General features: G+C 41.9%; 2 protein-coding genes across 2 annotated transcripts; one reads left to right on the forward strand and one right to left on the reverse strand.

Moving 5' to 3' along the window:
* Nucleotides 1–11,443: 11,443 nt before the first annotated feature.
* On the reverse strand, nucleotides 11,444–15,088 carry LOC145409215 (pro-resilin-like). Its single transcript, XM_080279701.1, has 2 exons — nucleotides 14,898–15,088; nucleotides 11,444–11,606 (listed from the first exon to the last, which is right to left on the reverse strand). The coding sequence occupies exons 1-2, from the start codon at nucleotides 15,086–15,088 to the stop codon at nucleotides 11,444–11,446; spliced, it is 354 nt and encodes a 117-aa protein (XP_080135827.1).
* Nucleotides 15,089–16,333: 1,245 nt separating this feature from the next.
* Nucleotides 16,334–28,510, forward strand: LOC145409216 (uncharacterized). Its single transcript, XM_080279702.1, has 4 exons — nucleotides 16,334–16,459; nucleotides 18,813–18,872; nucleotides 26,755–26,954; nucleotides 28,348–28,510. Exons 1-4 carry the CDS (start codon nucleotides 16,334–16,336, stop codon nucleotides 28,508–28,510), a joined length of 549 nt encoding a protein of 182 aa, XP_080135828.1.
* Nucleotides 28,511–72,089: the final 43,579 nt, after the last annotated feature.

Raw genomic sequence — 72,089 nt, forward strand, 5'->3', positions numbered from 1 at the left:
GCTTTACAGTTCAAAACGTGAAAAACGGTTTTTCGAACGTTGCTAGGCAATGAGTAGTTGCCTAGGTACCAAAACCTTGCGAACACAGCTAGGTCATAGGCCGGTCATTGTGTCCAGGTTTGGTCAGAATCAGTTAATTTTGAAGGGTAGGAGCTCCTGCCACAATTTAGAAAGAAATAAAGAATACAACAAAGAAAGAAAGAAAGAAAGAAAACTAACAGTAAGGACAACATGGAGCTGACCAATAATGGAGTGGGAATAGGAACAGAAGGACCAAAATGCAAAGAAACAAGAAGGGCTTGGCACTGATACCATTGCGCACATTTCATGTAATACATTATGCCCTGAGGCCCAGCACTACTCCCCCTTAATTTTTCGTTGGTAGATAAAATTTCCTCCTAATATTCCCTATTCGGAGGATATTGAATAATCCAAGTCTCCTCCAAAACGAAATAACATTGAGAAGGCTTTTCTTTGCCACTTTAAAAAAAAAATACTTTGCGTACGTTAACCCATGTGTCAACAGACTTAAGAATGAAGAATTAAACTAAGCTTGCATTGTAATGATTTCGGGTGAGGGACATCTTCTGAAGAAATATATACCAGGATTTATTTTTATTTTTTTTTTTTTATCAATGTGCTCATCACCCCGTGCCATTGTCCAATAAAAAATGGGGAGTAGTGCTGGGCCTCAGGGCATGTTGTAGGCTATCACATGACATGTGCGTAATGGTATGAATGCCCATCCCCTCTTGTTTCTTAGTTTTTGGTACTCCTAGTCCTGCACCCGTTGCATTTTTTTATTTTTTGCACTTGTGTGTGCTATTTATTCACATAATCATTTATAGACAATTCATTTTTCATTATATATATATATATATATATATATATATATGTGTGTGTGTGTGTGTGTGTATGTGTGTGTGTATGTGTGTGTATGTGTGTGTGTGTGTGTGTGTGTGTGTGTGTTTACAGTCAATTACGTACTGTAGTGTTTCAATTTAAATATAAGTTAACATTCTTGATGTACATCTGCAGCAATGAAAGCATCACTGATGTTGAGCTGTATTGTACTAGAGGGTAAGTAACCATGGCTACTCACTATATACTTGGGGCCACCCCGACTACCACCTTCTGGAGCTGGGGGAGGGGGGTCATCCTATTTGGTCTTCATTTTCCTCTGCATTCAAAAATTCAACCCTCCACACTTAACATTTGCAGCTGAGCATTACTGGAAAACAAAACTGCAAATGCGTATAACCTCAGACACGGGGCACTTGACCTTTGAACATTAGTTAAAAGCAGCTGCGTAATTGATGGCAAGTTTTCTTTCTGTACACAGCGCTCAGTCATTGAACTACCCCTGGTGATAGCGAGTCTTATGGTGAGTTTCTTACAGGCTGTACATACGTAGTCAGATTAAGTGAGCTTAAAAACTGAGAAGAAGAATACGAATTGACAAAATCGCTCGTTTATAAAGCTTTTAACCTGCCATAACTCCAGTGTGGATGGCTCAGTTGACTTCATTTTCTGCATACAAACACAAAATTACAAGACAATTATCAATATCAACTCAAAATTCGCTAATCTTTCTTAGCTGATTTTTTTTTTTTTTTTTTTTGTGCTATTTCCTGCCCATTCTTACGTATAACACTACCGTACTATTGATAATTAAACTTGAGCTGACTTGTTACTGTTCCTCTACAGGGGTGTATTCATAAATGTAGGAGTAGGTGTTTTTTCGGCAAATATCTTTGATCCACATTGCTGAGATGGATGGGAGGGTAGGGGCAGACAGGGAGAGAGAGAGAGAGAGAGAGAGAGAGAGAGAGAGAGAGAGAGAATTATGACATTGCGAGGATCCTCTCAAATACTCGTACATGACTATTATCTGGCAAAATCTATCAAAAACTATATACTGTAGTGTCATTTGAATGATGCATCCATTGAGGAGAGAAGGCAGATTTCCAAGCTGGCCCCCTCCCTCCTCCCCCCTAACAAAACTGGATACGCCTTTGTCATTGTGCGTTCATGTACAGTAATTTCAGACAGCTATTTCGTAACAACTTAATTTTTTTGGTATCCCTTTCTAAAACGTACTGTATAACTGGTTGTCCATTCTCTGATCAGCTAATCTGGACGCGCCCTGCCCCACTTTACTCTTTCCTACTTCCTTTCTTTCTTTCTCTCCCTCTCTCTAGTTTTGGAATAGGGACAAAAATAAAAAGGTACGAGAAAGGGGAGAGGAAACAGAGGGCGAAGAAAGGGATGATGAGAGAGGGAATGGAAAGAAGGGAAAGGAGGAAAAACGGAGAACGAGAGAAAATAAATACCACTTAAATTCTGCAGCCTGTTGATGTCTTTACACTGGTCTTGCTAGATCTATTTTTTTTATTTTTTTATGTGAAGGGATTTCTTACCGTGACGAGGTTAATTATGGTTATGTCTGTTCCCTCCGGTTCGAAAAGTGTTTAAGTTGAATAAAATCATCAGTGGTCAAAAACATGGAAATTTAAAGGAAGTCATCGTTGTGACCTTTTTAAGAAGGTACGATGCCTGGGAGAGGGATGAAGAGAAGTGTGTCAGATATATAAGGAAGATATGAAGGGTGAATGGAAATTTAGAATTAGGTAAGGAAGAGAGATGGAGGAGAAAAGGAGAGCGCTGATTAGTTTATACGAACTGGAAAGGTTAAATGTATGCTTAATCAACATCTTTATCCAAAAAAGGCCTCCCCAACCTGTATAAAATTATCTGTACTGTTAACAAAATAAACTACAAAATCCTTCAATGCAGTGAAGTGTTAAGCTGTATCCAGTTCTGTATATAGACTGAAAAACCGGTTGATTGGGTTGTCTGATACCAGCGGATGATGAATCACAACAGCTGCAATAATTCAACACATGGTCACTAATTCCCACCGCCTCTGCACTGTCGTGATATGCAAGGGATGCCACATTAATGACTGGTCTGAGGATAGTAGCACGGATATTTTTGTGACGTGTCAGTTGGGTGGATGTGATGCAACACGTGGAATATGTGTGAACCTGTCAGGTGGAGCCAGGATTCTTGGAGCTTCAGTGATGAATGAATGGGAGTGTGGCTCATTCAATATGGGCAAACTTTGGTAAGTATCTCATTCCATCATTTTTTTTCTGCTCTCTAGACCCTACCTCACCCCCTACTTTGTGGTGGAAAAGGAGGTCTGGTGGAAGATGATAATGTCAGTTGGGGGTCTTAATGAATGGTAATGAAAGCCTTTGATTCATCGACTACAATGACAGTTTTTGTGGGAGTCTAGTATGCTTGTTATTTCCAGACGAGTTTAGGCTTTAGAATAATGTTAGTCAGCGAGGGTACTAGTGAAACCAATAATTATCATCATCATCATTTAATTATGTGTTGCCCCATGAAGTGCATAGGAGCCCGGGGCTAGGCAAGTTGATCCCGACATTTAAGACGAGAGTGACCAGCCTCACACATCACTGAGTGGCATTACAAGAGCAGTAAAACCCAACCACCCCTAGGATATAAAACTACACAGGCTCAATCCCGTTGGAGCTCTTTAATTACCCACTAAACCACCAGGTGCCATAATTTGGTTATATGGTTACCACCCCGTGTAGTAAATGGTTTTCTGGTGTACAGGAAACCATTTGGCTTGTCACTCAGTGTAGAGTCATCAGTAGACAGAAGGAAGAGGACAGAATAAAGGAAAGAAAGACAGGAGAGGAAGGAAGGAAATGGCTGTCACCCGAGAGCAGCACTATATCCAGTGAGTGAATGGTGAGCGTCCCCACCTACCGCTAAAAGCCTATATTTAACATCTCCAAGTTTTGGGAATACCAGCTTCAGTAACACCTATTAAAATCTCATAAGAATTTCGACAATGTTCGTAGATCCGTTGTCACTTTACTACTGGTCAATATTTCCGGTTGATAATAGCCTCGTTCCCTTCCTCATCTTTTTTTTCTATTTCTGGAGCACACTGGTTATTATAACAAATTTAATGTAATCAACAGCAGTTTGAAAATGTTGTGAGCTTTAAGCATTATTAGGATGAGTAACTTTCTAGCTATTAAGTCGCCTTTGACATCATTTTGGTCCTGGTTAGACAATACTCCAAGGACTTTAGACACTTTCACTATATGAGTAATAAGAGGGAGAGAGAAGAGACTCGGACCTAAGCAGGAAATACCGTTGTGAGTCTACGAACGCGACTCTGTCCAGTTAGGGTGAGCGGTCGAAAGCTGAGAGCAGTGGTTGTTGTTCGCTGAGGTAAGGGAGAGGGGGGGTGAGTGGAGGTGGATGTGCTGGAGCGGGATGGTACAGGGTAGGAGGGATGCGGGGAGGGGATATGGGGATGGGAGGGACTGGCAGGGGTGGTGGGGATGGAGGTGGGATGGGGTTGGGTATTGAGGGTACGGCTGCGAGGAAGGGCTTGCAATCTGTGGCTGGAAGGCTGGTCTGAATGTCAACGTGTGATTCCAGAGCAACTGTCTGTCAGGGAGACTAGTGAGGGCAGCCAAACAGAGTGTGGGTGACATCAACCATGTGACGATCGGAGGTTTTGCATAAAGTATTTTCATGTAACAGATGTTCAAAGCACATAATAAAAGAGCAAGGGAAGGAAGGATATTCTGTTTTTCCGTGAGGAATGAGATATAAAGAAAGCAAGACACAATTTTGACAGCGGATTGTCGGCGAGCTTTTACTCGTGCTAGTAAAATGCAAATCAAACAGCAAGTGGACAGAATTTACAATGTGCCTGATTTTGGGCATTTAACAGTCTCTTCCCTAAGGCCCAACAGCTGTCCTACGTGGTACACACCTTCACATGTCACCATCTCGGCGCTCATACACACAGTCCATATTAAATACATCCCGGGGCTGTCTCATTAAGCCTGGTATGATAGTATGGGGGGGGGGGTTGTGACATGCTGTGTGTTTTGGGGAAAGTCAGACAAGTGTGTTTTAATGAAATTCGAATCAGTAGACTGTTTCCTGCTAGACCCAGTTTAGATCATGACAGTTATGTTTTTAAAGTAGGAAAAAGATGGCAAAGAAAAACTGTCTTTCACCCTCCCCCTTTCCAGTTGAAGCAAGATAAAAAAAATAAAATCAAAATCCAGTTATTCAGTGCTTCAATATAAAATTTAATGCAATAGTGTGATGAGCAAAACATTACAATGAAATTAAAGCAAAAAGAGCGTTAACTGTAAAACTGCACACCAAGGCACTTTACATCATTCAGCAGATAAAAGGAAGACTTACTCATAACTAAAGCACTACCTCGTTGGCTATAACTCGCCTTGTATTGCAGTCATTAAACTTACCTGTCAAAAGTAACATTAACGTTACGTGTCACTTTCCACAATAATGATTCATACCAATGTTATGTCAGTTTATATGCACTGTGATAAAATTATGTTGTATTCAGTTTGCCAAGGTATATACTTACATTATAAGGGAAGTAATGGACAGCTGGAAAACTATTTTGAAAATACTAATGAATGAGCATAAGTAGAGAATAACAAAGGTTACAGTGAAAAGTTTGTTAGCGCAGAGAGATACAGAGAGGACTGATCGACGTTATTTCATTGCTGTAATTGAAGATTTCTGTGAATACAATCAGAAAAGTGGTAAGGCAAATGATGCATATTATGGAGAAATGATAAGATCTAATCGAAAGTATTTTTATTTGCTTGTGAGAAATCAAATAAGCCAGAAAAATCTGTGTGAGTGGAGTTTTACCAGTGGGGTGAGACTAACTTTACTCATGTATAGAAGTAAATTTAACTGAAGCGATTGAAATAACTGTTGTGGATATGCTTACCGAGTTGCACAGTTTTTTTTTTCCTTTTTTAATGTGTCCAACCACGGGCATAGGCTTCACAGTCTGCTTCTAAGGTCCAGTAGTCCTCCTACATACCATACAGTACCCCTCCACATGTCACCACTTCGGTGCTAACCCCCACCGTTCAAACTGAATACACGCTAGGGCTATTTCATACAGGACTGGTGTATTGGTATTAGCTGGGGTACTTTCACGACATGTCGGCGGGTCTCTTGGTAGATCAGTAAAGTCTGCTGTATGAAATTCAGATCTTTAACCTGTTGCTTGCCCCAGCGTTGATTTGAACCTGGGTCCGTTAGAACTGCAGGCCACCTCTCTACCGATTCAGCGTTGAAGAAAATACCTACATATATATTCACATACATACATACATACATACATATATATATATATATATATATATATATATATATATATATATATATATATAGATATATATATATATATATATATATATATATCACCATGCACTCACTCGATGTAGTGCTGCTCTCGGGTATCTGTCCTTTCCTCTCCTCCATCCTGCTTTCCTTCCATCCTCTTTTGTCTTTCCTTCATTCTTTCCTTGTCCTTCTGCCTACGGGTGACTTTACACTCCCTCTTCTGCCTTTCTTTCTTTCATTCTTTCCTCTTCCTTCTGCCTGTGGGTGACTCTACACTGAGTGACAAGCCAAATGGTTTCCTGTACACCAGAAAACCATTTACTACGGTGGGTGGTAACCATGTAACCAAATTTTGGCGCCTGGTGGTTTAGTAGGTAATTTTTGCTCTCCAATCGGATTGAGCTGGTGAAGGTTTATATCCAAGGGATGGTTGGGGTTGATTGCTCATGTAATGCCACTCAGGGATGAGTGAGGCTGGTCACTCTCATCTTAAATGTCGGGACCAGGGCTTCTACGCTCCTCATGGGGCAATGTAGGTTTGGATGATGGATGGATGGATGGATGGATCATCATCATCATCATCCGGACCTCCTTGCCCACCCTAGGGCAGGGTGAGGAGTAGCAGTGTCCAGACAGCCCAAAATTGCCCAATCCAATGGGCCACGCTTCCATTCACTCATCACTAAAGCCCCCAGAATCCTGGTTCTATTGGATACGCCAAAGACATTCACCACGTTCTGTAGCTTCACATAAACGTATGCGATTGAGTTAATCCGGACACTGCTACATTAAAAATGGGTGCCAAATCCCTGATCATGCACTTCTCCTCACAAGATTTATCCAGCCAGCTCGATCTCTTGTCAGTTCTCTAGCCTCACCGACTTCCAAACCTCTCTTCCTCACACATTCATCCACCATATCTCTCCACCTTCTCCTTGACCTACCTCGCCTCCTCCCTTCTTCAGATTCACTCAGGTATACATTTATCACCACTCTATTGTTATCCATTCTCTCCACATGACCATACCATCTCAGTACATTCTCTTCGAATCTGGTGTCCACCTACTTCCTCACTCCACGTCTTTCATGAATCACATTATGTCGTATCCTATCCACCCTCTGCACTCCACATACAAGCCTCATAAGTCCCATCTCCATTGCTCTTACTCTTGACTTTTCATTTTCATGCCACACCATAGACTCACATCCATATGTTAAAGTTGGCACTAACACTCCTTCATGTATGCCTCGTTCAGCTGCAACACTCAAGCCTCTTTTTCTTATTAAGGCCTTCATTGCACCAGCTACCTTTCTTCCTTGTGTCACTTTCAACTTCTTTTGCACACTTTCCTCTCTTTTCTATTACTGTACCCAGGTATTTGAACTCTCACCAGTTCCAGTCTCTCTCCATTGACTGTAACATCTCACTGGGAGTCACCTTCTCTCTCAACAACCATCACTTTACTTTTTCTACATTTACTCTCAAGGCACGACGCTCAAAGACATCAGCAAAACTCTGCACTAGCCTACCGGGTTCTTGTTCGATATTTGCTAGCAGTACTGCATCAGCATACAACAAATTTGAGATATTCCATCCATCACCATTCATTACCAACGCCATCACTCTCTCCATTACTCGTGTTTTTACTTCTCTCATCACCCCATCCATATATGTATTGAACAACCATGAGGATATCACAACCTTGTCGCATGCCCACACCTATCGTGAACCATTCATTTAGATGCCCATTAACCCTTACTCATGGCTCACTACCATATATATATATATATATATATATATATATATATATATATATATATATATATATATATATATATATAGGTGGTGGCGACCATCATCCACTCATTTGATGTAGTGCTGCGTACTTCTCTCTTCACCTTTATTATTAAATTTTTTTTCTGCCCTCCTCTCTTCCTATTTCTCCTATCTCTCCTGTCGGTTATTATTACTCTACTTTTCTTTTGTTTTTACACTGAGTGACTACCCTAATGGTTTCCTGTAAGTCAGGAAACCATTTACAACACTGGGTGGTAACCATATAACCAACATATTTGTATGTGTTTCCTACGTGTCAACAAGTGGGTTAACGGAGGGTTAGTGCCCCTCCCCGTAAAACAACTATCTCAAAGGCAAACGGCCACCCCTTACGGGATTATAACGTCTGACTCTCTCTCTCTCTCTCTCTCTCTCTCTCTCTCTCCCTCTCTCTCTCTCTTTCTGTGTGTGTGTGTGTGTGTGTGTGTGTGTGTGTGTGTGTGTGTGTGTGTGTGTGTGTGTGTGTGTGCAAGGTCTTCGCTCATTAACTTTGGGAGGTGATTCTTGTGCTAAATTTGAGCCAAAAATTAAAATGCTAAATCAACAAAGACTAAGTTCCTATTGTTAAGTAGCTACGATAACTAATGTCTTAAAGGGCAAATTATGATGATCATTTTTGCCCATAAGGTCATTAATAAATGTAACCCCAATACGCCTGGGAATCAACCCATGTTCCTTTAGCATTTTATGCTCAAAGCTTGCCCAAGAATTAGCTCCCTAACTTCGGAGCCAACTCAAGATGTACCCTGCGTCTATCTATCTATCTATACTTAATAACCTATCAAGCGCTTAGGGACCTGGCGCTAGGCAGTTCGGTACAGACATTGAATGGCTGCGTTTCCCTGAATTGTATTTTGTTTGCAGTAATCTCCATTCATATCCGTCTGAATCGCCTTAACCCACTAGACCAGCAGACGTTCTCATGGTTATATAGTTACCACCCAGCGTAGTAAATTGTTTCCTGGTCTATGATAAAACCATTTTGCATATCTTTCAGCTTATTGTCACGTGAAGATTGCAGTACACATATCTACAGTATAGCTTATCTACATTTGTATCTATATCTATGTCTGTGTCTATATCTTTGTGAAAATTAATATTCCCTACAATTACGTGTATTCACATTTTCAGAGAAAATGGGAACCCGGGGTTTTTCTCCTACAGAGGGAGTGGTCATCCAGGGCCCCAGGCAATGCCGGTATGCACGATTCTATGGTTTCACTTGGGCAACGCCGTGTACCCCTGGCAGCCATATATATACATTATTTAATGTAATTACTTGTACTGCTCTCCTATTTGTCAAAACTATTCTTCAGTATTGCTATTTACGAGTTCGTTGATTGAAAATCTTATGGAGTGTCTCTCTTTTCATGATTGCTTGTGTGACACTGAACAAGATCACTACACAACTGTTATGTTTACTTCTCTTGTCCTTCCGACCTCAGTGAAATAAAGAAATCATATATACTTTAATGTCATCGTGGCTTTAACAAATGACTATAAGAAATTGGGAGTTTGCCTTCCACTTTGTAATCTCAGTTTTAATAATGAGGATCTTGACATCTTTTGCTTTGGAGTAGGTGTGACTGTCGTCGTGGCCAGCTATTCCATTTCCATGCTCCGGTTGGGATAGATAACTTTCCACTCGTCCATAACGATTTACAGCATTTTCTATCTTACGCTTCACATTCTCTAGTATTTTCTATATGTATACATGTTCAATATCGACACAGTCTGCATCACTAATGTACATCAGGACTGTTGATGTGTGATGCACAAAACTTATCGCTGTGGAATAAAACATTACGAAATCTCCGAAGCCAGAAAAAAGACAGCCTCTGGTGTCATGATCCAGCATGACTGTCATAGTGGGCTGAAGGCCGAGTTGAGCATGTACCTCACAGACGCATGGCTAATGGCAGTGTCGCTGCAGGACATCTTTTGTCTGATTTCTAACAGTGAACCTGCCAAGCATGGCTGCACCTGACTTCAAATCGTAGCTTCTTTGATCACTGGGATACAGAAGCTTCTTCGCCGCAGAAAGCAGTGTTCCTTCGAATATGATAAGATGTATTTAAGAATCAAAATGCATAAAGCTTTTGTTGTTCCTGTGTAACATCCTATAATGTCTACAGTCAAAAATGAAAGCTCGCATAGTATTTCACCTCTTTTACTGTCACTTTTCTCTTCTGGCTAATATTCTAAGGCTGAGATAGGCTTGGTATGCGTCTGCCCACGAATGATTCTCTTTGATCTGGTGTATCATAAGAACCAGTGACGGACATACCCCAAAGTGTGAAGTAATCTCAGTAGAATAATAGTTGCACTTTTGGTCCAGACTGTATATAACACAGAAGGCCAATAAGCTGGTCTGACCACATTAAATGGTGTACAAAAAGGAAAACAATTACATTCGGTATATGCAGATACTGTTTTTATTTCCATATCATTACAGAAAATGTAACAGTGACGCACAAAAAAACAGTAATCATGTAAATTATAAATCTATTCAGTATAAAAATAAATGTATAAAAATATATCTCTAAGTTTCGTCAAACACAACAATCATTTGGTTACAGGAATAACAATAACAACAAAGCAATCATGGCACGAGAAAATCTGCCAATGTCGTAGATGAGGCAGTGTGTGTGTGTGTGTGTGTGTGTGTGTGTGTGTGTGTGTGTGTGTGTGTGTGTGTGTGTGTGTGTGTGTGTGATCAGGTATATTGCATATGTGTTTGGCTGTATATGTAATCGCGTGTATGTGAGATTAGGCGTGCAGTGGACCAGGTGTATATGTTATGACCTGCTTAAAGATCAAATGGATATAGGATCAACTGTTTCTCGTATCAGGTGTGCATGGGTGAGTTTGGGTGAATGCGAGGGAGGGGAATTGCGGTGAGATAATTAGTCGATCGTGGATGTGAAAGGAAAATGAAAGTAAGACGTTCAGTTTTTATACAAGAGGATTGAAATGTAAAGTGAAAGGAGACAAAGTGAAAGTAAAAACTAGGAGATAGTATATTAAAAGAGGGAGAAGAAAGTGGCAGAAAAGAATGTGCTGCAGGACACAAAGATAAAAAAAAAAACGCAAAAGAAATAGGCTAGACAAGGATATTGATGGTATTTACATTGTAGTGGTGACACTGCGTGTGAAGTGAAAAAAGAAAAAAAGAAAAAAAAGGAACTAACAGGGAGAGACAATGAGGAGAGGAATAAAAAAATAATGAATGCATGGGGGGACGGAGCGCCTGTGTTGGATGCGGTGTGAAGATGGGCAGTGATAAAACAGCACTAACAAATAATGAAACAAAAGATAAGTGCCAGAAAGTACTGTTGCGAAGAGACTAGAGAAGCTGTGAATCACTCAACCATCATATCTCCCTGACTTTTCTGGGAGGGAATATCCTCCACTGGGCTGTGAAGGGTAGGTGGCCTCGCCCTCATAGGTGATGGTGGGGTGGTAGCCTTCCTCGTCCACGTAGTACTCCACCTTCAGGAGGCGGGAGTCAGGCAGCTGCACGTAGTAACTGATGGATGAAGAGCGGCAAATAATATCACAAGGATAAGGTCGCTTACAGTTCACTGCCGGCTGTGGCAATGTGAAGTGTTACATGAAAACAAGAAATGTGTATGAGACAGAGGACAACATCAAATTCACAACAGAAAAGTGTGAGAAGGAAGGATCGTCTCTGTCGTTCGGGAAGAATAAAAAAATATTCTTCTGTAAGGTGCTAGCAAATGACTCTCGCCGAACTTTTGCTCGTGAGAGTACTCAAGAATGTTGGCTGAAATCATAATTCTTGGCAGGGTGATTGTAAGTAAGGAAAAAAAAAAAATCGCTATAGTCCTACAGCTTGTTAACGAACGGAGGTAGATGCATGTTTGAAAAACATTCTCCATCCATATCTTAGGATGAAAATGTGTATATTAGCTGCCCAGTGTATTAATTTAATCTGAACCATAGCAGACTATACAGAATTGATCAAATCAACTTTCAGAATTGATACAGATATAAGATAAGTCCGAAAATGATTGGAGGTAAAACAAGTCGTACCGTTGATAACATGAACATGCATAACGAGAACCTGCTGACTCACTTGATAAAATGGGCAAAAAGTGTGATACAAGAGAGGTAGAGTTAAAATAAATAGTTCAAGAATACTGATAGAGCGAGAAAGTCAGCAACGGGTTAGTCACACGAACAATGAACTCCTCTGACCTTTGTTTGGCACTGGAAGAGGAATGAAAGAGGGAAAAAAGACACAGAAGTTCAGGAAGAGATCCAGTGAGAGTAAAAGTAAAAGAAAGGTGTGGTTGTAAGCTATCGTTAAAAATGGTTATAAAACAAGGTGGCCCTCCAAGGGATGTAGTGAACTCACAACATAGAATACACGGAAGAATAAAACAATGTTGCTTTCTTGTTATGAGAATGAACGGATGTTACAGAAGAAATTTGCTACTGAAAAAAAAAAAAAAAAAAAAAAAATCAGACTAACGTTAAAAACAATGACGCTGTTTTATCGGAGACATGAATAAAATACACTTAGTGTAGTGGTACTCTGTTGTTAGGGTAGCTCTGCACTGAGTGGCAAGCCAAAAGATTTCCTGTAAACCGGGAAAGCATTTACGACGCTGGATGGTAATCTTATAACCAACCAACACGTGTTCCTTACGTGACAACAAGTGGGTTGACGGAGGGTTAGTGCCCCTCCCCAGAAAACAACTAACTAAAATTACGAACAAGAAGCCTGGGACCCAGGCCTGACGAAAAGGTGACGACTGAGGACCGAACAAAGGACATGGTACGGATAGCTACATGGAATGTAAGGGGTGCAAATGATGAGGTGAAAGAATGAGCGATTGTCCATGTGCATGAGGATGCGAAAGTGGATGTATGTGGACTAACTGAAATGCTGAACGCATGAGGGAGAGATTGTGAGTAGAATGGGAGTATGGAAGATGTTCAGATTGGCCTGGGAGGAAGGTGAGAGTCCCGGAGGATTGGAAGTCAGGTATAATTATTCCCCTGTAACAAATGGAAAAGGGGAAAAAGAGAGTGGGTGGTATCAGTTGGTTGACGGATTGTGTGGGTATGATTAAAAGTTGGACTACATATGTGTGCGATTGTGTGCGTGTATGCGCCAATGCAAGATCGTGCAAACAGAGGGAGAGAAGAGTTCTGGACAAATGTGGAAGCTTACATGGAAAAGTTTGAAAGGAATGAGAGAGTGTTTTTGATTGGAAATATAAATGGAAAAATAGGGAATGTGAAGGTGGATGAAGTAGTTGGTGAGTGGGGTGTGCCTGCAGAGATGGATGAGGCAGTGCTTTAATGGACATTTGAGCCGGGAGGGGGTTGGTGATAACTAATACCCTCTTCAGGCACAAAATGATCCATAGGTATATGTAGCGAGTGATGAGAAGGGTGGGTGGTGAACTGAATGAAAGGAAGGCAATGACTGATTATGTGTGTGGATGAAAGGATGAGAAGGTGTGTAATGGATGCAAGAGTATATAGAGGTTGGAGGAGTGGACTTTCTGACCACCAGCAAGTGGTGATCAGAATCAAAGTCCAAATGAACTGGAGAAATAGAAGAAGTTGTTGAAGGCCGTGAAGAGTATGTATGACGGTGTTAAGTCTGCAGTTTGTGTGGAGAGTGAACTGAGTGAATTTTTCTATTTGAAGGCTGGATTGAAACAGGGATGCGTCATGTCTCCATGGTTGTTCAATCTGTCTATGGATGGGGCTATACAAAGATACAAGGTAGGGCAGTGGATGTTGGAGCTGCCCTAGTGAGAAAGGGCAGTGTTTGGAAACTCCCTGTACTGTTGTTTGCAGATGATACTGTGTTGTTAAGGGAAGACGAAGGGGAGCTGCAAGGCTTGGTGCATGAGTTTGGGAGAATGTGTAAGAAACGGAATCTAACGGTGAATGTAGGGAAGAGTAATGTTATGGTCTTCGAGAGAAGTGAAGTCAGTAAATGTACTGTGAGGTTAGATGAGGTGGAAATGGAAACTTTAAGTGCATTTAAGTACTTGGGTATTGTGATGAGTAAGGATGGAAGTTTAGAGGGTGAAGTGCTTGAAAGGGTACAACAGAGAAGAAAGGAAGGTTGCTGGTTCTTTAAAAGCATTGATAAAAAACAGGGAAATGAGCATGAAAGTGAAAAAGCTACTGCATGACAATACTGTGATACCAACTCTAACGTATGGAAGTGAAGCTTGGACCTTGCTGGAGTGACAGAAGTCAAGAGTGAGAGCAGTGGAAATGAGTTATTTGAGAGGAGCATGTGGAGTCACATGGAGAGACAGACTGACAAATAAGGAAGTGAATGAGCTTTGTGGTGTAGATGTGGTTCTGATAGGAAGCGTTAGGAGAAACACACTGAGGTGGCCTGCTCATGTGGAGAGGATGGAGAGTGAGAGACTGACAAGGAGAGTGTATGTGAGTGAGGTGGAGGGGGGAAGAGGGAAGGGGAGGCCAAGGATGAGATGGAGGGATGGAGTGGAGAGGTATATGAAAGAGGGGTGTGGGCGCTGGGAGCAAGACAATGAAATGGCGGGAGACAGAGCGACATGGAGGCGATTTGTTTGTGGCCACCCCTCACGGGATTAAGGTGTCTGGAAATAGACAGATAGATAGATAGATCTAGATAGATGAATAAATAAATTTGATTGGCATCACTGATGTTAATGTAAAGATAAGAGTAACGCAGTTTCTGTTGTGAGCCTCAAAAAGGTTATTGTCATAACATGGTTTGCTTGAAAAAAAAAAAAATAGCTTACGAAAGGCAAATGTAGGTGGTGTTAGTGTTTACCTGCCCTGCGTGTTGTCGCCTTCCCTCTGCTCCTGGTGGCCATATTGGTTGCCGGAGTCCACGTCATTCACCTCCCACTGGAAGCTGTACTGGGCGGGGCCGTCCCCGTACTGAGAGGAGGGGGGCTGGTAGCCGTAGCCCTGGTTGTTCTGAGGAGCCGCCACCGCCGCCACCACACACACGGCTACCATAACCACAGCCTGGGGGTAGGGAAAATGGGTTTTTCTAGGATGTGTGTGTTTGATGATAATACTGTTGTATTCATTCGTCTTACAGTTTTTACTGATCTACTTCTCCAGTCATACAAAATCTACATTACTTACGACTGGGCATCAGTGTGCACTAAAAAAAAAAAAATCCTGTGTGTGTGTGTGTGTGTGTGTGTGTGTGTGTGTGTGTGTGTAGTGGAATCAGTGGTTTACCTTCATGTCTGGGAGTGAGGTGAGAGAGTGAGATGCTCAGACACTCTTGCCTCGGCTTTATATAAAGAGCGGCTCAGGCGGGGTAGGAAGGGAGGGGATGGTAGAGGGGAGGGCAGTGGAGAACTGGAAGAGGTAAAAAATTTGCAGCAACTGGCTAGCGAAAGGAGAAGGGAAAGCATCAAGCTAATAAACAATAGGTGAGAACAGAGGTTAGGCTTCGAGTGGGAAAAAAATTCAGACGAAATTGGTAGGAAGAGACCAAAAGAATGAAGGAAGAGTTATGTCGGAAGAGGAAAGATATACAGTGAGACAAGGGATGGACGAGAAACTGAGAGGAACCGAAGGGAAGTACCCTATTGATCAGAGATATGAGGGATTGAGATAGATGTTGGCGAAGGATGGAATAGGAATGGGAAAGACGATGCAGTTAATTTCTAGGACAAGTTGTGCTGTAACACACGGAAGGCTGTGCAGTCAAAGTTCTCTTAACATGTCTTTCTTTTTTTCTTTACCTAACGATTTCTTCTGCTGGATAATATTCTTCAACTGAGAGATGTTTACTGTATTTCCCTACCTTTATATGATTCTCTTTGATATGACAGATCAGGAAGGAAAGTAACTCAGTCGGGGAGAACACACGGGTCGCATAGCGTCACTCACCTTCTGACTTTACGAACAATTGTCCTCCCGTGAAGCCTCCAGGCAGCGGATCATTCTCCCATAAATATATCCATATAGGAATGATAATCTTGTTCCAGGCATGAGTTTTGAGGGCTTCCCCTCGGTTTCTCCACCCCGGGTTGACTCATGATATTACTCTGATCAGGATCAGCCGCAGACATACCACGTGATCATCTGACTGGAACAGGTATTCATGCACAACGCGTGTAATAGGTCTCGACTCAGTCTTACAAAGTAATTGCTAATTGTGTACCCGGTCCCAGCATCTTAGCACTTGGAGTTTTGCATCATGAATTTTGGGAGGGACTGCTATTAGTCTATGTCAGTTTTAACATGACATTTGAGTCAACAGTCTGGGAGGCACTATGTGAACTCCTGCGACTCCATGAGATATCTGTAGGAATTATTTTCCCTATAACCAGTCTGTACCCAGACTCTGAGAGTGCTGTCAAGCGTGAAGTGGGGATATCTGATTTCTTTCTGGGAAGTTAAGGATTAAGTCAGGGATGGCTCCTTGCCCCCTTACTTTTCACCCGTACATGGATTGGTTACTGGGTCGGATGGGAATCGAAATCACTGTGGACTATGATCTGGCAGTTTTATGGTTACTGATCTTGACTTTGCTGATGATGATGCAGTTATCCTAACGGAGTTGCCAGAGACATTTCCGAGTGCTCTCAAGACTGCTGACGAAGAAGGCGAAGTCACGGGGACTGAAGATTTCTTGGCTCAGATCCAAGATCCAGCCATTCAATGACCTGTTGAAGGAAGCAGTACAGTCTGTTCAGTCATGTGAAGACATAGAGATCTTGGAAGGATTCATATATATTGGTAGTGATATCTATAATATTCATTGCTCAGATGACTAGATACTGTAATTCGTCGCACTGGCCTAGCCTATGGTGTTATAGACACTCAATTCTACTATTTGGCGTTATCAGTATTTGTGTAGGACAGAAATCCGCACTTGGAAGGCACTGGCGTAGTCAATATTACTTTATGGGTGTGAGACATAGACTCAAAATTTGGAGCGGCGAATTGACTTCTTTGATACTAAGTGTATTTGCAGGATCATGGGGTGTCATTGGCGTCATGAATTCGCGAGATGGCGTTATTATACAGATGCATGACATTGTATTAATATGGAGACTCAAGATGCATTAATGAAAAAAACAAACAAACAAACAAATATTTATTCAGCTAAGTGCTCCAATCAGGATTGTTTTCAAAGCATTTGCTATTGTTTCACTAGTGATGTGATTGCTGTTATGATGCCTTTGGTGCTTTACTGAATGATATCTTTAGTGTGCTTATAGTTCCCTGCCCATCTCTGTGGCCGTTAGAGTAAGTTCCGCCCACTTCCGGTGATCATACATTGCTTTGTACCTGGCATGAAAAGTTGAGAACAATAATCAGTTGGTGTAGTGCAGCCATGGGAAGAGGATCCCAAGAACAGTGCAGGAGCAGTGAACACCGAAGACCCCATCTTAGCGGCTTGACCACCCAGTCTCTAGCAGTACTACGACCCCCGCATCTTCCCACCGATTGGTGATCGGCAAGCAGTGGACGTCATGCGCAGTTTGTAGTGCAATGGCCAGTGGGCAGCGGTCACCTAGTAACTTCACAGCCGTGTCCCCATTCTCACCACTGACCAGTATTTTCTTTGTGTTTTCTAGGTTTAAGAGTATTAGCTACTTTGATTGCCTGAGTGATTACCTGTTTAAGCTATCTTTTAACGTAAGAATTCATTTTGTTTGTAATCAATAAATTTACAGTTCTTTTTTCTTTGAGCTTGATTAAATGTAATTATCGTGATTCATTTTACCATACTGATCTTACTTAGTTAGCTTACTCCCATTTTGCACAAACTTCTTATATTAATCACGACTGGTAGTTAATCCAAGTTTTTCATATTAATTCATAAATCCATTTGCATCAGCCAGGAAGTAGCATCAGCAAGAACCTAATTTTTTTTATCATTATTGTCGCGTGTCAAAGGTAAGGACACGTTCTCAGAGGCCAACAGTATTAACAGTTCAGCATTCGTTAGTGATTAGTCTCCCCTGTGTGCTGTTGAGAAAGTTTATGAAATTCTTGTCTTTAGAGAATTGGCAACGTAAGCCAGAATAAAGTAAAACTTGCTACTTTATTTCATAAGTTGGTAGCTCTTGTGTTAGTGGTGACTTTCCTTTTTCTCCCATAAGGAGTGGAGATATATTCAATATATTTCTTTTCCCACCGTGACAACTGACGACTCATTGGCAATTCAGTGTAATTTCATTTCCTCACACGGCAACTGGTACGACTGGGGATGTAGCGTACAGTTGTTCTGTGAGACCAAATAGAGGTCAATTACCTGTGCAGTACGTGAACTCTGGTCCCAGATACAGCGGCACCTTACTCATTTCCCTGAATCTGATTCTGCTTATAGGGCAACAAATGATTTGGTCATGCTTGGAGTAAGTCTATCGTTCCTGTCAGGAGATATTTTGGTGAGAAAAAGTGGCTGCTTGAATGCTTGCACGGGGAGTTTTGCATGGATGGAGTTGTAAGGTGATTGTGTCTATGTGCCCAAGGCGTTCACTCTGAGTAAGGGAGTGAGAGAGTTAGTCACTCTGTGCATCTTCTGTCAGTGCCAGTAATTGCAGTGAAGTAGCCCAATATCAGTAGTGTATTCCATGAAGGGCGTTGCGCTACAGATGGGTCAACTTTAATGTAATATGGCTCTTTCTTTTGGAGATCACTTACCTCAATAGTAGTGTACAATGCACCAGGATTATATGTTCAATAACCAGAATAACCATCGTTTCAGCTACACCAGAACCAAAGTACGTGTAACGATCGTCCAGACCGTCCAGACCGTCCCAACCCAGTGAGTGTAGCTATGTTCACCCTTAGTCACCCCAACTCCTGTGACAACGAAGGCAGTCGGTCGTCCGGTGAAAGAATTATTCGTACCGGTATAGCTTGGGGAGCTGTTGGAATGTTGAAATCTGTTTAGAATAATAATATGCTTGCGGTACATACTAAAGTAAAAATTTACAAGCCCATGGTTGGACCAATTTTAATTTATGGCCATGAGTCATGGTACAGTACAATTGCAGCAGATCAGAAAGTATTAGGAATTGAGAATAAGATACTGAGAAGGATTCTTGGGGTAAAGTGCCAAGACAGAGTTACAAATGAAAGAGTAAGGGATATTACGAGAGTGGAACCAGTTGATGAATATGTGAGACTGTCTTGCTGGAAGTGGCTGCGGCACATACATAGAAAAGAAGGCAGTTTAATACAGGATGTGCCAGAGTGGACTGCTAGAGAAAGAAGAGGTAGAGGTAGGCCGAGGGAAACCTGGTTGAGGGCAATGAAAAGAGAAGCAGGAAAGGAGGGTTGGTGGGACCTGAAGGAGATGGCAAGAGACAAATATTGGTGGAGAGAGTTCATCGAGGCACTATGCATCCCGTGGGGTGCCACAGGAAATGATTGACTGATTGATTGATAGCGTTCCAAGCCCCCACCCGAAGTGTTCTCTGGAGGCTAAATCATCGTGCTGAACTTTGGGTTGGTGTGTCCTTTACACCTCCGAGAAGTGAGAAAAAAAAAAAAAAAAAAACAGGATGGGGTAACTATGCAGTAAACGCTGTGGAGTGGTGGGAGAAACTTTTGTCCTTGGTTGTACATAATGGAATGATTCTTATGTGTGAAAGATAAAGAAATGAAGAAGGAAAGGAAGCCAGTCAGTGGGAAAAAACAAAACACAGACAGGACAGTGTGAAGAAGAAAACTAGAACAACTAAGCTGCTAGGCACTGGGGGATATGATTTATAGGAGGCACTGTCACTATTACCAGTTCACTGGCATTTCATTGGTGTCCGTGGCGATGGACGATGTTATATGAAATATTTATTTCTGATAGCAATAAGAAGCACACGACAAAAGAATGTAAGAGGGAGTGTCGTTCGGGGAAAAGAAAGAATTACGATCATGGACACCGTGCTGACAAAGGGTTGTCGGCGAGCTTATACTCGTGATAATAATTCTGAAAGTATAAACAGAGAGGAGGAAGTGGCAAGAAGGAAGTGAGCAAATAGGTGGGATTTAGAAGGGAAGGAAGGTAGGTAGGTGGGTGGGAAGGAAGAGAGAAGAGTGGGGGGAAAGGATAAGTTGTGAAGTTGGAGGCAAAGGCGATGGATAAGAATGTTAACTCCTTCGGTCCAGTGTCGTGTTTTCTCGTTTTATTCTTGTTACCTTCAGATAATTTTACACTATTTTTGGTAAACCTCTTGTAGTGAAGGGGTGCATGAATTCTATACCTAACCCCTCCAGTTCATAAAGTCTCTTCAAGATCCTCATAAAATCTATCTGTAAAAATATAATGAAGAACACGTCATCAGATTGAAGGGGTTAATTCTTTCTTGGCCGCGTCATCTTTTGAATTGTATCCCAAGTAACGGCATACTTTTTATTTTTTTCCCAGCTGGGAGTGACTTACAGGAGCCTGAGTGTTAAAACTGCAACCCATTAAACCACTCATAGTTGGTACCGTTCCAGTATTCTATTTTAGCTAACACCAGACGATTTATTTCAACATCATCTCAGTAGTAGGACCATGATCGTGATAAGTTGGTGCAAAGGAAAATCAGCCAGGGAAGAGAGAGAATCAAGAGCCAGGCAGATGGATGTGAAGGTGAAGATGAGGGGGAAGCTAAAGGTAAATGGATCTAGACAATCTCCCACCACTTTCGTGTCGCCACCTTCTCATAAGACAACAATTCTAGTTTTTTGTTGCACTCGAAAGATCACTGGAGAATAAACTTTTCCCACATGTTGCTAAATATCATTACACAATCTGCCGGTGGGGTGACTAAGGAAAGAGATACAAATTTAGATGAGACTGGGTGACATTCATAGGCAGCAATTACGTACTCGAAAGATCATCGATTAAAATAAAAAAACAAAGCTTCCGCACTTCTTCCTGGCCTGCTTGCCACTACACCTGTCACAGAGGTAACTGAAGAAAATAATACAAAGTTTATAGAGATGCACTGAAGAGCGTGGGACTGAGGTTGGTAGACAGCGATTAAATGCTTTTGCAATACCTGAAAGGTCACTGGGGAAAATAGCTTCTACACGTGTTAATATTTACCACTAACCATTCTACCGAAGGAGAGCGATACAAACCTTAACAGAGTAGGGGTATCAAGAGGATGAGGAATGAGGTTCATGGGCATCGGTTAGATATATTGTGCTATGATTGAGAAATATCCACTCAGGAAAAAAAAAAAAACTTTGCACCTCTCACTGTACTACTTTCCACTAAGCAGTATGAAGCAGATCTGATGAAGGAAAATGATACGACTTAATTTCATACGCCCGAGGACTTTAACTTTTCTTTCAGCTTTGCAGATGTACGACTTTATTCAGCTTAAGGCTGAAGCCTGGTAGTGAGGCGGATACAAGCACCGGTATCTGACCTGTTGACATTACTAGAGATCTTCCCTTACCTGAACAGACACATCTGGTGGTATCAAGACATAAAAAGTACTTCCTCTTGGTGAAGGGTGTGAGGGAGCAGCACTGAGGGAACTGGGGAGTGAGGCAGCCTTGTTCTCATGTATGGGAAGTGAATGGGGTTTTTGTGTGCAATTTAGCCTACTCAGGGTTATGGGAGGGAGGAAGAGAGAAGGACTGTGAATGAGGTGGTTGTGTGTGTGTGTGCAGTTGGCTTTCCTTCTATCTCAGTCTGTCTGTCTGTCACTCTTATAGTCTGTGAAATTCTCTACAGTGGAGTCTCAGAATGTGTAATCATATGTATCCGAACATCGCTATGTAAGGCTGTCTTAATTCTCTGAGATCAAGGACGAAAAACTGTACCAATTGGAATGACTTTGGAGAACAATACAAATTTCAGTAAGGTAGGGATATCATGAGGATGGGGAGTGAGGATCATAGACAACAATTACACATGTTTTGCTATGGTAATCGAGAAATATCCACTGAGGAAATACAAAAGGGCCTCTGCACTTCAAATTGTACTACTTATCACAAAATATTATAGAGCAGATTTGATGAAAAAAAAGGATACACATTTAACTTTTTACGCCGGAGGACTTTAGTTTTCATGTTAGTTTTTATTAGTTCTCATGCTGATACTGGACGATTTTCTTCAGCTTAAGGGTGGAGTCTGGCAGTGAAGCGGTATTATCACTTAACGTATATCTGACCACCATTGCATAAGGTGGTTCGAATTTCTTTAAGGTCAAGTTTCTAGGTCTATTATTCTGCCTTTACCAGTTTTTCGTGCGATAACTTTTTAATTCTATGTATTTTGCCTTCAGTGTGAGGAGGTGTCAGTCTTATATTTCCTGTGTCTGGACGTTTTATGTGACATTGTAAACTTTATGCTTCCCCCACAGGATGCAAGATGGGTAGGGGCTACATGATATACCTGTATCTCTCTCTCTCTCTCTCTCTCTCTCTCTCACACACACACACACACACACACACACACACACACACACACACACACACACACACCTACAGTCTTGTGTAAAGTAATACGCACAAAAGTACAAGCATAACATTTGTGTGATGCCTGTTAAAATAAGAGAATAAAGGCTAAATATTAATGGTACAATTAATTACATACTACCATGTAATTAAGATCAATGATGGCGTGAGGCAGATGGTTAGGGCAGGTGGGTGAGGCAGGAGGGTCGAGCAGGTGGGTGAGGCAGGAGGGTCGAGCAGGTGGGTGAGGCAGGAGGGTCGAGCAGGTGGGTGAGGCAGGAGGGTGGGGCAGGTGGGTGAGGGAGGAGGATGGGGCAGGAGAGTGAGGTAGAAGGGTAAGGCAGTTGGATGAAGTAGATGGGTGAGGTAGATGAATGAGGCAGGAGTGTGAGGTAGGTGAGTGAGGCAGTGCGTGAGGCAGGTGGGACTGGTAGCTGGGTGAGGCAGGCAGCTTATATAGGTGGGTGAGACAGGTAAGCGAGTAGCTGGGTGAGGCATTGAAGTGAGGCAGGAGAGTGAGGCTGGAGTGGGTAATGTGTGTGATGTAGGTGAGTGAGGCAGGTGGGTAAAGCAGGTGGATGGAGCAGGTGGATGAAGCAGGTGGGTAAAACAGGTGGGCGAGAGAAGTTAGAGAGACATATTTTGTGAGGCAGGTGGACGAGGCAGGTGGATAAGGCAGGCAGATGAGGCAGGTGGATAAGGCAGGCAGATGAGGCAGGTGGATAAGGCAGGCAGATGAGGCAGGTGGGTGAGTAAGGTGGATGAGACCGGTGGGTGAGAAAAAGCTGCTAGAAGTGCCCTGGACTATATAACCGGAATGAGTTGCAGTCCTCACGTACAGCATGACAGGTGTCCCGTATGGCGTGTAAAACCGTCTGTAGATATACTTTGTTCATTTTAACTTGGCTGAGATTTCTGTCCTTTTGTAGTAGCTTATTTCATACAGCTCAGTGACGGAAGGAGACAATACTACTGCTGCACTTCCTCTCCATAGCACTTCTTCGTGACTAGCACCACATTTCATTGCTGATTTCTTTTTGTAGCTCAGCATTCAAGATGGAAAGATGGCAATTTTAAGCCACGTCAGAGTGAACAGTGTATAGAAAGGATGATAAAATAAACTTATTCTGAAAGGATTCATTTGGGTTGCTCCTTACCCCTTTAGTACGAGAGGCCTTTCCTAACCTGAATAACTATTTTTTGGTGCTTGTAAAATTAGAAGAATAGTGTCATCAAACAGAAAGGGTCATTTTTCTTTTTAAGTGGGTTCGATCGGGGTACATACACGACAACCAGTTTCCTGAGGTCCAGATGTCTTCCTACGTGGCTTGTACCTTCAAATGTCATCCCTGCAGCACCAGTACCCACCGTCTATATTGAACACATGCGAGGGCTTTATCACCCAGGGCTGGTGTGAGGGTATTTGCAAAGCTGTGTTTTTACGAGAAGGTTGGTGTGGATGAGCTGCAAAGACTGAGTTCGTGGAGGAAGAGAGACTGATGGGTGTGGAAAGATGGGTGGAATGGGATTGGTGGATGAAGATTGTGGGGTGGATGAAGAGTGAGGGGTGGATGAAGACTGAGGGGTGGATGAAGATTGAGGGGTGGATGAAGAGTAAGGAGTGGATGAAAAGTAAGGGTTGGATGATGAGTGAGTGGTGGATGAAGAGTAAGGGGTGGATGAGGAGTGAGGGGTGGATGAGGAGTGAGGGGTGGATGGCATTAACGATGGATGAAGCGAGCGGGGCGGTGGCGGGTGTCTGTGGCCACTTTCCCTCTCACTTAGAAGGTAAAGTGGAGCACCTCAGCCCACTCCACCTCTCGCGGCCAGGGTAGAGAGAGAGAGAGAGAGAGAGAGAGAGAGAGAGAGAGAGAGAGAGAGAGAGAGAGAGAGAGAGAGAGAGAGAGAGAGAGAGAGAGAGAGAGAGAGAGAGAGAGAGAGAAGTCAGAGGATGGTGTGATGACAGTTTAAATGAAAATGGGGAACAGCACTTAGGAGGGAAAGTAGGTGGAGGGAAGAGGAGAGGGAGGTGAGAGCAAGAGAGGGTGGGGAGAGGGAGAGAGAGAATGTAGGGAGGGAGAATGGGAGGGGGTGGGAACAAGACAGGGAGATAGGGAGAACAGGTGAAAATGAGAGGACATGTGAGTGATGGAATGAATGGGTAAGAAGGTGAAAGAAGCAGAGGATGAGAGAAGGTGAAGAGACAGTGAGGCCTGAGGAAAGGAGATAATAGGGAAGAAATGGTGATGAGAGAGAGAGAGAGAGAGAGAGAGAGAGAGAGACAACGAAGTAGTAATAAAATGAGGTACGATAGTTGATATATAAATATATATAAATATATATATATATATATAAATATATATATATATATATATATATATATATATATATATATATATATATATATATATATATATATATATATATATATATATATATATATAAATGAGCTTAGATGGAAAAATAAGATATAAACTAATGAAACATCCTAAGTGAAAAGGAAGGAAGTGAAAACTGAATAAGGGAGGAAGGAGGAGAGTTGGTGAAGGAAGAGGTGAAGTAAGTTGAAAAATGACGTTAAGTATAGGAAACAAAATAGTTAATGAAAGAGAGAAGATGGAAGTGAAGTAAACCACTAGAACAAAGAATGGGAGGCAAATTAATATTATTTAAGGGAAGAAGCAAACATAGAAAACACACACACACACACACACACACACACACACACACACACACACACACACACACACACACACACACACACACACACACACACACACACACACACACACACACACACACACACACACACACACGCACACACAACTAAACCAGGAAGTGGTCAGGGTAGAGAAGACAAAATGAACTCTTTCCTGGTCGCGTCTCTTCTCGAATTTTGTTGCGCCTAATACCAGACGTTTTCATTAGCTGAGAAAAAATCATAGCAGCCTGCAAATGTAAAATGAGTACAAGGGGAAATGGTGAAAAGGATAACAGAAGAGACGAAAATGATACGAGAGGACAAAAGAGTGAGGAAATATCTGTTACTTTTTTTCTGTTTGCTTCTTATCTCCCTGTCTATGTGCGTATTAGTCTTGTGTGTCATTATAAATTATCAAATCCTATTAGAGTTCCTATATATCTTTCCCTGATACCGCTTGAGTTCAATATTTCATTCCTACTGACTTATTTACCGTCCTTCTCCTTAAAAATTTTCCTCCTATCCCATATTTTTCCGGCGACTTTCTTCCTAAATCTTGGTCGACATACTGTAACTCCACAACTCAAACTATATGAGACATGCCTTACTTCAATTATGTTATATACGTGTTTTATATAATCTGACAAACTGGGGAAGATGCTGGAGTTCTTGACTGTACCCAAATAATTCGTTCATTCAGTAATGCCTTTGTTTAGGCTGTCGTCCCAGTTTTTAAGCAACTTGTTCTTGATTCTCCTACATCACTCTGCTTCTTAACTTGTTACAATTTCCACACTGTATCACTCTCCTTGTTCGTTTGCTTCTCTTGCTATCATGATAATTTACAGGCAGTTTACTCCCTCTTTCTTATGTCCTCCATAATCTCTTCTCTTCAGTCATGCCTCTCCCTAGTCATCTATCTCCTTACATTCTGTCTTTCTTACATGTCTCCTTTCTGCTCCCACTAAGCTGCTGCCTCAATTTTTTTGTGTTCTGACCTATATCGTATACAGTTGGTCTTCCTCCTTTCTAGCAATGCCCTTCTAACCTACTGTTTACCAACCAGATTCACTCCCTTCCCCTTTCCCTACTTGCTTCCTCCAGTTATATCACTCCTCTCGTCCAGTCCCTCCCCTCCCCTCCCTACCTCTCTCCTCTCTCACTCCTCCCTTTCCCTCCTTGCTACCGCACCTGAGCCATTCTATATATAAGGCAGAGGTTTGAGTGTCTGGGCATCGCACTCTCTCATCTCACTCCCAGACATGAAGGTAAACCGGTGCCCTCATTACACACGCACACACACACACACACACACACACACACACACACACACACACACGGGTTAACTTCTTATACTCACTGATGTTAAGTTTCATTTAACGCACACGCATCTACACGATTATTCCCGCAAAGGACAAATCACAACCCTTAGGCTAAGTAATGGCACGATGTAGGATATACAGTATTATCATCCTGCAAGACAGTTATTCTGGATCGCCTCAAGCGGAGCAGCATCACGGCTCTTACACATTTTCCATCCCACCAGGCCGTGGTTATGGTAGCCGTGTGTGTGGTGGCGGCGGCGGCGGCTCCTCAGAACAGCCAGGGCTACGATTACCAACCCCCCTCCTCTGAGTACGGGGACGGCCCAGCCAATTATAACTTCCAGTGGGAGGTGGACGACTCGGACTCCGGCAACTACTACGGCCACCAGGAGCAGAGGGAAGGCTACAACACACAGGGCAGGTAATTCTAGCTGTGACGGTTTTGTTGACTGTTATCAGACGTTCTGCCTCACAATAGTGGCTGCTCTGAGCTTAGTAGGAACACCTAAAATGCACTTGGTAACACATTGTCAGTTAAAGTGTTGCACGAAATAATGAACTTATGTGTCACCCCAAGCTAATGTGGAGTTTAGATGAAGAGCACCATTTTCACCTTTCCTCTATCACCACCCTTCCTCTATCCCCTGGTTTTAGATATAAGGGCCATTGCAGAACTGGAAGAGTCGATGAAAACCCTATAATGTAACATCCCATTCTTATTATTATCCCCAACTCTGCCATGACGGACGGCTGTGGCGTGTCTTAATGGCGAATTGGCTTCTTAAAGGCACTAATGAGAAAAAGAGATGTGTTAGGCCAAACATCAAGGTCAGCTGGTGATGGAGGTAAAGGCATTGCTTCGCTTCAGATGGCTGTCACCCATACTACCAGTTCCGTAAGGACCTAATATCCCAAGCCAAATAATAGAAGAGTGGTGACAGACCATTGCCTAACCCTGAGGGCGAATACTGATATTTTATATTTTTGACGCCTAGAACCTGTAAGTTACTTGATCTACCAATTCATCAGATAGTTATACGTCTGCCACAGTGCCCAAATACTGCTATAAATGTGGCAGTATACTGACGACTGAATAAGTTTCTACACCCAGCTCTAGCTTTATGTGTGTCATAATGCAAAAAGGCAGTATATTACCTCACTTAACGATCACCTGATGATTTATTCCAGCTCACCATTTCTACTGACACTGCCAGGACAAGACATTTTTTTACTGTCGTTCTCATAGCAGTCTGAATTTTTGTTGTCTCTGCCAGAGTCCAGTTCAACGTTCCATATCTTTCTGTCTATCTGTCTATCTGTCTGTTTGTCTATCTATCCATATGTATATCCACCTATCTATCTATATCTGTATTTATCTGTCTATATGTGTATCCGTCTATCTATTGATCTGTCTGTTTATTTTTTCTTGCTTTTACTGCTTTTACTTTAATTAAATGCAAGAATAACTTTTGCGAGAATGCATCGTCATTATAGTTTACTTTCAGGTAACATAAAGCTCAGTAATATTTTTCTTAACTGTCGATCTATGGTATCTTCAACAATTGTTTTTGATTAGAGATAAACCATGATCCCTCCAGGCTATTACTGTGAAATCAACGAAAAGAAAACTTTTTTTTTAACACTTTAAAGCGACTGATACTACTTCTAAAAAGTACTCAGACAAAACCAGTCTGTAATGAAGAGTTGGACAGGACTGTTATTTATAAATAAACACAACTTGCTCTGTGTGAGTTTAGTTAGAAAGTAAAACAACAAATAAACATGGATGTTTCTAGTTGCACCTCTTCCCTCAGTTACTACGTGCAACTGCCTGACTCCCGCCTCCTGAAGGTGGAGTACTACGTGGACGAGCAAGGCTACCACCCCACCATCACCTATGAGGGCGAGGCCACCTACCCTTCACAGCCCAGTGGAGGATATTCCCTCCCAGAAAACTCAGGGAGATATGATGGTTGAGTGATTCACAGCTTCTCTAGTCTACTGATTATCCTGCTTTCTGGTACACAGATTTTGTTGCAGTAGTTGTTAGTGATCTCTGTTTTACTATGCCTCTTCACGTCTCATCTCACATTATAGTCTCTCACTCTCGCACATATTTATCATTTAAGATTTTCTGTCCCCACTGTCTGTTCTTAATTTCTTTCTATCTCTTTAATTCTGCATTATTTCCTTTTTTCCCTCTCGTCAATTGCATATCCTCTCCAGCACACCGTCCTCTCCCCCCAGTTTCTCCCATAATGGTTCACTTTCTCACATAAATTCCTCTCATACCGTACATCTCAAAGCTTGGCATCCATCTTAGTTTTCTTTCGTGTTATCTGTTTTCCTGTTCCAGCAGACTATTACACACCCACTCTTACACGTTTAGGCTCGCACACGCCTCCTATGCATCTGTTTTAACATACTTCGTCCAACATATATCTTTTCCCAAGCTTTGCCTCGCTCATTCCAACATACCGACGCAAACCAGCTTCCATTCAAAGTGTCCCTCCCACAAGCATCCCTTACACCTTCCCGTCATGCGGTCAGGTTCTCTCTCCTTAGTATAGCACCATTATTACTGTATACGAAACATATCATCCCATATCTGGAGGAATGTATGGTCGACCGAAACTTGTTATGTTGCTTATCGATAAGATTTATTTTTTATACTGATTATATATGAGTGCACTTATATATTTTATTGAAATACTATATTTTTGTAATAATATTATATGATTGCAATGCTGTACTATTTTCTGTTATTGTATAAAATACAGTGTTTGTGAATCATAAATGGCAGTGTTTTCATGGTGGAATACCCTGAAACATAAACAGAAGATTGTATGTATATAGTGACTGGTTTTCTCACGTCTGATTGCTCTGATATTGTGGAAACTTGAGGACAAACCATTCTATATAACATGGGTCTTTTTACACTTACAGCAAAAGCTTTGAATGTACTGTACATATGTGTGTGTGAGTATAGTCAGGTGGCTCCGTATATCCTTGGTGAACAGACTGCTTAATCTATGTGCAGGACGGATTTATGAGAAACGAATGATGAAGTGCTTATGTTTTCGCATACGAACGCCCAGGTGGTAGTGTGTGTGTGTGTGTGTGTGTGTGTGTGTGTGTGTGTGTGTGTGTGTGTGTGTGTGTGTGTGTGTGTGTGTGCTTTATGAGTGTTAGGTGTGTTCATATGCAGTGTTTTATGAGTCATGTGTAGCGCTGCATGTCGTGTGTGTGTGTGTGTGTGTGTGTGTGTGTGTGTGTGTGTGTGTGTGTGTTTTGAGGAGTTAAGGAGTGAAGAACTGTGAGGTGCTGAGATGTGAAACGACTCAGACATACCAACCCTACCACAATACCCAACAATTTTGTCCTCTACGTCGTCTGATGTGTAAGTCGCCACTGGGAGAGGTTTATTCTATATACTGATGGAGACCATAAAATGTGAGGGCTAAGAGATGAGCAGAAAGGAGAGAAGAGATGATGGAGAGTGGGTCAGAGCTCTTTATCACCGAGTATCATCATCTTCATTCTGTTTTCCTTAAATCGTGGAAAATATTGTGAAGGTAAAAGTGTGATGTAGCTGCTTATTTTTTTTTTTTTGGTGAATGGAGGTTGCGCTTCTGCCAAGACATTTTCAGATTTTCAGTACTTATGGAACATTGTGAAAATATTATCTGTATTGTGATGTACTCTTGTTATATTAGCAGTGCTGTTTCTATGAGCAGATGGTGTTGATAATACTAAAGCTATGAAGATGATCATTATTGTGAACATTTTTCAGGTATACTGCAACAGAAAGAGATGCGCAGTGGCGGCGAAAGAAGAGTGAAGGGACGAGACCACTTACATCATGAGAGGATAACAGGGTAAATTCTAGAGAATGCACCCAGTTTTACACCAAGATGGTCAGAGCGCTGTATCAATCTCCTCGCTATAGCATGACATTTTCAGCTCTATTAATGTACCATGATTATTTTCTTTTCTTGGTTTCAGTTAATACAGGCTGTTCACTCCCGACCATGCAAAAAATGAAAGCCGTGGAGTAAGACAGTAATAAGGTGACGAATATATACATGCACACCATTAAAGAGTGATAGTGTATACAATATTTCCTACATTTAAAAAGAGAAAGAGAGAAAAAAAATAACGATGACGAATGGTAGAATGAACAGATGAAGTGAGTACTGAGATGCATATAATAAGGAATGCACCCACTTTAGTTTACCGTTCTTTGTGTCTTATCGGCACCGTAAAGCTTTTTTTTTTCCTTTTTTCTTTTTGTACGTACCATTAGGTCTGTCAGGTGCGAGGGCATGAATGATAAATGAATGAAGGGATATTTCTTTTTTACGGGACACTCTACATATTGCTCTACTTTAGTGTTTGCTTGTTTTTGGCACACTCTTACCACACCCACCACGCCCATCATACCACTAAACTCCTGCCACACCCACTGCACTTCTACCGCTCCCACCACACCACCAAACTCCCACCACACCCACTGCACTTCTACCATACCCACTACACCTTTACCATTGTACCAAACTCCTACCACATCCACCACACTCACTACGTCAGCCACACTGTTGCCACACAAATAGCATCCACCAAACTCCGATCACACCCATTACACCCACCACACTCCTACCACACCCGCCGCAGTCCTTCTATTCCCTCTACACCCACGACATCCACGACACTCCTGCCACACCCGTCACACTCCTACCACACCCACCTCATCCACCACACTCCAACCATGCCCATTACTCCCACCACACCCACGACACTCCTAAGACACCCACCTCATTTACTACATCCACTACACTCACCACACTACACTCACCGCATTCATTCCACACACACCAAAATCCTTCCACACCTTTACCACACACACTACACTCACCACACTCCTACCACAGCCTCATCACCCACGGCACTCCTACCACAAACACTACACCTTCAGTATGACATTCCTACCACACCCACCGCGCACCTACCACACCCAACACATTCTTACCACACTCACCAAACACTTTTCAACTCATGTCGTTACCACTGTATCGTTCTGATCTGTACCCCACGCCCTCACCCCCTCCTTGGTTAGGCTAATTGTTTTTCCAAGGTATTTTCCTACCGTTTTTTGTTGTCTTCACAGAAAGATACAGTTTGCAGCATTAGATAACTAACAAAACACGGCGTCACTTGTCCGGCATGGATTATGGTGTACTTTTATGCTATTTCTGACATGAAGTGTAGTAATACTCGTATTCTTACGGTAAAATGGCATTTGTCCTTATTAGTTATGCTTCAGTTTACATGTATGTGGTACATATTGAAAACAATTATTTCCAGGGATCTGTGACGTCACCATGCAAACATGCAGATTGGTGGGTGGTACAGTATTCTATTACAGTACTGATAGTGTAGGGATAACTAAGCGAATCGTTACTATTATCGTACTTCAAAAAAAAAAAAAAAATAGTCATATTGTCCTGGGGTATGGTAATGAAGAATTCGGCCGGGAACGGCAATGCCTCACGCGCAAAAATTCGAATCCAAGAGGTGACTGACGATTTTTCTATCACGTAAAATGCTACCTGGGGCTTTGGTTGGTCTTCTACGACTTAAATGTTCTCGATTGCATTAATCTAGATTTGGGCCCTAACCCTCCGGAAAGACTAATATGGAATTGGTTCTTTACAGTTATATTGCCTCTGAACAAGTAAACAGGCCTATTAAGATCCTCGGTGCTCTGACAAGACATACTGACAGTCTGAAATGATAGCATTTTTTTTTTTTTTACTGCGTGCGAGCTCATTCGTTAAGCCAATTAAATAAAACTGAAGTTCTTATTGTAACTGCCAGGCGAAGATCAACCCGCTACCATGACTTGGCACACTCATGACTAGAACGTTAGACTAAAATGTCATGAAGGCCACAAAAATGTTGAAGGTGAATGGCTCCTTCCTTATTACTGAAGATGAGCTGGAGAATATTATAACATTAACAAAATTGTGATACCAAGTGAAAGAAGCAGTGATGCAGTAAGTGTATTCGAAATTAACTTTTTACCAAGTTTGTGAAAGAGTAATTTGTTGACGGATCATTAAACCTTTAACGTTCTAAGAATAAAGCAAACCTAAGACCATGAAGAAGTGAAAGAAAGGAAAGGAAAAATGTTTCATCTATATCGTTGCTGCATCATGTTGGAGTAATGTTCCTCTGTTGCCAGTTGATAATATTGTCCAGACCTGAAGCAGGCGTCAAGACAAGCATAGGTGATTTTAATTTTAAGGTCTTCCTTTACATAAAACTTGCCAAATCGACTAGGAGAACAGCAGGGTACGTCTGGTAGAGTAGCTGAGTCTATGGTAAACCCAACCAACCTCGTCTTTACACCCAACGTGGATGAGGACAGCCAGAAACCTGGCCAACCATTTTCAACACACTTTGGTGTACTGACTGTTGTATGCTGAGCGTTACGAGGTGAGTGTTGTAATGTGTGCAGAGCGTTGTGTTGTGTGGTGAGTGTAGTACTGTGTGCTGAATGTAGCGGTGTGTTGGATACTGAATATAGTACGCTGCGTATGGTGTCGTGTGTTGTGTTGTATTTTATGGTGAATGTTGAATTGTGTACTGACTGTAGTGCTGTGTGCTAAGTGACGTGGAGAGCTGTGTGGTGTAGTGTTAAGTGAACTGTGTGAGTTTCGTGACATGTGCTGAGTACTGGGTGCAGAGTATTGTGTCCCGAGTGTTGTGTGTTGAGCACTGTGTTGCCTGCTGAGTATTGTTATTAGAGGGATGTTATATACTGAGTGGTGTTTTGTGCTGAATGCAGTGTTGTGTGCTGAGTTTAGTGCTATGTACCGAGTGTTTTGTTGCGTGTCGAATGTTGCACACTGTATGCTTTTTGCTGACTGAGTGTTATATGTTGTGTTGTGTACTGAGCGTTGCGTAATCAGCTGAGTATTGTGTGTGTTGTAGATTGCTGTGTGCTGTGTGTTAAGCGCTGCTTTTGGTGTTATATGCTGATTGCTGTGTTACGTGCTGAGTGTTGCGATGTGTGTTGAGTGTTGTGTACTGTGTATTGAGCTATATGCTGAGTACTGTGTTTTGTGCCGAGTGTCGTGTGCTGCGTGTTATGTGATGAGTATTGTGTGCTGATCTCTGGACCCTACCTCATTTCATCTTGGGATGGGATAGAGGTCTGGAGATAATGATAATGATAATGATGATGGTGTGACAGATTAGTACATAGACTAAGTAGAAATTGTTAGATTTCTGGGTAATGGCATAACGACCAGAGACATTCGTCTTTCATACTGAGGTAGGTGTGTATATTTACAAAGATGGCTTAGGAACTGAACTTTCCTCAACATCAGAAGTAACAAATCAACTATGCCTCAAGAAAGGAAACTTAACAGTAAAGACCCATTCACGTCCCGTCTCCTTTCATTCACACTTACTCGAAGCTTTATTGGATAAACATACATGCTAGATGGCAGCACTACACAATTATAACCCGATTCGAAACCTCAGTCATACAACACAATCATACAAATAATATACACCTCCCCCAAGATGACAGGGGTAGGTGGTGGAGCCCTGACATCTGACTCCTCTTAAGTATTTGAGTCCCGCTGCACTTGAAGTGGTTGCGGGGGCCTCCTTTGGCGTGTACTGCGTCGAAGTTCAGATGTATCCAAAGGAACACTTGTGTCCATGGAATGGGAAATCGTGCTCTTGATCTCTGAGGTCTTCTTGAATCCTGGGGACATAGGACGATGTGGCCTCAAAAACTTCCGATTCCTACTTAAGAATCTTCCGCTACCCAGCTTGACTAGGTGGTCTCTGTGAGAGCCAATACCAACAATGACTCCCATACGGTCCCATCGCTTTGTAGTTGGGTCCTGCATATCCACATAGGCGCCAATGTTTAGTTTCTTAAGTGGTCTAGCTGAAACATCATGTCGCTACTTAGCCTGTTTACGGAGGTGATCGGCCTTAGGATCACAGACATCCGTTGTCACTCCGCTGCAAAATAACGATAATGCAGAGGTATTAGTGATCGTAAAGGATGTCCAAACATAATCTGTGCTGGAGACCTTCCATCGTCACGCGGAGTATTACGCAGCTCCAACAGACCCTGTGCAAACGCGTTCGTGTCCAGTTGCCCTCTTTCAGGTGTTGTCTGGATCAGTTTCTTAACGATCTTCACAGCAGCTTCTGCGTGTCCATTTGCCCTGGCGTAATATGAAGTTACTTGATGTTCCACTCCCCAAAGAGCCAGGAAGCGTCGAACCGTGGAGGATGCAAACTGAGGACCACCATCGGTCTTGAGGACGAAGGGAACACCTGTGTCTGCAAACGTTGAACGTAGAGCTGTCACCAGATGAGCTGCAGAAGCTGGTCTAGGGCATGAAGACACACAAGGCCAGCCAGAAAGTCTATCCACATACACTAAGAATGTCCGTCCAGCCACATGAAAGTAATCTGCGGACACAGATTCAAAGACACGACTAGGTATGTCATCCGTTATTAAAGGTTCACTCCGTTAACTTGGCAGGAGTGTGCGGCATTTATAGCACGCACCAACAGTATCCTCAATATCTTTATCAATCCCTGGCCAATAAACTGTCTGTCTCGCACGGCGCTTAGTACGGTCGTTACCTTGATATCCTTCATGCAAGTTATCCAGCACCTCCCTACGAAACTCTCTGGGAATAACCAACCTACCTCCGTAGACTATAGGCCCATCATCAACGGCAAGCATCTTATGCACTCCCCAATATGGCCGCAGGTGAGGTGCCAACTCCTTCCTCGATGTAGGAAACCCTTCCATGACAACATTACGCAAATCAACATATTCTGCATCTCTGTCCCCACCTTCTCTAACCTTCTTCAGGGTCATGTCCTGCAGTGGCGCCAATCTGGTGCCATCCTCACATGCAGTACTCAGAACAGCTTCCACCGGAGCGTGTAACTGGTCACTGATCTTCCTCAGCAGTCGCGATCTGATGGTAACCCATCTTCGCATCCGGAGTAGTAAGCCACTGAACACCGGCGCCCATAGATGATATGGCATCATGAGGAGACTTTGAAGGGTATGTAGGCCTGAGAACATACTTATTCAACCGAGTCAGGTCAACATAAAGTCTTACACCTGACTGTTTCTTAGGTACCGGGGCAATCGGGTGACACCATGCAGTAGGGTAATTTACTTTAGCAAATAGGTCCTTTGTCAACAAATCATCAAGCTGAGCTTTGATCTCTGCCTTCCAACTAAATGGGATAGTGCGAGAAGCCGTAAGCGCAAAAGGTTTCGCACTTTCCTGTAACAGAATTTTCATAGGGCCCCCGTGCAACTCTCGTAATTTCGGCGTGGCCCCAAACACTTGAGGGAAGGCGGCAATAATAGCCTTACCATGTTCTTCACGCTGCTCCTCTGTCGGCTCGTAGGGATGAGGCCACCTCGGAAGTACTGGAGGTGGAACTAGAGAAGGACACTCAGGATCAGGAAGTGGATCAGATTTCCTGTCACATGCTACAGCCTGGATCTGTGCGGGAAAATCGTGAGGTAATATACCTAGAGCAACTGAATCGAACCAGCTAAGTAAAGCTCCTTTCACCTCTTTTATGACAGTTACTTTAGCTGAAATGCGTCTGTTTTCCAATTCTAACTGTGAATTAAAAGTACCCAGACAAGTAAGTGGTTGTTCTCCTGCCGTTTTGAGTTTAGCACTTTTATCTGGATCCAAAGATGACTGACTGATACCCAAGGATTTTAATACACTTAATCCAGTCACATGTCGTTTCAGCTCCGGAATCAGGTGTCCACTCCACAGGTGACCGCCCAAGGATTTGAATACACTTAATCCAATGACATGTCGTTTCAGCTCCGAAATCAGGTGTCCACTCCACAGGTGACAGACCTCCAGGATGACTAGTGAAAATATTCACTTTTGGTGTAGGTTTGGTTTTCATTCCATGAAGATACACATCCGCAATCACAGCATGCACAGTTGAAGGTGGTCTAGACTTCCATCGTGATTTGCTTGGTTGTTGCCTAGGGGATTGTGTCCGTGCCCTAGATCTACAAACCACTGCAAAATGCCCGGTTTTCCCACACTTGTTGCAGTCTCGGTTCAAAACTCTGCAACGCTGATCATCTTGATGACGTTTCCTTCCACACCTGCGACACTGTTCTGCTTTGAGTTTCTTCGTCCTCCCTTTGTACTGCAAGACTTTACATAGGGACTGCCTAGATTCTCCTCGCAAAGCAGCACGATTGGTATTAGCATTTTCAGAGGCAAGACAAATATCTAAAGCTTTCTGCAGATCTAGATCCTTTTCTTCTAACATACGTTTCAGTGCCTCCTCATCTCTAGTACCAACCACTATTCGATCTCCAAGACGATTTTCCATACAGGATTCACAGAAATCACAAAAGGCAGATATTTCCTTGATTGCACAATAGAAGTCATCAATCGTCTCACCTGGTTCTTGAACTCTCAGATAAAACTCCCGCCGATCAACAATAATATTCTGTTGTCGTCGTAGATGAGACTCCATAGCATTCAACGTAGTCGCCAAGTCTTCTTCCGCTAATACCAGCCCTATCTTAGAGTCCTGGTCCAGTCGTCGTCCAGCACAGCCACCAATGCGGATCGTTGTTCAGCTGCTGGAAGTGAAGATATCCTCGAAAGTGTGACGTATCCCTCGAATTTGTGGCGCCAGGTAGCAAACTCCTTAAGAGAGACAGATGATGTAAGATGTGGTGCAGGAATAGGTGGAGGTTTGGTGGTGTTCTGCGCTCCTTGGCCTCTGTCTTGCGTATTGCCACCACTTACCTCTCGCCCCGGTATCTCGTGAGTAGAGCTCATCCTCTCCAGCAAGGCAGCTAACTGCCCCTCACGCCTCTGGGACGTCTCTGCTTGTTGTGCCATAACTGCAGCCAATTTCTCCAGCTGCTTCTCCATCTTCTCAGAACAAATGCAGACTCTCATAGTTAAATCTTACTCTTAATGGAAGTATCCTACTCACGGCGCCATGTTAGATCTGTGGGTAATGGCACAACGACTAGAGACATTCTTCTTTAATACTGAGGTAGGTGCGTAAATTACAAAGGTGGCTTAGGAATTTTTTTTTTTTAATTATTATTAATGGCCATCACCCTGAAGGGGCATTAGGCCAGCAAGAATCGATAATCATGAAAGCCAAAATAATATGAAATATTTGCATCTATTTCATACCAATGTTAAGTTATTATTCATGATTATGAAACATAATAAGTAATAAAGAATACATCAGTATACATGGATAGTACCAGGACAAATACTTCCATCTATACATCACATGTAGACTCATTACTATACTACTATAAAATAATCAAATACTTATCAAATTTATATATTAAAAAAAATAAATAAAAGGAATAATTACAAATTTACTGGTCCTGAACAAAAGAAAAAAAAAATACACATTTATATAAATGTAACCTCCTGCGATTCACAAATATATAGAAGTGTATTGACGTATTTACATATGTACAGAAACCATATTCCTATATAAAAAAAAAAAGAAAAAAAGAAAAAAAAAGATATATAATCAATAAGCAAACCACAACCAAGTTCATAAAATAAATCATAACTCTCTGAGTAATCTGGTCTCTTTCAGGAAAGTCATCAATTTATTAGTCACACCAACGTCCCCATCACCCAAGACAGAATCAAGTGTGAAAGGGAGCGCATTTGTCCTACAGTAGGCAGCCAGAGAGGTACGTTCCCCAGCATACCTACTGCAGTACAAAAGGATGTGACTAATAGATAACATCGCATCACAGGTGGTACAACGCGGTGGAAATTGTCTGTTAATATGTGGTAACATAATATGTTATTAGGGTGGAATTCATGCGGAGGCGGGCTAAAGCGACCTCCTCCCGTCTGTTTCCTCGGGAGGAACTGGACCAGTCACATATGATCTTTTTGACAGATGGAATTGCCAGGTCGGTCCACCGACTTTGCCACAGAAGATTAATTGATTTTTTTCCGAAAGAGAGACTAGACTGTAGCTCACGAGGAACGTCCCAAGTCTCCTCGAGTTCTACAGCCGATTTAGCTAGTAAGTCAGCCTGCTCATTGCCGTAAATACCGCAATGACCAGGCACCCAGATCAGAGAGAAGGATTTAGCACATGTGTGCAACTTATTGATAATGCGGCCCAGGACCTCATGTGAAACAGTCCTACCTGAATGAACTGCCTGAAGGGCTGACTTAGAGTCCGAAAAAATGACAAAACTGTCGTGATCTGAACGCAAAGCAAAGTCTATAGCTTGATCTATGGCAAATAATTCGGCAGTGAATACAGACGTAAGGGGGGGGGGGGAAACGAAAACTGATGCGGCACTCTGTAGACCACACACGCGCACCCACATATTCATCCATCTTAGAGCCATCGGTGTACAAGTGGAATAATGCTAGGTGTCTAATGAGGATCATCCGGAACAACTGTGGTACCTCCACCTCCGGCGCCTTGTACTTTGCGACGGGGAGCCAGTCAGTATTAAATGTGGTAGCAAGAGACTCCCAGGGCGCTATTTTTGATGTTAAAACCTGATCCCCATTAGAAAGGTCGTACCCTAACACCTCACAGAGGAAGTGAAGCCTCACAGCCACCGGCTTGAGGGCCGCATACAGCAGGTATTCCCACTGTAGGAGGATCCGACATGTTGGAAGGCCAAGTGAGCGTTTACGGTGGGTGGTGATACCGTAAGAAAATAGCAGGTGGTCACGTCCTAAACGGAGGGGAGGCACATTAGCCTCCACTTCCAACCGCTCCACACGAGTACATCGAAGGGCTCCGAGACATATACGCATGCACACATTCTGAAGCACATCAAGTCTACGGAGTACAGCATCCGATGCCGACCCATACACTTGTGAGCCATAGTCAAGCTTATTTTATTTATTTTATTTTATTTTTTTTTTGCCTATCGACCATTGAGGCCGGAGCCTCTGGTCATTAAGGCAAATTATATATATATATATATATATATATATATATATATATATATATATATGAACATACACACTTTCATGCACACGTACATATATGTATAATAATTTTTATTTTATTATTTTTTTGTAGTTTTATTTTTATTATTTTTATTTATTTTTTTATATTATTAACCTTATATTTCTTATAATAAAAAATACCTAATCTAAAGACCCTAAAACTAACCACCTAACAAACAAATCACTATCCTATACTAAATCCTAAGAGACAAATAACTAGACCTACACTAATATTCAAAAAGCCTCGACCAAGAGAACACCATCGACTGCAGATATGTAATGCCTTTCTACATGACATACCTACACTCATCACCTGATGACTGTCAGTCGAGGGACAACCTAATATAGGGGCCATCAATATATCAAAGGGAACCAGAAGAGTCAGGAACATTTCCACATACGTCAGCCGTCGTCCCTAATTAGAATAACTTAAGCAAGATAGTATAATGTATTTACATAATTTGTACAAAAAGTGAAGAACCTCGCCCAGTCAAGCTTAGAACGGATAAGGGACTTATAACTTAGGAACTGAACTGTCCTCAACATCAGTAGTAACAAATCAACTATGCCTCAAGAAAGGAAACTTAACAGTAAAGACCCATTCACGTCCCTTCTCCTTTCATCTACACTTACTCGAAGCTTTATTGGATAAACATACATGCTAGATGGCAGCATTACACAGTTATAACCCTATTCGAAACCTCAGTCATACAACACAATCATACAAATACTATACAGAAATAAAATCGGATAGTGAATGTTACAGCATTTTTCGCACCCCTCATGTAGCATTTATTAACAGAGCATGAAGATAATATCTGCATCTGTATAACTCAGTCCACATTCTGTACTCGGCAGGACCGGATCTTCTCAGCAACGATAGCCAGAATCAACCCTCCCCCATGCTGGCGAAATAAGTTTAAGGAAGCGGTTTTCGTAAGAAGAGTTATGCATGTGAAAGTAGAAGTGTTGTATTGGCTGTGTTTGTGAATTCTGTATATGTTAACGGTAGAACCGACATGGTGCAAGCACATGCAAGCTTATGCAAGGACGATACCACCAGCGGTCACTTGAAATGTCCGCCACGGCATGCGCTCGGTCCGTAAGCTTAAGGCACATGCTTCATGAAACAAGTATGCTAACCAGAAAGTTACTGAAACTCCAAGTGATAAAGTAAGTTAATTACCAGAAGTGAACTAATAAACTGAGAAAAAGTCAATTTAATAAATGAAAAGGACAAACAAACAACAAACACTGATCATTATACAGATGTTAAACGACAATTTCCTAGAACCACACTGTCCCCATAAATTAAATTAAAATAGGTTAGGATGGATTAAGATAAGTATCAGTCATTACTGTCTAGAAGAGAGCAATACAGAGCTTAACCCTAGTAAACCTAATCACCTCTAACTTAACCTAACCTAATCTTTATCATAGGTGCAGAATTGTTCCGGACTGTTACCATTTCAAATGCTAGGGAGTAGAAGGTAAAGTGGAAAGCTTAATAACAAAAGAATAAGTAAATTAATATATTTTGATCATTCTTTTACTCGATTCTACATTTACAGATCAGCAAATTCTTTTTTTTTACCACGTTAGGTAAAACACTGTTCTGCTGCGGAAGTCAGGTCAGACACTTTTTTGCTACTGGTTCCATGTAATCCAATACTACATGTTTCATGGCAGGATCATCGACAAGTAGACCGGCAACCTCATTCAGGACAAAAAACAAGACCTGTCAAAGGGTGGATGATATACTTAAGCCAACGACCATCTCGCATCTCGCAGAGTGGATGGAGCTCGTTGGTCTTCGTTGACAATCCGCCTGGAAGGAAAACTGAATCAAACCTGGATAGCCATTGTCAGGGATCCCACGCCCTTCTCTATAGAACCTACTGATGAGTTCTCCTCTGACTTGGAGGTTTGGGTGGGGTTTGCGTCTCCTCCCTGTAAAAACTTACATCTCGCTCGACTTAGGAAGAGGAAGAGGAACCATGGACAGTGTGTGTTGCCTGGTCCTGACCCACTTTTGTCGGGGGTTTCCCCTCGAGTACAGCCTGGCAGGACGCTTTGGGCCCTGTCATGCTGGCACCAATTATGATGGTTGCTGGGTAAACCCTACAGGACCTCAGCAGCCTGGTACTGGGGGTGAGGGGAGGGAAACCTTAACCTCAGTCCTGTTTTTAACTCGCGTCAAGGTGGCGCAGAGGACACACGAACCAGCAGAATCACGTGCTGGTTTAGCCTTCGAAAGACTTTCCGAGTGGGGCTCACACCTATCTGAAAAGGGCATGGAGACCAATGTGACTAGCAACTACCGTGGTATTATACTGTTCAGTGTACCAGGCAAGGTTCTTACTCACATTCTCCTGATGCATATCTGGAACCTTTTGCTAAAGTTTCAGAGGCCTGAGCAATTCGGATTAGAGCTCAAGAAGTCTTCAGTTGACTGCATTATTGCTCTTCAAGTTCTCGTGGAACACCGCCTTGAGTATTTGACGAGGTGCGCATGCAGCCTATGTGTATCTCAAGAAGGCGTTTGACTCAGTAAACAGGGAGGTACAATTGGAATTCCTGCTACTCTGTGGGGTCCCTGCAAGGATAATCTGACTTATTGCAGGCCAGTATTCAAACAGTGAGAGTGCTGTTAAGTGTGGAGGAAGAATATCCGACTTCTTCCCAGTAAGTACTGGTGTAAGACACTGATGTGTCCTATGTGGCGTTGTTTTTTGTGTAAAATGACGGAAATGCGCATCTTCAAGGTACTGGTGTTCTCTCTCTTACTCTATGGCTGTGTGACACGAACTTGAGGTGGTGAATTGACTCTTTTAGTACTGAGCCTTTGCAGGATCATGAGATATCGCTGGTACGACTGGTGTCGGATGCACAAAGATCCCCCTGCAGAAAGTTCTCCTTCACCTTATTGCACACGACCAAGGCGTATGTGCATGAAAAGTACAGTAGCTGCCGCCAGCGCATTGATAAGAACATTGAAATCCCCCTATAAGAAGCTAACTATCCAACCTAACTTATCCTACCCTAACCTGGCTTCTCCTAACATGGAGCTTAGTCCCTAAGAACCCACCCTGACTTTAACCGCCTAGAAGAACTTTCTGCACAGGGGAACTTTGTGCATAAAACACGGGTACGTAACCAGCGGCTACTCCGTGAGACTGAATCGAGGCCTTAACTCACATAACATGTCAGCACTAACTTCATTTATTTGGGCACATAGCCCACTTCCCTGAGGTTGATCCTGCCTACATGGTGATCTCTGAGAGAGGTAACCCTGGATGGAGACCAGGGGGAAGGCCACGAAACTCATGGTTGGAGCAGGGTGATTATTCATGTCGATAGATACTTTGAGGGGGAAGAGTTGCCTGGACCCAGGTGGGTGAGTCGGAGGATGAGTGAGGCTATGCACTGGGAGGCGCCTGGCCCCGCCCCCCATGATATGATACAAGCCGAGGAACGTTGTTATTGAAAGCTAAGTAGGAAGGGTACAAGAGAGCAAAGGGATACGGTGATGCACACATGGGACAAAAATGATAATACTGAGTCCAGTTAAAAACACAGGGTAAATATACGCTTTACTTTCACCCATAAACTCCCAGGGTTAGTGTGTAAAGGATTGTGCTGGAAGAGCACTAAGCGTACTGCCCTCCGCCTACCGGTTCATAGTCGCGAAGCTCATAGGTCCCTACCCCGGGGTTCCCTTCTTCAATAACTTCTGCAAATGCCCAGTTCCGTGTTACACAGAGGATACTGGGAGCAAATGGGTTAAGCAATACAAGCACACTACCAAATCAGCTGTTTTTCCTGATTGTCTGTTATATTTTTCTGACTTTTTGGGTGGTAGATAAACGTTTCTGGTTATGTCTGTTTCCCCTCGGTTTTAGCTATGTTCCTCTGTGTTAACTCCTTTGATTAGTCAGTGTAATGGCGGAAGGGATTGTCCTAACCTAAGTGTTTAACTAACTTAACCTAACCTAGCTTAACTGTACCAAATGATATAACCTTATGTAACCTAACTTAAACTAATCTAACCATCCCAACCTACCCTCCAGTTGGGAAATTTGAAAACGAAATCTACCTTTGAGTACGGTGAGTAAGCTTCTTCCATTACGCCAGAAATAAACAATTGTAGATACGGCTTAGGGAACGTGATGATAACGGCGGGGGGGGGAGGGGGTAATTTTTCAGCAGGAAAAGGTAATTTACCACCTAGAAGAGAAAAATACAGAAAACAAACTGAAGGATTATGAACTGAACTGGTAAGGTCTTTCTGTTGCTTCAAGTAAAGCATACATTTACCAAAACACAATAAGGAAACTCGATACTCATGAAAAATAAAAATAAACACGGCTGAAAAGGTATGATCGTAATAAATCTTTAGTTAGCCACTCAAATTTCATTTTCTATCGTAAAACTCATCATAGAAAATTATCTTTATAAGAGTAACTACTGTATTTTAATGATCAACCATAACCCTCCACGGCTATCATCTTGAGGTAGTACAGGATTATACATTACTTCGGAATTCCTCTCTCTTCCCTCTTTAACCCATCCCAGTATGTCTCCACTACCTGCACCCGCCTCCACAGCAGACTTAAACTCCTTGGCATGCTCACTTGTGATTCGCATGGGGTTAGCATCCCCGTTGCTAGATCAGTTTACCTGTTACATATTCGGTCCCTTCTTATCGTGCTATCCCTCTCTCTTGTCCCCCCAACACAGCTTCAACCACTTGAAATGGTACAAAATCGGGAGATGCTTCTCATTCTTCGCTGCCCCAAGTCTGCCAGGGTAGTCACCGTGCTCCCTGAACTCTGTGTACCATCACCGATCGCATCCATATGCTTGGAGTCTGCTTTGCCACACAGTGTCTGATCACATTTCCGTCTCCTGCTCCATCCTTTTCTTCCCGACTAGTTGATATTCTCTCAGATTTCACTTATCATGGACCGGACCTGGCATACTCACGTGCCAGGCCTCTCATTCTGTCTAAAAAGAATCCGTTCGGCAGTCAGCTGTCCTCTCCAGCTTTCTGACTGTGATCCGCCAGTATTGGTGCTGATCTTGTCACTCCCATCCCTACTGACCCTTTGCCCTCTACTTGGACATGTACAGCTCCTGCTGTGCACTACACACCTTCTGCCACTGCTTCTGACCGTTTACCAATCCCCTCACAGCTCTCCGTCACTGAAATCCTTAACTCCGTAGCTTGCACCTACCCTTCCCATCCTGTTCATGTTTACACTGACGGTTCTTTACTCGCTAACTGCCGGTCGGGAGCTGCTTGCATTGCCTCTACTAACTCTGTTTCCCCCGTCTTCTCCACCTCCCATCACCTACCAGGCCTCATCATCAGCGATTCCCAAGCTGCCCTTGCCCTAACTAGCAACCGCTCCCTCCCGCCGACTCCCCTCCCCTTTCTTCGCCTTCCTCTACTCCCACCTCCATCAGACTCATGCTCTTGGTCTCGGGGTTTCTTTTATTTGGATCCCAGCCCATATGTTGGTCACATCAGTCACGACCAGGCTGATCGCCTGGCTCGAGCTGCCATCCGCCTCCCTTTGTCCAAGACATTTGTCCGGAGAATGCTTCTCGAGGAGTCCAGGGAGGACCTAGTCCTGCATACCGATGCTGAATGTCCGTCGCCTGCATTCGCCTGGGGTATCTCTCCCCAGGGGAAATCGCCGGACGACCGACCTCCAGCAGACGATGTAAACTCTGTCACAATTCAATGGATGAAGCATTATCCCATCATATCGTTAACTGCCCAGTTATTGCCCCCTTCAGACCTATTGGACTCTTGTTTTCTGCTTTGTGTACCTACTTCATCACACATATTGATGTACTCGAAGACATTCTCACCCTTCACCCCAACTTCCTTTCAATGTAATGCCCTGGCGCTGGGACAGTGATGGGGCATTTGGGTATACATATAGATATGTACATGTATATATATGTGTGTATGTATTTACATGGAATTTTATATGTATATATGTACATATGTGCATATACAGTATGTGTATATGTATATATGCATATATATATATTTTGTATAATTATGTAAGCCTTCGTGTGTGTGTGTGTGTGTGTGTGTGAACGCCATTTCTTTCAGCCTTTAGTCATGACTTTCAATTAACCTCTTGATTACATATGTACGCTACTAGCTATTATGTATTGTGTTATGATATTTTAGAATCCTGACGTGTGTGTGTGTGTGTGTGTGTGTGTGTGTGTGTGTGTGTGTGTGAACGCCATTTCTTTCAGCCTCTAGTCATGACTTTCAATTAACCTCTTGATTACATATGTACGCTACTAGCTATTTGTGTATTGTATTGTGATATTTTAGAATCCTGACGTGTGTGTGTGTGTGTGTGAGTGCGTGTTGTGTGCGTGTGTGTGTGTGTGTGTGTGTGTGTATGTGTGTGGACAACACACACACACACACACACACACACACACACACACACACACACACACACACACACACACACGTACACATCAGGTGCATGCACATGTATTGTCCTTGTGCTGGGATTTTGAATCGAGGTAATTTTATAATGCATATCGTTTTTGTCTATCTATTTACCTGTGTATGTGACTATGTATATGTATCTGCTAGGATGTATATGTATATACATGTCTCCCTGTCCATGTATACTTGTATATGAATATATCATATATATGTGCATGTAGCATTTGTATATGTATGCACACCTGTACACATACCCATATCTTTATACATACATCCCTATCCTGTACATGCAGTATGTCTATGGCTACTTGTACTTGAATATATACATATATGTATAGAGTTATACGTATGTGTAAGCTATGTGTGCATATGTGTCCCTTTCTGCATACGTATGTACATATGTATCTCTGTACCACTTTGCTCATCTCAAAACATGTAATGATAATTCCCGCAACAACTTTGTACCATGTACTGTATGTGTCATTATACGTCTTTGTTCATTATTGTGCATGTAATGATAATTACTTCCGTACCTTCTATGCCCTAGGGTAACGATTTTTTTTCACTTTCATGCACCCCTCCCTGCTTTGCCTTCGGGGATAATGTTCTCCAGAGTGTTGAGGCTTGTACTGTATGGTAAATAAAGAACCTAAATTAAAAAAGAAAAAAAAAATGCCTGTATTATGAAGTAAGGTAAGACGAGAGTATCGGGCAGATTCCTTATTTATGAACCATCTTGAGTTTGGATGTTTATAATACTGCTCGCTGTTCCTTTACCTATATTTATACAGATACAAATCACACCACAGCCATACTAGAACAAATATTAGGTAAAAAAACAACAGTTATTTTATTGATATGCAAATAGTAAGTTGATAGGGAGATGTGTTTATCCTACAAATTTAATTAAGATCTCAGACAAATCCAAACCCAGACTCGTACGCAAGATAAGGGCGAAGGGGGTAGATGAGTGAGGTTTTATTTTATTATTTTTTTTACTGCGGGGTTATTAGGAAGGTGAGGGGAGGGAAGTGTCTCCCCTCTCTCGTCTTAAATCTCCTGTCAGATGACTTTTTTTTTTTTTTTAATTAATAGCCTACAGACGCCTTGATTCATTTTGGGAAACACCTACTGATGTGGTAGTGTTTTACACAGCCATCATTAACCCGTTCGATATGAAATACCTTAACTAGGTTGACCTCGGATTAAAAGAGTTATCAGAAACTTATGCATTATTCACAAGTAAGAACATCATCATCATCATCATCATCATCATCATCATCATCATAATCTTGACCTTTTTTCCCACTCACAGGTAAACTGAAGTATGGTTCAGAAAACAAAAGAAAAGAAAAGCACGACAGAAGGAGAACTAGCCTAATCTACAGCATGCTTTATGAAAATGGATCACATTCTCATTCACACACCACTCAAGTCCCCGGAATCCTGACTCAACCTCACAGGTATAATCATCTACACACAGGCTCCTCAATTTCCTGTCGAGTCAGTCCGAAGATGTCAAGTTAAAAAACGGATGTCACACCCTTCTCATGCACTTCACTCTCGTTATTAAATTCACCTAATCATCTCGATCTCATGTTCTCATCCTGTATACATCGGTCTCACTCATTTATTTACCATTTCTATACATCTTCTTCGCCTACCATTCCTCCCCACACCTTCACGCACTCTCATATATACCATTTTCACCACCTTATCCATATTTATTCTCTTCACATGACCATACCATCCAAGCAAACTCTCTTCAACCTTTTTTTTTTTTCTTTCCCACAGATTTCCTTACGCTACATCTTTTCCGAGTCACATTATTCTTATCCTTTCTACTCTTCGCACTCCACACACATTTCTCAATAACTCTATCCCCATTGCTTTAACTCTGGAGTTTCATTTTCATGTCACATCTGTGTGTGGGTACTAATACTCCCGCATGCAATCTTCTTGCAGCAGCCACACCCAGACCTCTGTTTCTTATCAAGGCATTCAAAGTACCAGTCACATTCCTTCCCTGTCCCAGGCTACATTCCACTTCTTTTGCACATTTACATCTCTCTTGTGTCACAGCACCTTGGCATTTAAATTCCCTCACCATTTCATATCTTTCTCCATTCACCAGAACACAACACTGAGGGTCACCTCTCTGAACAACCATCATTTTGCTCTTGTCTGCAGTTACATTCAAAGCATGGCGCTCTTAATCATCAACAAACTGTACATTTCAAAGCCAAAGGTGGCTGTTGTGTATATGTACGTACAACATCTCTTGCTCTCGTGTTCCTGAACTTGAATCTTCTGAATTCTCTACTCTCTGTCTTCGGCTATTCTTTCATTCTCTGACTTAATATATCTGTGCTGTTTACTTATCCCCTAGATCTATTGACTATGAAAATTTCTTCGACTATATTACTTCTAAGATGGAACACATCCTATCAATTTCTCCTTTCTCTAAAATCTCCATTCTAGATATTTTCAATGTTCACCACCACCTTTAGCTCCCCTCTCCTTTCACTGATCCACCTGGTGAACAAACCTACATCTTTTCTATCTTTAATGACCTAGAGTAGCTTGTACTGCACCCTACCCGTATCCCTGACCGCAATGGAGAGATTCCCAACATACATGACTTATTTCTTACCACTAATCCTTCTGCTTACACTGTTAATCTTTTCTCTCCGTTGGGCTCCTCCGATCACAACCTTATTACCTTAACCTGTCCTATAACTCCAGTAAGGCCTGTGGACCCTTCCAAGAAGCGGCGACTGTGTAACTTTCGAGCTGCCGATTGGATGGCTCTCAGGCAGTACTTTTTTTATTTTCCATGATGTGATAATTGCTTCCATGTCCGAGAGCCATCTGAGTGTTCTTGACGCATGAAAGCATATATTCCTTTCTCTTATTCTCTGACTAATGCAAAAAAAAAAAAAAAAATCTTGGTTTAATCACGGTTATTCTAATGCTGTCTACAAGAAGGCCTATAAAAGGTACCAGAGCCAACCCATCCCTGCATCTCATCTCTATGTTTCTACCCGGAATCGTACTAAGCCTGTTCTTCGCTCTTCTAGAAATAATATCATTCGTACTAAATACTCTAACCTCTCCCTCCCAAATTCTTCCCGCTCCTTCTGGCACCTTGCCAAAAGCCTTGCTAACAATTTCACGTCATCATTCTTCCCTCCTCTTTTCCACTCTAATGACTCTGTAGTTTTTTCTTCTACTAATAAAGCAGAATTCTTCACTTAGACGTTCTCCTCCAATTCCACCTTAGACTAATGCCGGTGCTGTTCCTCCATCACCCCCCCTCCCCCCGACTTCCTTATGGCTGATATTATTTTTATTTTTTTTTCAGCAGATTTATTTTCTGCCATCACTGGCTTTAATACTAACAAGGCATATGGGCCTGATGGAGTCCTTCCTGTTGTCTTCAAGAACTGTGCTTCTGTGCTTACACCCTGCCTAGGTAAACTCTCCCTTTTGTATGCCAACTTGTACCTCTCCTTGCTGAAAGTTTGCTCTCATTCAGCCTGTCCCAAACAAGGGAGACCACTCCCAGCCCTCTGACTATCGTCCAATAGCTTTAGCATCCTGTATTTCAAAAGTTTTTGAGTCTGCTTTTACCCAAAAACATTTAAAGCACCTTTCATATCACAACCCTCTTTCTGATCGTTCGTATGGGTCTCGCCAGGCGATCTTCTCCATTGGCGATCTTCTCACCTACCTTTCAGACTCCTAGTCATCCTCCTTTCGGGACTTCGTGGAAAGCTTTGACAATGCGCTTGACATCTCAAAGGCCTTCGATCTAGTCTGGCATAAATCTTTAATTTCCAAACTGCCCTCTTACGGTTTCTATCCTGCTATCTGTTCCTTCATCTCCAGCTTCCTTTCTGGTTCATCTATAGCTGCTGCTGTAGACGGCCATCGTTCTTCTCCTAGAGTTATCAATAGTGGTGTTCCTCAGGGCACTGTCCTATCACCAACTCTCTTCCTTTTATTCATCAATGACCTTCTAAGCTGTACATCTAACCCTATCCACTCATACGCTGATGACTCCACCCTTCACCATTCTATTTGCTTCCCGCAGCGTCCATCTCAGCAGTTACTTTAAAAAACAAGGCATGAGGCTATAGCACACCTAACGTCTGACTTGGTTCATATCTCCGATTGGGGTAAAAATAATTCTGTTGATTTTAATACATCAAACACTCAGTTCTTACATTGCAGAGTGTTCTCTAATTTTTAACAACATTCAACTCAATCCTGCATTTTCTTTAAACATACCTGGGGTTTCATTCTCTCGGGATTTATCTTGGAAAGATCATATTACCTCTCTTGTAAAATATGCTTCCACGAGATTAGGTATGCTGAGCTGACTCCGTACCTTCTTTACCCATGCACATTTGTTGACTTTATACACGGGTTTTGTTCGCCCTTGTGTAGAGTACAACTCTCATGTGTAGGGAGGCTCCTCACATGCAGCTCTTCTCAACAAGGTGGAGTCATAGGCTTTTTGTCTCACTAACTCTCCTCCTCTTACTGGCTCCCTCCAACCTCTGTCTCTTTGTAACATTGTTGCATCTTTATCTCTTCTCTGTCGATACTTCAATAGTCACTGCTCCTCTGAACTGTCTGCTTGTATCCCTCCACCACTATGGTGTGAGCGTAGAACCCGTCTAGCAACAAACTCTCATCCGTTTTCTGTCCCACTTCCTAATGCAAGAGATAACCGTTACTCGCATTCCTTCGTGTGTGCAACTGGTCTTCTCTGGAACTGTCTCCCTCTGTTTGTATTTCCTATTGCCTATGGCCCTTGGCCTTTCAAAATTAGTATGTCCAGGCATCTCAAAACCAACGGATCTTGAATATTACTGTCTGTTATCTTGTTTTTGTTTTTCTTGAGGGAACGATTTTGCGGGCTGCTCGCCTTTGTTTCCTTCTTTTTTGCATAAAAAAGTCCGCAAAGCTCTGACTTAGTATTAGCAAGTAGCACTGAATCACCTGCATGCATCAATTATGAAATATTTCACCCTTCACCATTCCATATTATCCTTACTCCACTTTCCACAACTCGAGTTCTTGTATCGCTCATATCCCCATCTATATGGAATATTAGATAGACATGGGAACATCACACATCTTTTCTTCTTCCAACACATTAAACCACTCGCTTAGACATCCTCCTACCCTTATACAGGCCTCAGCGCCATCATTAAAACTGTTTAACAACATTCATCATCATTCCATGCATGCTAAACATACGCAAAATATTCCATGTTCCCTCTATGTTTACTTCGTTGTATGTTTTTTCCAGATCCATGAAGGCCTTAAATATCTTAGTCATTTTCACAAACTTTCCTAATTATCTGTCTCATTGGAAAAACTGGATCGGCACATCCTCTACCACTCCTAAAGCCACCCTTTTCATCAGTCACCAGGCCTTGTGATACATTCCGTACTTTTTCACAAATATTTCTTCCAGATGCCATTCCTGCAACACTCAACAGGCTTGTAACACGGTAATTTTCGCACTCACTTCAGTTACTATTATTTTTGTGCAATGACATAATCGCAGCTTTCATCAACGCTACTGGTATACTTACACTCATACAAGCCTTTTTTTTTTTTGTTTCAACTTTCAACAAACACATAATTCTAGTCTGTCTGCCACATTTGTTATCGCCCGCCTAGCTAGGGGATAATGTAATCGCTTGCACTTGTGTGTGTGTGTGTGTGTGTGTGTGTGTGTGTGTGTGTGTGTGTGTGTGTGTGTGTGTGTGTGTGTGTGTGTGTGTGTTTGTGTGTGTCTGTGTGTTTGTGTCTCTCTGATACCAAATTATCTCAAAATCAAGTAGGCAAATTGTATCCAAACTCTGTGGGCAGTATTTCGGGATATGTGGCTTGAACTGATTAGATTTTGGCGAAGCTGCGATGATATGCCTCCGACTGCCAGATGATTTCTGATCTAGTTTTTTTTAGTGATCGTGGGCGATATGCATTCGCGGGCGAATGCTTTAGTTTTTGATCATCTCCTTATTCACCCCATCAACACGCGCTGTCGTCCCATTCTTCAGTCGCATTGCAGGATTCTTTTATTTCTGACTATGTCACGTTTTTCTGCATCATATTCCTTTGCACACCAACAAACCCAATCATACTACCACTGCTCTCTTCCCATAGTACTTATTCATCACCCTTTAGAATTCATTCTATCTGCATCTTACTTCACGCTCATTTCCTAATAGTCTTCAAATTTCATCCACTACACACTCGCATTTGTTAAACCCCTCATTTCTACACTTATGCATTTCTCTCCATAAGTTTCATGTGTTCAGAGTTGTTTACATTCATTTTACTTCCACTCTCTATTTTCCCTTTACTAGTGTCTTCACGTGGCTCTTACTTTCAGTATATGCATTTCCTCAGTTTGAACCCCTTTCTTTCATCCAATCTCCTTAAATATGAATATAATTGCTGAACATGGGGGAGACTTCCACCAGTACCAAAGCCAATGTTGAAGGTGAAGGACAGTGGAGAGGTACTGGTCAGTTAGTCAAATAACAGTAAATACGTTAAAAATATAGCCATCTGATCTGTCACCAAGGAAGGGCATCCTTACAATGAAGGTAGTAATTATCACCACTTGAACCTCCACGTTAAGTCTTCGTATAAATGTGTGAAGAACTTGAAATCAGTAATAACATAAATTCCGACGGTAAACACAGTTAGCCAGAACAACTGTACATAAATGGAGAGCAAATTGTTTCCACGGACACTAAAAACTCTGAGAGCTTCATTACCAACACCAGTGACAATGAACGACAACACATTTTTCCCTGATTTTTTTTTTTTTTTCCCTCAGATTAGGAGAGATTTTTTCGAACCGAAAATGTTAGATGCAGCGCGTCATGAACTTTTCACTGCAAGAGGTCTCCCGTGAGCTGGAAAAAAAAAAAATCGCCTGGAAGTAAGAAGGCGCTATGACACACTTCATTGTGTGAAGGGGACTATGGATAAAAAACCTTAAGCCTTTCTAAAACATACAAAGTTTACATCAGCTATAAATACGAGTCAACAGAATATTACTTGAATTCAGCCCTAATATCACATTACTTTTTTCTTATAATTACAATCCAATCACTGCCTTGCACTGCACATTCTGCTCCTTCCCTGCCTAACCTTCCCTAAAACACACACACACACACAAAGAAAAAGAAAGAAGGAGGGGCGACAGTAGGATAGCGTGAGTGTGTGGAAATCTTTATTCCTTTACAAAATGACATTGATAAAAGGGCTACTGGGCGTCTCTACCCACACCCTGTAATGACCTCTCTTGCCACGACACGCCACCCAGTCTCACATAGCTTCAAATCTTATCCATCCACATCGTTCTTGGTCTCCCCCCCCCGTCTCTCTCTCTCTCTCTCTCTCTCCTACCAATGAACCCAGTCTCCTACAGTTTACTCGTCAACTTCTCCTCCCCATTCGCTCCATATGGCCGAACTCCCCCATACTGCTCCCTTCAAATTAATGGTTTCTTATAGTTCAGGAAGCCATTTACCATAGCAATATAACCAAATGAGTGCCTGGTGGTCTAGGGGTTACGGCTCTCCATGCGGACGTGGCCTATTAGGGTTTGAATCCAAGAGATGCTGGAGTTTATTGCTCAATGGTATTCAAAGATGAGCCACAGGATACTCTCTCTTTATGTCGGGACTAAGTAACCTAGCCCCTGCCCCCTACGCTCATTGCCTGACAAATAAGGACTGACTGATAAACAAACCGATTTTCCACAACACCGATGTCTACACCGTATTTTATTATTATTATTAATATTATTATTATTATTATTATACGTTAGAAGGGGAGTAGGAAATAAAAATGGTATACTGATAGGGGAGAAGAGAGAAAAAATGAGCAAATGGAGGGAACACTTTGAGGAATTATTAACAATAGAGAATGAATGTAATGCGAGTATAGGTGGCTGGGGAATGTCTCTAAAAAAGAATGAGGTGAGAAGGGATGAAGAGATCGGTAAAATGGAAGTAGTGGAAGCAATGAGAGAGTCAAAATGAGGAAAGCTCCAGGATTTGATGGAGGGTGTGGTGAAATGCTGAAGCATGGGGGAGAGATAGTAGCAGAATGGATATGGAAGATTTGCATATTGACCTGGGAGGAAGGTAGAGTCCAGGAGGATTGGAAGTCAGGTATAATTATTCCCCATACAAAGGAAAAAGAGAAAAGAAGTGTGTGGTTATCATAGCGGTATTTGTCTTCTCAGTGTAATAGGCAAAGTATATTGTAGGATACTTACTGACAGAGTTAAAGAAAAAAACAGAGGAAGCAGTTGAAGAAAAAAACAGGAAGGTTTTAGGAAGGGAGGATGATGTGCAGATGAGATATTCACACTTAGGTTTTTAGTGGAAAAGTTTCTAGAGAAGGGAAAAAAAGTTGCATGCGGCCTTCATGGATTTGGGGAAAGCATATGAAAGAGTGCATAGACAAGAAATGTGGAAAATATTAAGAATATATGGAGTAAATGGGAAGCTGTTGAATGCCGTGATGTGTATGTATGAGGGTGCCAAGGCTGCAGTGCGTGTGGATGGTGATCTGAGCGAAATTTTCTATATGAATGTTGGACTGAAACAGGGATGTATCATGTCCCTATGATTGTTCAGTCTGTATATGGATGGGGTTATAAAGGCGGTAGGGCAGAGGATGTTGGGGAGGCTTTAATGAGAGAGGGCAACGTTGGGAAACTTCCTGTTCTGTTGTTTGCAAATGATAATGTATTGAGTGAAAACGAAGGGGAACTGCAAGGCTTGGTGAATGAGTTTGGAAGAGTATATATGAAACGGAATCTAAAGGTGAGTATAGGGAAGAGTAAAGTTATGGTCTTCGAGAGATGTGAAGTCACTGAATGCACAGCGAGGATGAATGATGAGGAAATAAAAAATGTGAGTGCATTTAAATACTTGGGTAATGTGATGAGTAAGGATGGAAGTTTGGAGGATGAAGTGCTTGCATGGGGTAAAACATGGAAGAAAGGTTGCTGGTTCTTTGAAAGCAGTGATAAGAAATAGGGAAATGAGCATGGGAGTAAAAAAGTCGCTGCATGACAGTATTGTGATTCCAGCTCTAACGTATGGAAGCAAAGCTTGGACATTGTTGGCAGGACACAAGTCAATAGCGGGAGCAGTGGATATAAGTTATTTGAGAGGAGTATGTGGAGTTACATGGAGAGACAGACTGACAAATGAGGAAGTGAAGGAGCATAGCGGTATGGATGTGGATGTGATGGAAAGTGTTAGGAGAAATACACTGGGGTGGTTTGGCCATGTGGAGGGGATGGAGAGCGAGAGACTAACGAGGGGAGTGTATGTGAGTGAGCTGGAGATGGGAAGAGGGAGGAGGAGGTCGAGGATGTGATGGAGGGATGGAGAGGAGAAGTATATGAGAGAGTAGTGTGTAAGCTAGAGGGAGTGTCTCGAAATTGCAGGGGAGAGGGCGACATGGAGGCGATTTGTTTGTGGCCACCTCATTCGAGATTAATGCGTCTGGCAACATATAGATAGATTATTATTATTATTATTATTATTATTATTATTTACGAATCCTTTCATCTATGCATGTATCCTCCTTGTAACACCACACGCAGTTCTGTGGTAATTTACGTCAGAAATTCTTACTCTTGATGAATGTCCCTCATGCATCGTTCGCTTTTCATTACTACACGTTAATGCTGGAAATCATGTATTATTATCATGCACTTCTTTCATTACCGCCACGCTTAAATCTCCCCACTGCCCTCGGCGCCCTTGTTACATGGTTTTCTTGGTGCACCCATTCCTTCAGTTCATCCTTGCATGTTACCTTCCTCCTTCCCTCCCCCCATCTCTTACTCTCTCTCTCTCTCTCTCTTTCTCTCTCTCTCTCTCTCTCTCTCTCATTTTGCCAATTTATCTCGCTCTTTTCCACAACATTGTCAATGAATGATAAACTACATTGTCCATTACTGTCCTCTTAAGTTTCATCCTTGAGTTTGTTTCTTTTTTTTTTTTTATTTTTTAAGTTACCACTGCCCTTCTCACTAATTTAAAAATTCGTTTCACACACACACACACACACACACACACACACACACACACACACACACACACACACTCTCTCTCTCTCTCTCTCTCTCTCTACCAGACTTTCTTCAACTCCACATCTGCTTTAGCCCTGAATCACTGACAACAGAAGTACAGACAGCTCCCAATCGTCCCTCACTCTCTTCAAAACCATTCCCCTACTTAGTGTTCTGGCTCTCACGTCTCTTGTTGTTTCATCCATATGTACATTTTTGTTGTTGTTGTGGCCTCTGTCTCATCTGCACACGAAACAAGTGGACTGGAGGCTGAAGCCAGTCATCTCCTGCAGTTCACCATCCTCCTTCGGGGATAGGAATGGAATTTAGGGATGTCTGAATAATTAGACACCAGAGCCACCCGTTCATATTGGTGCTACCACGGGAAGGCGTTCCTTTCCAACATTTCCAAGTCCCTTTCCAAAGGGACATAATACGGCCCTGTTTTAAGCCAGTAACACATCTAAATCTGTTACTAAATGCACCGTCCACCTTCAGAGATGTCTTTGCTCCATCATAAATTTCGTGGTTAACGCTGAAAAATCTGTACTGCACTTTACATACTCTTAGTGCATTCCATAATGCATGTCTTTCTGCTCCATCATATGCCGTGACCAAAATCATAAATACAAGACACAACCATTTGTCTACTTCCAAATATCTGATCAACACACCCCAATCCTACCTGAAGACACCCTCATCCTCCCACATCACCTTACCTGCAATTCCATTTACATTTTCAATCAGCACTCTACTATACACCTTTCCTACCACACTCATGTATCAGATACTCGTACGGTACCCACTGTTTTTTCAATCCCTCTTGCCCTGAAAATAAGATACTGTTCAGAGGGGCCTGGCAGGGAAGGTGAAGGAGAGGTGAAGGGGAGCGAAGGTAGGAAGTGGGAGAGAGAAGGGAAGGACAAGGGTACACTTAGGGTTAATGAGCGTGGCGCAGGTGCAACGATTAGAGGGTCAACAGGCTGACCATTTCAAAGGGGCAGCCACTCACAAACTAGTCGAGTGGGCAAGACAAATTCCGTAAGTGTGGGCAGCTTGACTGATCATATTTACCCTGTGACTGCCCAAGGCTGTAGACCGATTGCAAGACAACACAAGATTTACAGATATGGACACGGGCACGATGTAGAGGATCAAGACTTCTACGGTACTCTGGTGGAGACTGTAACGCTACAAGATTTACAGTTATTAATAATGACACAGGTTAATTGATCGTTAAAGTGAGACCACACAACAAAAATTAATATCAATAATCCTGGACGTTAAGGATACTGTTGATATAAGACTGACAGCAATTATTACATCAACAGTGAAATATGAAATGTAAGGACTCAAGTTGAAGTTATATATCAATGACGCGATATGACTGAACGCAGCTTGTATATGGGCAGTGAGACCGCACTGCAAAAACTAATACTAATAATGCAGGAGAATAAATACGAGTACACAGGGGCAAACGATTTCAAACGATTACCAATAGTAAAACCTCATATTCTATGACCAAAACAAAAAATATTTGAAGTTCATAACACTTAGGCTATATGACTGATCAAAATGTTGTATTGGCAATTAGACCTTGCGGCAGAGTGTGAAGCTAATAATACTGGGAGCACACTGACATGATTACCAAACCAGTAGTGACACCACACTGCGAATAAAGTCAACAGTGCGAAAAAGGGAACTGATGAGATATGACAGCATGTGAAGAAGTAATTGAAGGGCCAGGCAGATGGGGTGGATCCTAAGTGGGGGAAGAATGGAGTGAACTGAAAAGTGATCTTACACGTGGAAGAGTGGTGGATGATCAAGGCTTGACATCAATCACAGTCCCCCGCTTGTTGCCGCCGGCGTCCCCATTGATATCTTGCCCTTGTGTCAGGAGGAGGGCAGATGTCCCACCTTTGGCCTAGGCAAGGGTCGTGGGGATTCCAGTGCTTGCGGCCGTCACAGAGGGGAGGAGAGTGGTATTTACCCTACCGACAATGCGGACTACACCAGTTGTGCAAGTCTTGTAAACCGGAATAGGGACAGCAGTGTCATTAATAAGGCAGGCTGAGCAGGGTCGGACATGAGGCAATTCTTACCGGTAATATCTTATGTTAAAGAGATTCCGTTAATTAAATTAAATTACTGTACTTAGTTTTTACAGAGGATATGAACACATTTCAAGAGCAAGATGAATATGTCTTCAGAGTCGTTAATGTACAGTGATACACGTTCAGAATATAATATACTGTACAAAGCAATAAGAGTAAAATATTCAGATATCACAGAATTAAAGAAAATGCCAGATTCTTAAAGATATTATCTAAACTAACCAAACTGTGGGACATGATTTTTTTTCGAAAATATTCTATCTGCCTATCTATCTCTCTACAGCCAGATGCTACAATCCCGTAAGGGGTGGCCATTTTTCTTAGTTGTTTTATGGGGAGGGGCACTAACACTCCGTTAACCTACTCGCTGACTCGCAGGGAACACATACGAGTTGGTCGTAAGGTTACCACCCAGCGTTGACAATCGTATCCTAGCTTACAGAAAACCATTAGGCTCGTCACTCAATGTAAAGCCGCCTGAAATGGAAAGAAGAGTAATAAAAAGCGACAGGAAAAATGGGATAAATAGGTAGAGAGGAGGGTAGACAAGTAAAAAGAATGATAAAGGTAGAAGTAGGCAGCACCACATCAAGTGAGTGGATGAGGGTCGCCATCACCTACCACTAATATTTTTATAAAAAATGGTATTTTGTGTCCAGATAAGTCATTCATAATACCTACTTGGCAAAACAATAAGCTGCTCCTACTACTATCAGTCATAAAATAATATCCGTTGTGTTCGGAGTAAATAACCATACTTCATGTAACCATACAGAATACATAACCCAAGAGAAAGCATATTTACGTATGTTCTTAGAGGAAATCTCATAAGCTTCTTGAATCATATTATAAAGTGAGAGAGCAAAATTTCAGTAATAAAAAAAAAATCAGCAAACATCGTCTGCTGCTCATACCATGCATAACTCAAACACTTAAACTGCTTCCGCAAAGGAATGTGTGGTGACAGATGTGTGGGTGAGGGACGAAGGGTGGATGGTGTGGTGAGGCAGTTGTGTCGTCGTGGGGATTTAAGGGATACAGATTGATAGCTCCAGCGTCAGCAGTGTGGAACAGGGGATAGTACCCACAAATGATCTTGGTCAGTTTCTGTGATAAACAAGTTTCAATAGCAGATGATCATTGTTGGATTTCACTTTATTTTCCCGTTTTTTTCACTTCAGTATTCAATGCACTGTGGCTATGAAAGTTTACTAAATGTGTGAGTGAATAAAAGTATAAATAATCAATCTTAACATTATTCCTGGAGCTGGACGTATTCTTTACTGAAAAAAGGGTTGTTTGTTGTAATTGTCACTAGGAGAACATTACCATTCTTATATTAAGCGAGGAAATGTGGCATTCTTGGTCGAGCTGCTAATCCCCTCAGCCAGGTGACGTCTTTTATATTCTTTCTGTATCCAGACTAATTTTTTTTCCATCTCAGGAATGAATTTTAGAAATGGAGGGGTTAGATACAGCTATCCTTAACTAAAAGCAATTTCCCCAAAGCTGACTGAAATCGACTGATGGTTGCCAGATCAAAATGAAAAGGATTTTAGGATTGAGGGCGTTAACGAGGATGTGCACCACCCCACTCCATTCACACTTAGGCTCAGTAGGGTAGTCGTTTGCCGGGTAACAGGTGTAGAATGGTAGACTCTGGCTGGGATTGATCTAGACTGCTGCACAGCATAACTTCTGCTTATTGGCACGCAATGAAAATATGAACTTTCGAACGTGGTATTTCCTTCCCGGCTGTGACGATTGAAGATGTTACATGAATTTATTTAATGTGATAACAATATGAAGCACGCAACATAATAGTGTGCTAAGGGATACACTCTGTCTGCGAATTTTTGATTGTGATAAGTATCGGGTGGTACCACAACACAGGACCAACGACTCTTTATTTAGAGATTAATAAAGTAAGAGAGAGAGAGAGAGAGAGAGAGAGAGAGAGAGAGAGAGAGAGACAGCACGTAATCTGAGATGTTTTATAGGCATTAAATACCACTTAATTTGTTTTGCTAATCATTTCAATAAACTCATTACACTCTTCCATCTGGTGGTCGCCTCAGCCAAAGGGCTGGTTCACAGGCGTAACAACCAGTATCTAATTGCCCATTGGTGTTTGTAGAATCTGAATGTGACTCTACACTTGATAGGATTGTCTTCGCTTTTAATCTGACGAGATGGCGATATGACGTCACCGTTCTGTGATAAGGAAACTGAAAGTGCAACACAAGAGGCGTTGTACAGTGTCAGATCATCACATTGCCCCCCACACCCCCAGATCACTCCAACTGTACACCTAAAACCGAGCATCCACATCCTCGAACAGGTGTGTTGCATCTAGTTTGTGTGGCTGGACTAACAGTTAAATGCGCGCGCGCGCGCGCGTGTGTGTGTGTGTGTGTGTGTGTGTGTGTGTGTGTGTGTGTGTGTGTGTGTGTGTGTGTGTGTGTGTGTGTGTGTGTGTGTGTGTGTGTGTGTGTGTGTGTGTGTGTGTGTGTGTGTACGAACCTTCTCATCCTCAGGTGGGAAAATCGGTCTTGATGATGTTGATGAAATGATGACAATGACGATGATAAATGAGCCCTTAAAGCTGGTTATGTAGAGGAAGGTGAAGCCAAGCCTTGTCTACCATTAACTCAAAACTAGTATTTTTCCCGGTGGGGTACTCTACAACCTTACTATTCATCCTCTCACGATCGGGACAGCTCTAATAATTTATACCAGCTAATTCTGTATGATTATATTTAGCCGTCAGCCAAAGGAATCAGAGAGAGTTAATACTGTCGCCATTAATCCTCTTACGATCCGAACAGCTTGGGTTGGCCTATTTTATTTACAGCCAACACTAAACGATTTTATTCAACGGAGAGTGAGTGATATAAACCAGGGAGAGTTAATAGTGTCATAGTATTATGCTGAAATAACCACAAGTCTTCCATTTTGTTCGTTAGATTTGACAAAAGTATAAAGTAGATGGCTTGAATGATTGTTATGGAGATGAGCACTGATGATAAATGCCTCATATATATATATATATATATATATATATATATATATATATATATATATATATATATATACAGTATTTTACAAAATGTATGCATGTCAAGTATAACGCTTAGAAAGAGCTATTGCTCATGTTTCAAAGCTTATTAGAATAAAACCCAAGATTTTACCAGAAATAGTCGACATCCGTAGGTTTGATCCATGAGGTAAGAATAATGGAGTACATTAGTGTGGGAATGTAAGTATGTTTCAGAAGTGCTCATGTTGGTAAAGTACGCGTAGGGAGAAGTAAATGTACAGTAGTTAGGAAATCTATTGGAGCTGGAAAAGTACAACCAGGGATGGCCTATAAGTTCGAGTACTATTCCATTGTGTATATTTTACACTTATGACATGTCCGTCACTTCCTTCCAGGAGCATTATATAGAAGAGATTCACCTAAGAGCAGATAAAAACACCGTTCCTCTCGAAGGTTACAAATATTAGACAGAAGAGGAAAGTAAGAAGATGATGAGGAAGAGGAGAAATATTAGGCAAACTTTTGTTTCTGACTGTACGCAGATGTATGTGTACAAGTTGAGTAAATGCAGACAGTATTTACAAACGACTGCTTCATAAATGTCTTCCAGCAGTAACCTTCGTCCTTCAAATAAATATAATTACAATATTCTGAACTGCAACTACTTTCAGCTTCCTCAATTTATTTTCCACAAAGCCGCGGCGTCACCTGCAGGCGACGTCCTCCCCAACTTCTGCTCCTGCTCTCTCCAACTTTCCCTCTCACTCTCTTTCCTATTTCAGGCTATTTGTCGAGAAGTTAGCGAGCCTCGGATTCTAAACGACTGGGCACGTAGAGGTGGAGGCGGTGGCTGCACATGGATGTTTATAAGTGCTCAACCTCAAAAATGTACTCAGATTCAATAAGACAATAATGAGACGGAAATGAAATTTTCAATTAATGTCTACCGACTACGTGACGGCCATTGACACAGCCATTTTTGTTTTCTAAGTTCCAATCTTGCCCTAGAAAACGACACGCGACAGTCGAATTTACATCCAGGCCTACAGTTTTAGGGACAAAGAATTATATATATATATATGCAGACTATGACAACAGTGATTTCGTGATATGCCCAGTCAATCTGTGAAATGAGTGTCAACTGGGATGGATTAATTTAGGTTAGGTTAATTTAGACTGCGATTAGGTTAGACTGAGATAACTTAGGTTAAGTTTAGGTTAGGTTAGGCTAGGTTACTTAGGTTAAGTTAGGTTAGGCTAGGTTACTTAGGTTAAGTTAGGTTAGGCTAGGTTACTTAGGTTAAGTTAGGTTAGGCTAGGTTAGTTAGGTTAGGCTTGGTTAGTTAGGTTAGGTTAGGCTAGGTTAGTTACGTTAGATTAGGCTAGGCTAATTAGGTTAAGTTAGGCTAGGTTAGTTAGGTTAGATTAGGTCATTTTAAATGAACGCTAAACATTGCTAAACGTTCATCTATACTCGTATTAACCCAACCTATCCTAGCCTAACCTAACCTAGCCTAATCTAACCTACACTTAACCTAAATTATCCTAGCCTAACCTAACCCTGATACGGATAAGAATTTTAGGTTTCACTCCCAGCCAGTATCAGACGTTTCATTAAACTTAAAGGTGTTCCTAATAGTCTGAAGGTTAATAATATACAGGAGATTATTAAGGTGAAACGTGTAAAATAAATCGCTAAGGAAGAAATGTTACGAAGACTCCCACGTTAACGAGTACGGATCATCTGGATTTCTTTGAAGACGGTCATGTAAATAAGCGTATCGAACAGCTTAGACAGGACTGACTAATTACGAACCCATTGTTATCACAGCTGCCCATTTCTGCGGCCTGTCTGCCCATTCTTTTATTTGTCTACCTATTCCTATCAAGAACAAGAGGATATCCCAGTTCAATTTACAGCACACAATCATTTTTTATTCTAAGTGTCACTCTTCAGCTTGAATTCAAACTATAATAGTGAGTCACATGATCCAAGTTCAATTTTACTGCTCGATGGGGATAAGGACATAGATTAGTCTGAAGGGTCTGACCGGTTCAAGAGGATCTACAGTAACTGAGGTAATGGATTTTTGCTGAGTTAGTGAATGCTTCCTGGCTATTTGGGATATAAAGACTTCTTATTTTCTCCTCATTGCGGTTCATAGATGATAATAATAATAATAATGATAAAAATAATAATGGCAATAATAATAATAATAATAATAATAATAATAATAATAATAATATAAGTGATAATAACAATAGCTGAAAAAAAAAAAAAACGCATTATTATCTTGGTTCAGATGCAGCCCATCACTTCACCTCATTTTTCCCTTATGATTACCATCTAACCCTGTCATTCCACCTCACTCGCAATATCCTTCTCCGACGGCAAACCAGGTTGAGCGGTGTTCCTTTTACTGCGGTTGGTCACGTTATTCTGGACAGCGGAGGCCTTGGGAAGCATACATAGGATGCCAGCCACATTCCTCACTCCTCTTGGCCTCCTGCCTTGCCCTGTGTTCTTCAGCTTCACATGCATCGCGTTGATTTACACGGGGCGGTAATTGGGGTAATCTGCACTCGCACACACCTGCTACGCTAACAAGTCTCAAAACGATTCCAGATATGATTGTAGTGTTCACTGTACGGAGGAACACTATTTTATACCCAGACGCAAGAGCACGAAAAGCGTTATGTGCTTGTTTTGGTTTGTTTGTCCGTCCGTCCATTGGCAAGATTATAGGGATAGAATTACACCAAGTTTGGCATAAAGACTGAGAACCATCAAGGCAACACGTGACTCGATTTGGGCCACAATAAGGTTATGGGTTATAGGTCGAATTAAGGTTAACGCAAACCGTTTTGACCCGATTTTACCCAACTTTGGAGGAAGGATTGAGGGACAGGAAAGGATGAAATTATTAAATTTTGAGAACACTCTGTCAGAGCTAATGACCACGAGGCGATTGGTTTTATTCGATTTGGAAGTATCTTGGTGGAAGGGTTTCCATTTAAAGAATAATAGGTCAAAGGTCAAGGTCACAGGACAATGTCAACTTAAAAACCTTTTAATCAGATTGAACGAAACTTTTTAGATGGATTGATGATCATGTAAGGATGGTGTATTTCGATTCTGAGAGCAGTCAGTCAAAGGTCAAGGGCACAGAACAGAGTCAAAAGGTCATCTTTATGGCCCTTCCATATGATCAGTGGGCACCTGCGTTTAGTAATAACATACATTCACTCTTCATGAAAGCCGCCAAAATTGCCGGCTTCTCCCCACAGGCTAAACCATCCACACCAGTGTGCTTCAGATGATTAGGTAGCTCTAGCAACACCTGGTGGGTTGGGTCATTCCGTCAACTGCCAAACTGAAAAGGAGATGCAAACTTTGTCATGTGAATTTCATACATACTTAAGCCTGACGCGAGTTATTCACCCATTAACTTGGGATACGTGTCATTGCATCACCCAGATTATTACAGTTACCTTCTCTAGGTGTTACCTTAGTTACTTTAGTCATCTTACCTATCCACCCACAGAAGGTGGTTGGACGTCTGAGTTGCGTGGTGGCTGCTGTCTGAAACAAGATTGATATCTTTTTAATATCGGTTATCAGTTTTGTTTATACTGTATGTATCCCTGGCAAGAATAAGAAAGCGCCAAATGCAAAAATGAACGAGTAAAGAAAATGTGCGAGAGACCTTTCTCTTTTAAGCCGGCGAGAATGCGATCATTTATGGTGACCGTTTGTGTGTGTGTCCCAGATCAGTAAGACACTGCGGGTCGTGCACACTTACTGATGTCACGACTGTCACCTACAAATGTGATGTACATTTCATTCTTTTCTGGATACGGAACTGATTATTTTATTCATCTTAGAAAAGATCTCTACTAAAGAGATGTTTGTGAAGCCTTTGAGTAATTTATGTTTCCTAAGCTGAATGAAATCGTCTGGAGATATTACGAATATGATAATAAATACGTCATCGCAGTGATATGGTTAACGGATGATGGCTCTCGTAGCACATTATCTTTCCCGATTTATTCCGAACATCCACTGGAATGCATGAAATATAAGTCATGGCTGTAACTTGAGGAAAAAGCCTGGTGAGGAATGACGTGGATGGGTTTTGTTAGTTATCCATATGGTGCCGTGAGCTATTTTTTTTTTTTTTTTCAGAAATAAAGATAGTACACATTTGCGCACATAAATAATTTAGTCCTATACAATCTTCGTCATTAATAATTGTCTGAAAATAACCAGATTACAAATTGCAGTGCGTTAGGACCAGTTCTCCCTGAGGTATCGCTTTAAGCCAGGCAAGTAAAACACTCACTGTCAATATTCCAAACCTCCCAGCTGCCCATTAGCGATCGCTCTAGTTTGCCATTTGTGAGGAAATTCCAGAAGACCTCTTAGATTTTTACAGTGAGTAATTGAACACTGAGCTTGAGTCATTAATCAGAGTAAGGCGTGGCGGTGAAGGCTGACCCCTGCACAACGATGACGTATTACTCTGGGATATTACTGCTGCCTCTAAACGATTTAATTGAAATTCGGAATGATACCTTGCTGTGAAAAGGGTTATTGAAGTCTGTGTTAACTGCTTAGTTCGATAATCCGCCTCTTAGTCGGGCAAAAATTCTCAGGCAGTAGCAATATCAGACGGCACTTGTCCTGCCAGGAGCGTCGCTGACACAGGAGTACAAAACTGGTCAAACACCTTCTATGAGGCCACAAGTCTGGACGCTCTCTCCCTTCCTACCGTCCTTCCTTTCTCTCTCTCTCTCTCTCTCTCTCTCTCTCTCACACACACACACACACACACACACCAACTCCAAATGAAGTCAAGAATTCACTTTTAAAGCCCTGCACATCTTGCGCTCCACATTACACCTTGATGCTCTGTCACAGGCGCATAAAAATGGCCATATCCCCTCAAAGGACGTCAATCAGGACCAAACTCGGAATGTCAACTATTGGAGCCCCGATGGTTGCCTGTGCGAAATTAATAAAAACCTTTTGTCACCGTCTGGAGCTTTATTAATATCTGTATGTATATCTATCATCTATCCATCTTTTCATCTCTCTCTCTCTCTCTCTCTCTCTCTCTCTCTCTCTCTCTCTCTCTCTCTCTCTCTCTCTCTCTCTCTCTATATATATATATATATATATATTTCCGGCGAGATCTATGAGAAACATCAGGAGGTTGTTCTTCGGAACATTTTATTAAAACACAGGCTTCTTAGTTGTTACGAAGCTACGTCACTGATGACCTTTTGGGTAAAAAAGGTCTCCCTCATACTTTATCTATAGGGCCATTGGTAATATTAGTTACGTTGCGGTTGATTACTGGACTCATTGCTGATATTGCAGTTTCAGTTAAAATCAGCCCGTGAATTATTTCTCGAAGTTTCTTAAAAATTCTTGAGACAACTTATTCTCTCCGACAAGGCGAGTATGTTTTCACCCCTATTTGTTTGCTTTTTTGTTTGCTTCTCTGTTAGCAGGATTACTCAAAAACTAAAAGGGAGTTTTGGACCAAATTTGGTGGGTAGATAGCCTGTGTCCCAGGGAAGAATCGATTAGTTTCTGGGACCGATCCAGATGGTATTACAGATTCTCTATTCGAGAAACATTTTTTGTTAAACCCTAATCAGTGACAAGGAAACTCTAGCCAATTATAAAGAGTGGTTTGGAAATTACGTTTCCCTCGTCGGAGAGATCCGCTCCACTGCGTGCCCCTCTTGTCTACACATGCAAACTTAACGGCAATACTATGAGTATTATTAATGATGAGCAGTTTGTTGGAAGGGGTTGACAGATATCTGCCTATCATTATAGCTATAAGTATTAAAGGGACGTGATCTTTATCCGTGTTGTGCTTTAGACAAAATTCGGGTTATCGATCCCTTTTTACAGTATCATATATGAGTTTTATGTTTATCATTATTCTCATTTGAATGGCTTGAATCTCCCCCACCCCCACCCCCGCATATAGTCTGGCTACCGAAGAAATTGTTTTGTGCAATCTGTCCAAGACTATTGGTACTGAAGTGATAAGTTAAAACTATACATAACCCCTCAAGTTTGAAAGTCTTTCCTGATCTGAATACAATTTGGCAATAACGAAAATATATTCATAAGCATAAATGGTTGACCCAATTTTCCCTGCCAACAACACTGCTCTCTGATTTTACTGTGGGCAAAAATCAGGAAGAAACGATCCCAAGGTACGGCCTTTCCTTCTTTTGTGACTGCTACACAAGCGTTAGGCAGAGGGATCGCCAAATTTCTATATAAGAATGAGAGGCAAAGGGGAAGGACTTTTGCATACCCACTTCATCCCTTTCAGTTGCCAATCACGACACGCTTGGATGGGATACATTTCACTTTCTACAAAACATCCTCCAGCATTTACTTTCCTACCGCCTGCCTGTAGCTATTAATATACTGGGTGATCCATATATAACACTTCCCTTCCACTCCGCAGAATGAGTACATGTGTGTTCCAGGGTCTATTCACTCAGCGTTATCAGTGTCTGTCCTATAACATATATTCAATTGCTACTCTCACTGACACAACAATGCCCACACCAGCAGACTGAATCCCCGCAACACACATATGCAGCCAGGTGAGAGTCTGAATGAGGGGTGTTTATGGACTACCCTATATTAAAGTTGTCGAGATTTTTTAGCCATATTTCTTTGTGTATAATATTTTCAGTTCTCGTATATTAGCTATTAGCATAGTAAAAAAAAAACAAATGTTACTCCCTCTCAGTTTAGGCGGAGATCATTCTTTCGCCCGTCTTTCTGTCTGTCTGTGTGTCAGGTTGTGAACAGGGCGGCGACTATAATTAACGGGCAGTGTCTGGCTATTCAGGTTGATGCATGGTTGAAATCGTATAATTTTGGTGAAAGTACATCAAAGGACAAGGTGATATTTTATTTCATTATGATAAACCAATAGGAGATAAGGAGCGGAGTGAATCGAGACTGATGGAGTAAAAACAAAAATAAATAAGCGAATAAAGATCCTGAAAACAAAAGTCAGACCTGAGAACGAAGTAAGAAAGTTGGTGCCACCTTAAAAATTTCCAGTCCTTGCTAGCTGCCCTTTGGGTAGTATTGGTATGTCTGTCGTCTGTCATCAAACTTCCCGCATCAGTTTTACGGATTTTAATGAAACTTGGCATGAAAACTTATGGGAAACTCCATTGTCAGCCGAGGAATGGATTTGTCCTACTTTCCCCATGAAGAAATAGTTTTGTAATACTTTTGTGTGGCGGTGTACATTCAAGTAATAAAATTTAGAGAAAATTTGCATTAGAGAGGTTAAAGCTGAAAGTTATAGGTCAAGGCCAAACATATTCTTTATCGGTGAATATTGAGGTTATTTCAGTGTTGATATTAAGGCTGCTTATATTTTTTAACTGTTACATATTGCATGAAATTTTGGAAATATTGTAATTTGGTCATTAAAAATCCTCTTCTCTCTCTCTCTCTCTCTCTCTCTCTCTTTCTTAACACACACGCGGTTCTCACTCCCTCTCATACAGTCACAGCAACACTCTCTCATTTTACTCTCGCTCACCCTATCATATTCACTTTCTCACACCCCTAATCATGCTCAGACACGTTCTCCCCCCCTTTCTGTGTGTGTGTGTGTGTGTGTGTGTGTGTGTGTGTGTGTGTGTGTGTTCCATCGTCGCGGCCTCACTCTCCCTCTCTCTCACATTCTCGCTCAGTCTTTCGCACTTGATCTTTCACATTCACTACCTCACAGTCAATCATTTCTTAAACTTTCACTCCTTGTCTCTCAGCCTAATATTCATTTTCTTAACTCTTTTACGTACTCTCTTTCTTATTCTCACGTCATCTATAACAGTGACTCACATTCACCCACTCTCTCAGTCAAACTATCATTCCTACATTTTCACTTTTTTTTTTTTTTTCCACTGCCGCATTTATTCTGTTCACACGTTCCCACTCTCCTACACTTCCTCACTCTCCCGCATATTTCAAGCAAGCAAAAGTGGATGTGTATGCGTCCTATCTATATTATCTAATGAATACTTTCATGATTATGTCTCGTAATACATTATCTACAGTACAAGTGGTAGGTGGTGGCGACCACCATCCATTCGCCTGATGTAGTGCTGCCTATTTCTTCCTTACCCTTTATCATTCTTTTTCTGTGCCTGCCCTCCTCTCTTCCTATGTCTCCCATCTTTTCCTGTCACTTCTTATTGCTTTTCTTTCCTTTAAAGGTGGCTTTACATTGAGTGACAAGCCAAATGGTTTCCTGTAAGCCAAGAAACCATTTACAACGCTGGGTGGTAACCATATAACCAAACCATACGTGTTCCTTACGTGTCAGCAAATGGGTTGGTGGAGGGTTAGTGCCCCTCCTCGTAAAACAAATAACTCAAAGTCAAACGGCCAACCCTTACGAGATTATGGCGTCTGACAATAGATAGATAGATTGACATTATATGTTTCTGTATGATGTTGTTATGCATATATACTCGTACATTTCACGTATATAGATACATACATGAAGAGTTACTATGTGTATTGTAGAAGAATATTGCTATGATTGGTAGGTATAGAATTTTTTGCTGGGTTGGATATGCAGTGCTTATTTGATTTTAGACTGAGAAAACAGAATACGAGATGTTGATTAATTGATGCATTTATATGATCTCATGCAGTAAGCTGAGGTATATACGTTTGCTAAGAGATGCAAGTGCTAGTTACAATGTCGAAATATTCTCTACCTATGCCGACGACTTGGACGCAGGGAATACCTCTATTTTAACCACTTCATTCTGATGATGTAATTTTGCTCCTTACTCCTGCAACGTAGACAAATTTGATTATTATTATTATTATTATTATTATTGCTACAGCTTTCATTAACCATTTCACAACTTTGGTACTCTGATAAGTTGAATTTAATCGTCTGGAGATCCCTTAAATACAGTATGAAGGTATGTTACCAGCCTGAAGGGGTTCATACTCGAAACTGGACGAATTTTCCTTCACATACAAGGCAGAGACCCACAGACTGTATGCTTAATTCCGTCATAACTTTGATTCGTTTTTGTAGGAAGGATAAGGAAATAAGAGTGCCAGATCTTAGGGTCGGTAAATCTTTTGTCTTCACTCCATCTTATAACTCAGATTAGTTATTACAGAAGAATAACAGACAAAGTGATATTTGCACTTTCTTATCCCCGTCCTTCCCGCCAAAACAAGTCATAACTACTATAGCGTGTGCATCGAAAGTGTGTCTGCAAATCCGTGCCCTGCATGAAAACAGGAGAAATAACGCTCAGGTTGCTCCAGATAACTATGGAAGCTCTATTTTCACTAGACGGAACTAGGACGCTCCCACAACCTGAATACCACGTCGAGGTTGTATGAACTTCGGCGAGTCTTTGTGATGAGGCGGTAAAATCGGTGCCCCAGTCTGCATACACTTGACCACTCAGCTAAAATGAGGGAGGTTAGGGATCTTCGTCAGGTTGGAACAAACGGGCTTCAGACACGTTATGTTGGTCCGTGTGGTAAATTCAATAGGAGAATTTTATTACGGAGTTTACCATCGTTGCAGGTGAATGAGTGGGAACCTGTTGGGTGGGATGGTGAAGAAAATACAGTGCCAGGTCACATTTGTGCACACACACACACACACACACACACACACACACACACACACACACACACGCACGCAGACACCCATGCGACTAACAACACTGCGCTGCCCTCTGCACAAATATACACAGACAATCATCCGCTATGTTATTTTCTGCTTATTTTTCTGCTGTTTCACTCCACTTATGCAAACAGATTGTCACTTTACTTGTTGCATTTAGTTCCCAGTATTCAGCCTTCTATCTGCCTCTCTGTCAGTGAGATATGATAGTCGATTGATTGATTGACTGAACGAAAAAAAATTGGCTGCGCGATTGTGAGATATGATAACGAATTTCCAGGCATATATGAGTGAGGTGGAGGAAGGGGGAAGATCGAGGATGATTTGGAAGGCTGGGGTGGAGAGATGAATGAATGAGGGGGTGTGAGATGGAGAGAGGACAGCATGACGGTAGAGGACAGAATAATATGGAGAGTTGGAGACGATTCGGTTGAGGGCCAACTGTACTTGGATTAAGGCGTCAGGATATAGACAAATGGTTGTTATTCCCTTCATTACCATGGCTTAATAATACAGTTTGTTCTTCCTGCCACCAGACGACTATATTCGACTGCGGCTGAGTCACAGGAGTCTAGTAGTGACAATACTGGAAACATCAAATCCTGCCATGATATGGAGCTTTTTGAGTCAGGTAGACGAATTCGATGGTCATTATTTTTGTACGAAATGTATCTGTGTGTGTCAAATCTCAGAAAGTATTGATTATAGAAGGGAAAGTTATTAATAAAAGTTTTTTAGAGTCACAACTTGAGTTCACACGTCACTCAACTAGCATTGGAAGTCATCTAGGATGGATCCATAATAGTCAAGGATGTCGTAAATTGTGTTATCTAACAGTATTATTACAGTCTACCTGGCTCACAGACGATGGGTAGTCTTAATTTTTTTGTTTATTATTATTGCTCCAGGTCATTTTATAAGACTCGGGATAGACCTCTCGTGCCGAAGGATTAAC

Source organism: Coenobita brevimanus, chromosome 80 (genome assembly GCF_032717465.1).
Source record: "Coenobita brevimanus isolate Jiangsu-jjx chromosome 80, ASM3271746v2, whole genome shotgun sequence".
Lineage (NCBI taxonomy): Eukaryota > Metazoa > Arthropoda > Malacostraca > Decapoda > Coenobitidae > Coenobita > Coenobita brevimanus.

What these genes read in the sequence shown, in the direction of transcription:
- LOC145409215 (XM_080279701.1), bottom strand. Translation starts at nt 15,088, where the DNA reads ATGGTAGCCGTGTGTGTGGTGGCGGCGGTGGCGGCTCCTCAGAACAAC. An exon ending in GGCGACAACACGCAGGGCAG is followed by an intron (nt 11,607 to 14,897) that starts GTAAACACTAAC and finishes TTCATCCATCAG; the next exon opens with TTACTACGTGCAGCTGCCTG.
- LOC145409216 (XM_080279702.1), top strand. Translation starts at nt 16,334, where the DNA reads ATGACATTTGAGTCAACAGTCTGGGAGGCACTATGTGAACTCCTGCGA. An exon ending in AGAGTGCTGTCAAGCGTGAA is followed by an intron (nt 16,460 to 18,812) that starts GTGGGGATATCT and finishes CCATCGTTTCAG; the next exon opens with CTACACCAGAACCAAAGTAC. An exon ending in GGCTACAACACACAGGGCAG is followed by an intron (nt 26,955 to 28,347) that starts GTAATTCTAGCT and finishes CTCTTCCCTCAG; the next exon opens with TTACTACGTGCAACTGCCTG.